The sequence below is a fragment of the Lathamus discolor genome, chromosome 6 (genome assembly GCF_037157495.1).
Source record: "Lathamus discolor isolate bLatDis1 chromosome 6, bLatDis1.hap1, whole genome shotgun sequence".
Taxonomy (NCBI): domain Eukaryota; kingdom Metazoa; phylum Chordata; class Aves; order Psittaciformes; family Psittacidae; genus Lathamus; species Lathamus discolor.
In genome coordinates this window covers 1387493-1455989 of record NC_088889.1, presented here as the reverse complement: position 1 = coordinate 1455989, position 68497 = coordinate 1387493, and the positions used below count along the sequence as shown (strand labels likewise).

General features: G+C 55.6%; 2 protein-coding genes and 2 long non-coding RNA genes across 5 annotated transcripts; 3 read left to right on the top strand and 1 right to left on the bottom strand.

The window, feature by feature from the left end:
• Nucleotides 1-7827: 7827 nt before the first annotated feature.
• BAHD1 (bromo adjacent homology domain containing 1) lies at nt 7828-51483 on the top strand. 2 transcript variants are annotated; one of them, XM_065684140.1, is made up of 7 exons: nt 7828-8023; nt 35768-37408; nt 41266-41627; nt 44278-44437; nt 45410-45486; nt 46822-46913; nt 48326-51483. In XM_065684140.1, exons 2-7 carry the CDS (start codon nt 35785-35787, stop codon nt 48513-48515), a joined length of 2505 nt encoding a protein of 834 aa, XP_065540212.1. In that variant the 5' UTR covers nt 7828-8023; nt 35768-35784; the 3' UTR covers nt 48516-51483. The 2 variants fall into 2 exon arrangements, with proteins under 2 accessions (XP_065540212.1, XP_065540211.1); XM_065684139.1 differs by lacking the exon at nt 7828-8023 and adding an exon at nt 33464-33510.
• Nucleotides 51484-52110: 627 nt separating this feature from the next.
• LOC136016623 (uncharacterized) lies at nt 52111-60097 on the bottom strand. Its single transcript, XR_010613663.1, has 3 exons — nt 59990-60097; nt 58241-58442; nt 52111-53820 (listed from the first exon to the last, which is right to left on the bottom strand). It is a non-coding gene; the product is annotated as an uncharacterized LOC136016623 (long non-coding RNA).
• Nucleotides 60098-60338: 241 nt separating this feature from the next.
• On the top strand, nt 60339-62681 carry CHST14 (carbohydrate sulfotransferase 14). The gene has a single exon (XM_065685632.1). It carries the CDS (start codon nt 60339-60341, stop codon nt 61422-61424), a length of 1086 nt encoding a protein of 361 aa, XP_065541704.1. The 3' UTR covers nt 61425-62681.
• A 1184-nt stretch (nt 62682-63865) lies between these two features.
• On the top strand, nt 63866-65702 carry LOC136017611 (uncharacterized). The gene is made up of 3 exons (XR_010614010.1): nt 63866-63940; nt 64121-64303; nt 65335-65702. It is a non-coding gene; the product is annotated as an uncharacterized LOC136017611 (long non-coding RNA).
• Nucleotides 65703-68497: the final 2795 nt, after the last annotated feature.

Genomic DNA, 68497 nt, shown 5'->3' with positions numbered 1-68497 from the left:
GCCGGGGCGCCGGGTCCCGGTGCAGCCGCCGGGGAGGGCCCGGCCCGGGGGAGGTGTCGGGGCCCAGGGCGGGGAGAGCGGGGACAAAGAGGGGAAGGGGCGGAACCGGATCCGGGGGGGGGGCGATCGGCGGCCCGGGAGCGGGGCGGGTGCGGGGCGGCGGCGGTTGCGCAGCCTCCCGGGGGGGGGGGGGGGGCTCTTGACACCCCCAAATACCGGACAAGGAAAGTTTCTTCTCAGGAATCCTCCGCTTGGGTTTGAGGGGGAGCCCCTGGGTCCACCCTCGGGCCGGGGCTTAAACAGCCGCCGCCGGTAGACACCCCCCGGCCCGGCTCCGTGGGGGAACAGCCACATCCAAGGGGTCTCCATCTGTGTGCGCATCGGCACCAGCAGCTTCGTGTGCCCGTCTCTGGAGGCGGCTTGGGTGGGTTTTTCCATCCCGCGGTCCCTCGGGTTCTCCTGGCACAGCCCATTGGGGCAATGCGGGATCAATCCCGCCGGTTCTCCTGACACAGCCCATTGAAGCCAGTGTCCACCTGCACCCAGCCATCCACGCACTGGGGCTTGGATGGAAAGGGCCACCCGCCACTGCCTTGTTCAGAGCCCTGCAGCACCCATCAAGTCTCCAAACCCCAAAGGTCTGGCTCAGAGCTGTGACCATTTGCTGTTGTAGTCATTCTTCTATGTGAAAAGTCACTGCTGGCTGCTTCCTTCTCTTGTCCCCACACTGCCAGTGATGCTCAGCACTGCGAGGTCCACCCAGAGTCCCACTCGGAGGTGATCTGATGTTTTCAGCCCTGAGGGTTGCTTCTATTCCTTACCTTCAGCAGTTTGAGGTCAGAGCAGCTCGAGGATGCGGCAACATTTCCATGGGCTCTTTGTAGAGAACAAGCCCCAAAAGCCTCATTGAGGCAATAGCAGCTCCTTCGTCAGGGCATGTCGGTGCTGGAGCTGGTACGAGGAGCGGCAGGAGCTTCAATCCCAGCTCAGCCCCTTGCCCTCCTCCTCCTCTGCCCGGAGGCTCCCTCTCACCTACCCGGAGGTGGGTCCTGGCCAAGGCAGCAGCATCAGCACCACCCGCGGGTACCCAGCTGCTTGCATACCCCCTCGGGTGAGCAGAACACCACGGTCCTGTCTGTATGAACCCTGGGGAGCCAGAGCTGCCGCAGGCAGGGTACAGAGGAGCCGCTGCAGGGGTCCCAAGGGCTGCCACCCGAGCCGTCACAGAGGGACACCACAGACCTCAGGTCACCCAGTCCAGCCCCTGCCAAGGCAGGGCACCCAGGAACGTGCCCATGGTGGGTTTGGGATGTCTCCAGAGAGGGAGACTCCACAACCCCACCCCGGGCAGCCCCAGTGCAAAGAAGCAATTCCTCTTGTGGAGTTTATGGCCATTGCTCCTCATCGTGTCTGAGAAGAGTCTGGCACCATCCTCCCAGCACCCACCTTTGGGCTCTTGATGTGCTGACTGATGAATCCCCTCTCAGGCTGCTCTTCCTCAGACCAGCCAGGCCCAGCTCCTGCAATCTCTCCTCATCAGGGGGATGCTCCAGACCCCTCAGCATCCTTGTGGCCTCCCCTGGACCCTCTCCTTGTCTTTCCTGTGCTGACGAGCCCAGCACTGGACACAGTGCTCCAGATGTGGTCCCACCAGGGTGGAGCAGAGCAGGAGCATCACCCCTTCTGCCACACTGCTCCCCATGCCCCCAGGATGCTCTTGTCCCTCCCTGCCACCAAAGGAGGCTGTCAGGGCATGGGGGAGCAGACGCTGTCCCCTCTGCCATGGGCAGGGACCTGAGCAACGTCCCTGTCACATCCATGTGCTGGCAGGAGCTCCCATCCACCTCAGGGACACGGAGAGAAGGGGCTGAAGTTTCTACTGGAGCTGCAGCTGTTTCCTATGGAAACACGGATTGGCCGGGCTGGTGCCTCCGGGATTTCTCCCTGGGTTTCCTGTATTAGCTCTGTGCAAGGAAAAAAGCCCCTGTTTGAAGTCCTAAACACAGCGCTGGGTTCGTTCCCACTGCCTCTTCCAAGCGAATGTTCTGCCCTGAGCCCAGCATCCGAGCGGGGGGCGAGTGGTGCTGCAGCCCCATCCCGCAGCAGCGCCGGCCGCAGATGGTCCTACAATCACCGTTTGCTTTCCCATCGTGTCTTCCTGGGACATGTGTTTCGTGTTCCCATTTCTCCAGCCCCCCTGGTTTCGGGAATCACACTTCATAAAGCAATGGCTACCTAGGGAACGTGAGGCAGAACACTGGATTCTTCCCCTGCAGAGGAATTTTGCACTAGCGCTGCCACGACCCGGCTCATAAAGCAGCATCCTTGGCTTCAATCCGTATTTTGCGATATAGTTAAGCACACGCCTGCATTCACCTCTGTCCGTGATAACGCTTGGGTATGGCTTTAACTCTTCCCCCTGTGATTTTCTGCTTGCCTTTAATCCCGGTCTCATTTCCTGGTCCCCACCAAGCTCGTCTCCAGGAAAACTCGTTGTCCCTCCATTTTTAGTCTCCGTCAATGGATTTGGCTACTGGTGCTTATGTGTTCCTCACTGAGGCACTTGAAAGCATGGAGATGAAAGGTTAAATAAGAAACATAACAGCAATCCCCTTCCTTCTGCAGTGCACATGGGCTGGGCTTCCCTGGCACTGCTGCTCGGTGGACGATAGCAGCTGACAGAGGCAGCATCAACTACGACTGAAATCAGACATAAATGAAACCCTCATAGCAGTAACCGAGCTGGAAACTGCAGATGATTCCCTGAGACACAAGCACAGCGCTGTTCCTTTGCCACGTTCCAGGCAGGTAATGAGATAGGGCTGAAACCTCTGGGCTTGGCAGACCCCCCTCGTCTATCCCAAATCCCTCCCAGCTTCTTTTGGTGGAAAAAGGGAATATTTCGCTCAGCTAAGAATGAGCAAAAGCTGATGTTTAAGCGGAAACCTCAAAGGAAGCTGCCTGTGTAACCACAGCTGGGAAGCTGCGTCCCTAAATACTGACAGCCAATTTGCTCTTTTGGTGTAATATAATTCCAAGGCAGTCAATAGAGCTCCACCAGGGATTCATTTGGCCTTTCGTATTTACTGGAGCAGGGAAGAAAAGGAGGGACCACTAAAACCCATCTCTCGTGCCACCGAAGCCGGTGCAGCACAAGCACTTTACATGCTGAGACATCGGCTGGGAGGGGATAACTCAGCTGATTGGGATTTGGGGACCTTTCCTTGGTGCCAGCCCATTTCAGGAGATGCCTGGGAAAGGTGGGGAACACAGGGATGCAGCTGATGTGCTGAGGTAAAGAAGGGACGTGGGGCTGTTGGAGAGAGGCCATGGAGCTGCTGCGAGGGCTGGAGCAGCTCTGCTCTGGAGCCAGGCTGAGAGAGCTGGGCTGGGGCAGCCTGGACAAGAGAAGGCTCCTGAAGGGGAGACCTGAGAGCAGCTCCAGTGCCTAAAGGGGCTGCAGGGAACCTGGAGAGGGGCTTGGGACAAGGGCCTGCAGGGACAGGCCAAGGGGAATGGCTTGAACCTGCCCGAGGGGAGACTGAGCTGAGCTCTTAGGCACAAGCTCTTCCCTGGGAGGGTGCTGAGGCGCTGGCACAGGGTGCCCAGAGAAGCTGTGGCTGCCCCATCCCTGGCAGTGCTCAAGGCCAGGTTGGACACAGGGGCTTGGAGCAAGCTGCTCCAGTGGAAGGGGTCCCTGCCCGGGGCAGGGGTTGGAGCTGGAGGAGCTTTAAGCTCCCTTCCAACCCAACCAGGCTGGGGTTCTGTGACTCTTAACCCAGCCCTGTCGCTGCCGTCAGACAGGAGCCACACAGAGGCACTGCAGGGTGCAGACGGGATGGGTTTAATCCCACATGGGGGCAGTTTGGAGAGGTGGGAGCTGGCCATCCTCCCCCTTGCAGATGCACCGTGCTCTTCCCTTAAACCAAGTCTTTTCCCGAGGCCCGACCAAGGAACCAGGCAGCGCAGGCTCCTCCAGGCTGCTGCAAGCTGCTGCTTTGAGCGCTTGAGCTTGCTCGGATGGAGCCGGTCGCTACAGCTCCCGTGCCTGTTTGCAGGCTGCCTATGGGATGGGAGCCTTCCATCGGTGCTGGGGTGGTCTGCAGGCGCTGCGGGGGTGCAGCAGGCTCTCAGGGCTGCGTTACCGGGGGGGGCAGTGCCTCCCCACTTGTGCTACAAAGGGGTGCCGGCAGCCTGCGAGCACAGGCACTGGAGCTCGCGGTCCCTTTCTGTCCTTGCAGCGTTCCTGGGGGAATTTCTTCCTCTTCTTCGACTTTTCTGTGACTTTTTAAAGTCGCCACCGCTGTTCCTGCGGGTGGAAGGAGCTCTGGGGGTGCACAAACACCGCTTCTCCCAGCCGGGATCGCTGACCTGCAGTGAGCAGGGGGGTGCTGGGGATCTTCCCTTTCCCTCCCGTGGGACAAATTGGGCTTTTACTCCCGAAACCAAGAGCCAAGAAGAGCAGAGATCCTTTTCCCTGGTATCCCTGCAGTGAAATCCTTTTACCTTAGTGGTGAAAACTAAGGTATGCCCTCCCTGGCTCAGCCATTTGTGTCTCCCAGCCCCAATACCTGTGGAGATGAGGGGGGCAATGAGACAGAACTGGGCCCTGAATCTCTGCTGCTGCCTGACCCGTGCTGGAGCTGCTCCAGCTCCTCCTACGGCTCTGGGGCTTTACAACCGGGACAACCTCAGCGAGTCGCTGCTGCAGCCCAGAGATGCGATGGGGAGCGGTGGCAGCAGAGCCCTGCTCTGCTGCTGCTCAGGCAGCAGAACAGCCCCGGGTGTTGCTCCCTTCACCCAGACCCAGGCCAGGAGTCAGGGTGGGAAGATCTTGTTTTGGGGCTTCGGTGGTTTGGGCTTCCTGGTTAATGAGGAAGGAAAAACCAACCCCATGTCTGGTCTGCGCCTCTGCGCTGACAGGGTGAGGAACAGCAGACGCCAGCCACGCTGCGCTGCCATCAGCAGTCAGCATCTGGTGTTTCCCCCTCATCCCTGCAGGAAGGGACAAGGAAAGAGCCCACCTCGGAAGAAATGAGTTTCTATAAAGGAGAGGGAGCTTTTCTCGCTCTAAAGAGTGTTGTGCTTTCCACTCTTGTGCAGCTCTAGAGCCCACAGTGCTCCATCCTCAACCTGTCCGTGCTCCAGTGTTCTCCTGTTCCAAACAGCCGGAACAGGCAAAGTGGCCTCACCTCCACCTCTGCAGGCAGCTGTTAAATGGCTGATATTTGTTGCTAACCTCTGGCATCAGTTTGTCCCGAATGGTGTAAAGCTGATGTTCATTGCTGATGTTGCAGTACGGCTTTGGCTGAGCCTAACGTGGATCAGGCACAGCAGCAGGAGCAGGTTGGGCTCTACTACAGAACTGCTGTGAGGTGCCCATGGCAGGCGGGTTGGAACTGGATGACCTTAAGGTCCTTTCCAACCCAAAGCATTCTGTGACTCCATAAAATGTGGGGGTCGGTCGTGTGCTCTGTTTCTTCCCGAAGTGCAAGGGCTCGTGTGTGTGTGCAGGGGGGCGTTTGACACCGACCCTGTCAGCCCACACCAAACCGCTGAGCAGGGAGGGCTTTAGCAACCACTCCAGCAGCCGGTGGCCGGGATCAAGGTCCCGAAGCGCCTCAACTCAATGTCCCAGCTACTTTCCCCTCTCACGTTCGGCTCTGTCCGTAGCGTGTCTGGTAACTTCTCATTCGATCACGATCTGGGGGTGGTCTCACAAACGCTCCCTTGCCTGAGCGGTTTCCCACTTGAACGCTGCCTGATCCGCAGGGAAAGCTCCATACAAACACAGGTTATCTCCCAAGCACGCTAAACCAGGGGCTCTGTGATGATGGGGAGGTGCAGAAGCCTTGCGGGCTTTGGGGGTTGTAGCTGCTCGGGTTATTCACTTTAGCTCTGTTCCTTTCGCTGCATCCCCAATGGATGGTGTTTGTTTCAGGCTTCCTTGGATGTCACACTCAGATGCAGCACTTGCTGATGGAGACTCCTGGGCCAAGCTCTGACCCTCTTGGCGGGCCTCCTCATTGCCTAGGTCACTCCAGAAACACGACGGGAGCACAGTTTATCCCCCCAGCTCACGCTCGGTGACATACATCAGGTGAAAATCACCGATCCCCTGCCTACACGTGCTTCCCTACTGGCAGTCGGCACTCCCAAGCCTCTGTTGTCCGTGGGGTTACTTGGTCACCGTGTCGGAGCCGCTGCTCCTTGGAGCTGGCAAATATTGGTGGAGAGCGGCTCTCCTCCAATGCACTGAGGAAGGAGGAGAAACTTCAGCTTCAAGCTTCGGATACAAAGGAAACCACGCGCTTTTGGAGCTGGTGCCTCCAAATAGCTGAGTTTGCCCTCGATCTTCCCCTGCATAGCATCGGGGTCCTGCAAAGATCACAGCAGGGACTGATCTTGCTCCTGCTCGTGGGATCCTTGTGGACCACAAGTACAAGGCAGTGTTTTAGCGGGGTTCCTGCAGTTTAGCTGTATTTCAAGCAGCTCCTGGGGACTTGGGGGAGTTCAACGCCTTGTGTGTGTAGTTTTCTCTCCCGGTGTACTTTGGGTTGCTTGTCCCATTGCTGGTGTCCCGCTTCTCAGAAGTTTCCTGGGTTTAAAAGAAACAGGACAACAAAACCTGCCCGTTCTGCAGTAAGGGAGGAACTTCAGCAGTAGGGGACTGTGGTCCTGCCAAAGCTACCCCATCACTGGTCAAGTAAGGGCCAGGGCTTGTTGTAGCTCTCTCCTTTGGGTGTTTAAAGCGTTTTCAGGACAATATGGAGCGTTCCGGGCACTGTCCTGGCTGGGATGAAGCAATCACTGCTGTGCCTCAGGCCTGTTGGTGGAGCCCACGAAGACCACGGCTGGGCAGGACACAACGTGTTGCAGTAGGGACGGGCTACGCGGGGACACTCGGGGGCACCGGGTTACCCCCCGTTGGCCTTGCACCGATGGGGCTGCTCGGAGGGGAGCACCCACACCGGGGGCCCCTGACCTTCACCTACACCGGTGCCTGCGGAACGATGGACCCGGAGCCCCCGCGTCCTCCCTCCCCGGCAGCTCCCGCACCGAGCCCCGGGCTGCACCGCCGCAGAGCCCGGGCGCAAGGACCCCGCAGGGATCCCCGCGGGGACGCGGCTCCGGCGCCCGCCTGCGGCCCTCGCAGGCCGCCGGTGGCCGGGCGGGGGGCGGCCGGTGCCGGCCCCGGGGTGCGAAGGCGGCTCGGGGGCCGCTGGGGAAGCGCCGCGGCCGCGCTGCCAGGCGGGCGCGGGGCGCGCCTCACGCTGCGCGCCCGCGGAGGGACCCGCGCGGGTCGGGGGCTCCCCCGGCGCCCCCCGCTCGGCGGTGCCCCCCCGGGGGAGCGGGGGGGGCGGCACCCCCGGCACGGCCGCGGGACCGGGTGCCTGGGGGGGGGGGACACCGGGGGCGGGCGCGGCCGGGGCGGCGAGGGGCGCCCCGGGGAAAGGGGGGGGGGGCGGCACCGGGAGGTGGGGGGGGGGGGGGGGGGTGAGGCAGGGGGGGTGAGGGGCGGGGACAGCCGCGGTGATTGGCCGGTGGCGGCGAGCAGGAGCGCTCGCGATTGGCCGTGGCGGCGGAGCGAGCGGCGGAGCGGCGGGCGGCGATTGGCTTTGGACGAGGAAGTAGGAAGGAGGCCGGAGGGGCGAGCGGCTTGCGGGGAGTTCGCGGCGGCGGCGGCGGCGGCGGCGAGCGGCGCCTCCCCCCCCCCCCGTCCCCGTCCCCTCCGGCCGCGGCCCCGGTGCCCGCCCGCTCCCCCCCCCCCCCCCCCCCCCTCCGCGCCGGCCTCTGCGCGCCGCCCGCCCGGGCCGCGCCGGATCGCGACGCCCTGCGGCGAGGGCGGGCGGCGGCGGCGGCGCCTCATCCCCATCCCGCAGCCGGAGAGGCGGCGGCGGAGGAGGCGGCGCTGACGCAGCAGCGTGGAGCCCGGGACTCGGGCGCCCCGGGAGGGCTCCCGGCGCTGGATCCGTCCCCGGCCGGGGCCTGCGGCAGCCCCGCGGCGCGGGAGCGAGCCCCGGTGAGTCCCCACGCGGCCGCGCAGCGCGGCCCGAGGAGCCCGCGGTGGCCCCGGCGGCCCGGAGCAGGTGCCGCCGCGGCGGGGGCAGGCGCGGGGACCCCCGGAACTTTTGTGGCCGCCCGCGGGGGAAGGCTCCGGAGCGCCCGGGAGGGCTCCCGGCGGCGGCGGCGCCCCGCGGGGCAGCGGCCTCGGCGGCAGGTGGGGCCGGGCCGGGCCGCCCCTCAGGTGCGGGCGGCGGTTGAGGCGCGCTCGGCGGCCGTTAACTTGCCGAGTCCCGGCGGCGTGAGGCCGAGCCCCGGCCGGGCCCAGGCCCTCGGCCCGTTGCTGCGGGTCCTCCCCGGCGGCTCGGCAGGACAAAGGCGGCGGGGCCGCTGACAGGCGGCGGGGCGGGGGCCGGGCCTCCGGGCCGGGGAAGTTGCGGGGGGCCGGTGCGGGCTCTGTGTGCTGGGGGGGGGTTGTGTGTGTGCTATCGCCCCGGGGGGCCGCGCAGCGGCGAGGGGAAGGGCTCGTCTCGGCTTCGGAGGCGACTCCCGTGGGCTGGCGGGGCCGCTCGCTCCGTGCCGGGGCGGCGGCCGGCGGCGGAACCGGCTCTGCCCAGCGAGAAGTTTGCCCGGGGCGGGCGGTGCGGGGAGGGTTGCGTCGGGGGGGAGGCCCCTGGCTTGGGCGGCCGTTAACGGAGCGGGGCGAGTGGTGCGGTGCCCCGTGAGGTGTCGCGATGCGCGGGGTGCGCAGCCCATCGACGGGCGCGCAGGTGGCATCGAGCCTCTGCGGGGCACGGCGGAGGAGTTGGGATCGCCATCGTGTTCTGCCCTCCCCGCGCCGCGCTTGCCGTGTGCTTGCCGTGGCTCGGGGCATCTCGCCTTTCCTGTCGGTAGCTCCGGTGGCCGGGAGCTTGTTTCCTCTTCTCCTTTTGTGTAGCCGTGGCTCCTAATGGAGGCAGCTCCGCTGGCTCCCTCTTTTCCAGCTGCTTCTCCAAGGCGCAGGAGCCAGCACATGTGACTGGGCAGATCTCAGCAGACTGGCGAGTGCTCCCTGGGCTACTGCTGACAGCAGCCACCGGCGCAGGGATGCTCACACCGGGCACGGGGACTCCAGGGGACCCCCTCTCTTCCCAAAGAGCAGCCGCCATAACTTGAATGACAGCGTTTGGGATCTGTTCTGTTTGCCTCCTCCTTTATTCCTTACCTCCCCCCTCCGCCTTCCCTTCCCTCTTTCTCTTTCCACGAGTGCTTATCTGAAAGAGGTTCTGGTTTTGTTGTAAAGAATACAGCTGCCCGTGGTGCTCGCTTTCCATCTGAAGTCATCATTGCCAGCACCTCGAAGCAAAAGGCTTTCTGCTTGCCTGGTTAATTGATCTGTCCATCAGTTTGCCACAATTAGAGAGCTTTTGCCCCAGCCTGATGGGCTCGGGATGATCTTTGGTGCTGCGGTTGCAGGGTTGTGTTCTAGGGACTTGTTTTAAGGGTTTCAGCCCTTATAGTTGTGAGAGGGAGCGTGACACGAGCTGGATGATAGACTGATGCTTTTGAAATCTTAATGTGATTTAAATACCAGCACGCTACTGATGGCTTTAACAGAAATACGCTGCTAACATATTCATCCCGAGCCATCCTTCACGTTTGTCATGTCCTGGCTACCTGAGTCCTTCTCCAGCTTCAGCTGGAACTGTCTAAATATTTGCTCGCGATAGGAAACTGTGTGTTAGTCTGATTTAACAGGACATTTTGGATTGAAACATTGATTTCTGTTTGTTTTCCCAATGAATTCAGTGCAGCGTTTTAAACAGAGCAGCGGTGTAGACTTCCCAGCTGCTCTGCTCGGGCAGAACTGTGTTGCTGCCATGTGAAGTGGAGCATCACTTACAGCTGTAAATCCACCAGAAGACACCAAACCTGCGGGTGAAAGTCATTCCTGTCCCCCTTGTGACGGGTGGATCCTTTCGGGATGCTCTGTTTGCTGTGGTTTGGCAGTGGCAATTGCACAGAACAATATAATGCCACTTAGAAACGTAGCATTTGGGGGAAAACCGGTCACAGCCTCGCTCCTGTGGCAGGAATGTTGTTCTTTCCGAAGCCGTTGAGGTTTTCCCATCCAACTCCACCGGTTAGTCTGCTGTTGGTGCTCTGTCCTTCTTGCCAGCCATCTGCATCACCTTTCTGCCTGCCAGCCTTATTTAGTTGGGGTTGTTTGCCCTCTCTGGGCAGAATCTAAGCCGATTCTGTTAGCTCTGAGGGTGTGAAGTGCTGCTGCACAGCCGGTGGGACGCATGTGCCGGTGCAGTCTGTGGGTATCTGATTTAGATAGCGCTTGGTAATGATCTGGGGGGAAATACCCCCTTCAGCAAATGCTGTTCTAATAGTACTGCAGTGCTGAAAACAAGCCCTTGGGAGCAAATCCATCCAAAGTAAACAGCTGAAAAATAATGAGGCATCATAGGCAAAGGCACATGTGCTGTTTGGATCAGGAGGAAATGAATGATTGTATCTGGCGGGGCTAAAATCCAGAGGTGTGCTCAGATGGGCCAGTAGCACATCCAAAAGCCTTTTCTGCCTTGTCTACTACTCGGTTACCCCTGGTGATGCACCCCATGGAAGTAACAAAAGGAACAAGCCCTGCTTCATGCCCAGCCACCTGAACTAATCAAGTCCCAGGTATCCTATTGTTAATAATACCTGAAACAGCAGGGAAATACAGAAAAAACCCACCCAAAAGAAGCCCTCCAAAGCAGTTGTAAAACTAAAACCAGCTTTGGACACGAGCTGGTGCTCTGTGCCATCGGCCCTCGGGGCCAGCCCAGCGTGTGTGTGACACCAGGGACACTTGATGGTCCCAGGGGCTTGCTCACCCTGCCCTCCGGTCTCCTGCTTCGCCTCACAGCCTGTGTGTGAGCTGCTGGGTAGCTTCGTGGCCGTGGATTTGTGCCTGCTGGTATTGCCTCAAAGTGGAAGGCTGGGGGGTGGTTGGAGCTTGTGGATGCAAAGTGTGTTTAAAGGGGAAGAAAGAAAAGAGGGAGGCTTTGCAGGCAGGACCTGGGGGATCCGTGCTCCTTGCTTCAGCATCGTGGCCCTAAGGCTTGGGGGAAGGAGAGGCTTCTGCAGAAATGCTCATTGCTGCCCGGCACAGCCGTCTCCTTTCCATTTGGACCAAAGGCAGGGGTTAGTGGCAAAAAACCCCCAAGGTCATAGAGTGGGTTGGAAGGGACCTTGAAGCTCACCCAGTGCCACCCCCAGCTGCGGTCAGGGACACTTTCCACTAGAGCAGGTTGCTCCGAGCCCCATGCAGCCTGGCCTTGAACGGGGACGCGGTAGATTAAAACTCATGGCCAGGTTGCAGCTCTGAGTGAATGAGTTGGCTGTTACAAGATCATTACACTATAAGCTTTCACACTTGCGACCCCCGCACCAGCAACCAGTATTCTTTAAATAGGGAAAATGCACTTAAATGTAATACTGCTAGTTTTATTTCTTAAGACAGAAAGAAATGTGATTGTGTGGGACAATGCAATAGGCCTTTATCCACTTAGTGTCCAGGGTTGATATTCTAGCATGAAGCTTTATTATAGAAACATAGACTATAGTGGAGTCACAGTGATGTTTCACCTGAGAGTATAAAACATCTTCTCGTAGAAGAACAGCACAGTGGGAATCTTTATCTTGCTGTAAAGAGAAAAGGGGGACTGATGTTATCATTGAAAAGCAAAACCAAAGGATGTCATTAAGGAGAAGAAGTCTAAACGTGATTTAAAATTCATCGTTTTGCCTGTTCTCTGTCCCCTGTCAATATTTGTGCCACTGGAATTTAATTCATCTGTTACATGTTATTTCTTCTCTGGCAACGGGGGTGAAAACCCACATGAAATAGAGAGCGTGGGGAGCTGGTGCGATGTGAAGTGCAGCCAGCTGGGTGAAGAGAGCAGCCGGAGCCTCTCTTGCAAATCTCTGAGCTGTCAATATTCCAGTAATATCATTCACAAAGAATATTTCAAGTTAAATTGTGCTGGAAGCCCCTCAGCTGGGTTCGGCAGTGCCGGGCTCTGCTGCTGGCCGTGGGCAGCTGAAAATGAGGATAACTTGTCTGCAGAAGGAAGTGTATTTCCCACATTCCGCTAATCACACAATCCCGGACTAGTTCGTGTTGGAAGGGAGCTTAGAGCCCATCCAGCTCCAACCCCTGCCCCGGGCAGGGACCCCTTCCACTGGAGCAGCTTGCTCCAAGCCCCTGTGTCCAACCTGGCCTTGAGCACTGCCAGGGATGGGGCAGCCACAGCTTCTCTGGGCACCCTGTGCCAGCGTCTCAGCACCCTCCCAGGGAAGAGCTTCTGCCTAAGAGCTCAGCTCAGTCTCCCCTCGGGCAGGTTCAAGCCATTCCCCTTGGCCTGTCCCTACAGGCCCTTGTCCCAGGCCCCTCTCCAGGTTTCCTGCAGCCCCTTTAGGCACTGGAGCTGCTCTCAGGTCTCCCCTTCAGGAGCCTTCTCTTCTCCAGGCTGCCCCAGCCCAGCTCTCTCAGCCTGGCTCCAGAGCAGAGCTGCTCCAGCCCTCGCAGCAGCTCCGTGGCCTCCTCTGGCCTCGCTCCAGCAGCAACACGTCCCTCTTGTGCTGTTGCCCCTGCGCTGGGTCAGGACTGCAGGGGGGGTCTCTCCTGAGTGCAGCAGAGGGGCAGGATCCGTTCCTCGACCTGCTGCTGCTCACGTTCCTTATCGCTGATACACACTGAAGTTCATGGAGTCTTCCGGACAGGGTGTGTGGTCATTCACTTGATGTGAGTCAAAACTAAGGTGGGGGACACTTGTGATTCTTGCCTCTGTTCACTCAGGTGTGACCCTGCTCACTGCTTAGGCAGCTGTTAAATGTCCTCACGGTGATGTGCCACCAAACCTGTCTTTCCTCAGCCAGCTGAAAACCTTGGGAACGCGCAGCTTAACGCTCCATAAGCCCTGTGGCACGGAGCATTCCCACTTGGTGTCCGAGCTGTGCCGGTAGCAGTGGAGTCTAGCAAATAAACACCTATTAAGCTGGGGAAGGAATGTGTGTCAGCTCCCGGAGAGCACAGCGTGCTCAGGGCTTTACGTCCTCACTTTTCACACGTGGCAGGGCTGGGAATGCTGCTTTTATCACCTTTCCTTACAGTTCTGACTTGGGGTGTAGGTGCGTCTTCAGTGAAGATGCTCAATTGAGTTCTTGCTGAGGGCTGCTTTCAGTCATGCATTGTGTAAGTCTCCTTCCTTTGCTGTTTCAGTGTCCCAGTGCATTTCGAGATGGGCAGTCCAGGCTTTTGAGGGGTGTTTACTGCAACACGTGCAGCCACACACCAGGATGGAGAAGTCTGGTGGCAGCAGCAGAGCGGCAGCTCAGCTCAGCTCATCATTAGCACATTGAGTCTCAGATCAGTGCTGGAGACCAGCTTGGTTCAGGGAGGCTTTGGGATGCCTGTGTTGTGGCTGTAACTTGCAGCTCACCTGTGTTGTCGGGGATGGAAGCGCTTCCAGAAGCTGCCCGTGGAGCAGGAGGGCTCCTGTGTGGCGGAGCAGAGTGGTTCGGGCATGGCGTTAAACGTGTCGTGGTCAGGAATAAGGTGATGTTTCAGTTTAGGGCTGTCAGCCGCTGTGCTCCTCGTGTCCCACTTCTCTCAAACAAAGGTGACTAAACATGATGATTTTTATATCTCCCCCCCTCCCCTCCCTTTGTAAGCCACATCCCAGGAGTGCTTGTGGCACCCATTGTTCTTCAGGCAGGTTTCTGAAGGGCTTTCTCATGCTCTGAAACCACGCAGCTTGCCCAGCTCAGCAGGCTTGGTTATTTGTATTTAAATAGAAGATCCTGGCTTTTAGCAACTGCGTCTCTATCAATATTTCAACTTATTTACGATGCTCTTACAAATAAAAAGGAAGCATTTTCTAGCATCGATTTGAATAAAACCGCTTTGCTGGCAGCTTAGGCTTCCCCCCCCCCGCCCCAGCATCTGAATTATCATCCTTTAACTAAAACCCCAGTGCCGGGGAAGCATCGAGATCCACGGGCATCGCTGCTTCCTACGTACACGGTGCATGGCTCTATTGTTCCTGGCTGTGGCCTGTGTAAAGCACGGGAATAGCAAGCTTTAGCCTGCCTTCCCGCAGCACCGCGCTGTCCTCTGCCGCTTGCCTTCACTGGGGCTTGGAGCGCAGAGGACCTGGAATGAAGGCTGAAATTGGCAGCGGGGAGAGGAAGGGGGGAGCACGGTCGGGTTGCCTTTGGCAGGCTGGCAGGGACGAGGCGCTGCTGCGGGCGAGCGGCTGCGGCAGCAGCACGTTGCCGGAGCGCCGGCGGATGCTGCCCGAGCCGGGGAAGTTCCTTCAAGTACAGAGGCTGTGGATGGAGGCGGCTCATTGCCGTGCCGCACAACGGGCTGGTGTGCTGCGGGAGAGGGCTGTCCTCGTGGGTTTAACGCTGTGAATCCCGTAGGAAGGATGGAGAGGGGCATCGAGGCATCTCCCTCTGCGGGAGGAAGGATGGAGAGGCAGCGGGGGAATGCAGGCGGTGAGGGATAAGCGGCAATAATCACATCGTGATAACACGGGGGAGATTTGGAAGGCGGCGGAGGAGGAGAGCAGAGGCTTGGGAAGGAAATGAGCGGGCAGCAGGAGGTTTGGGCTTGGTTTAATTTAAAAAGCAGCAACTAGAAACCAGATGCAAGAGGCGTGTTTGGTTTGGTTTCTTTGTTTAGTTTGGGCAAAGTCAGTTCGAGGAAGCCAGGTTGGAGGTGGTTCAGAGTAAGGAGATGCAGCAGAACTGCCCAAGGTGAGCAGGGCAGCGAAGGCGGAGGCTGTGGCAGCTGTATTCATGTAGAGAGAGAAGGACTTCTTCTGAAAGCCCTGGCCGACCTGCAGGTGATGGGGCAGGGAGGAAAAACCTGGCGGCTCGGACAGGTGATTCCCAACCTGGGGATTCCTTCCACTGCAGCAGATTGCACAAGCCGGGGAAGTGAACCAGGCATGCGGGGGCTTTGTGCCATAGGCAATCACTTTATAACCCCAACTCTTGCACATCCCTAATTACCTGGAAGTGGTACATAAAAACCCCAGCGTGTCCTGGGTAGTGCCTGGTGAGGCAGAGTGTGGAAGCGCTGTCTGCCCCCCCTTTCCCTCCTGAGGACGCTGTTACCTTGGCTCTCCCTTTCTTAGGTGCTGGATTTCATGAAAGATCTCTAGGAACGCAGTTATTGGGGATTTCTGCTGTGTCCTGGTTGCAAAGAGGCGACTCCTTTCAAATCCCATTAGAGCAGTGGGATTGGGAAAGCCTTCCGTCAAAAAAGCCATTTTCCTTTCTTCCCATTTCCCTTTCTTCCCATGGAGCGGAAGAAGAGCCAGGGAATAATTCCCACTTCAGCATAAATTACCAGCTTGGCTGAAATCACAGTCCTGACACCTCTGGGGCTAGGGAGGTGTGATTAAAGCCTTCCCTTCTCCGTGCTGGGAAGAAGGAGCTGTGGGTCAGCATCGATCCTTCGGAATAACTTCAGGCTGGTGCTGAAGTCTGTGATGCGGATAGCGTGGTTACAGGACAGACAGGACATTGCTACCTGCAGAAGGCTCTTGCCTGCACTCAGAATGTGTCATTTCCATCATTCCTCCTGCCTGAAACCACTAATGAGCTTAAGAACTCTTCTGTTTCCTTAACAAAGATGCAGTCCTTCCCTCCAGACAAAAATGCTGTCGCGTGCTCAGCGCGATGCTTTCACTCAAACACAATGGGTGATCGCTGACCTTGCCTGCGATGCCACCTCAAAGCTCATTACTAAATAATGAGGCCATCCTTAACCTTACCCCAAAGTTTGGGGGTTTGGGGACCTCGGGGAGGGTGGGTTTTGTATTGATAAATGACGCATCCCAAGACTCGGCCTTGAATTTCAGGCACTGGGCTGTTCCAAACTCCATCTGTCCACTAAGTGAATGTCAATCCAATTTAAGCTTACATATGTTTCCAAGGAAACCATCAGAGGCGATGGTGAGGAATGGACCACGGAGGGCGGGGATGCCAGCCCCACGGCAGCTTCCTGCTTCCCAGTACTTTACCGTGATTAAACCCTCCTTGGCTGTAATAGCCCCGTACAGAGCCGTGGTTGGAGCGCTTGGAGCTGATAGAGTTCCTCTCGGAAGGGTCTGTTGTGTGGAAATGAAACCTGGGCAACTTAAAAACACAAAAAGAAGGGGAAAAGTGGTTCCAGGTGCTGCCCCCGAGGTCTCATTCCACCTCTTGGGAGCTTTCGCTTTCCCATATAGATCCTGGGTTTGTATTAGGGCTTTGCACTTTCCCATATAGATCCTGGGTTTGTATCAGAGCTTTGCACTTTCCCATATAGATCCTGGGTTTGTATTAGAGCTTTACCCATTCCCATATAGATCCTGGGTTTGTATTAGAGCTTTACCCATTCCCATATAGATCCTGGGTTTGTATTAGAGCTTTACCCATTCCCATATAGATCCTGGGTTTGTATTAGAGCTTTACCCATTCCCATATAGATCCTGGGTTTGTGTAGTGTGATCCTCCTTTTCTTTCCTTTCTAGCAGGCTGGAAAGCTCATGCAGTGTACAAGAACCTGCCCAGCCCCTCCGCTGAACAAAGCAAGCTGTGAATGCTGTCTCCCTGTTTAGAAGGCTTTATTTGGGGGGGGGTGTCTAAATACACGTATATAAATCGGAAGCTTTTAGGTAAATGAAAGAGCAGTGTCGTGGTCACATTAAAAAGCAAGCAAGCATCCTGCTGCTGCGCACTGGCGTGGCTGTGCGCTGTCGGGGCGGGCAGCAGTAGTGGCATGCGTTGCCTGAGGAGCAGGGAAGCAGCGGAATATTGGGCTGTGAGCTTGTGATAGCTCAGACCGGTGAAGGTGCTGCCGTGCCCCGAGGGCTCAGCTTTTATCTGAGGGGTGATTGTTTCCAGGCTCAGCCTTCTGGGGATGTGAAAGGAAGCCTGTAAGGTTAAAGGGAGCAGATCCTGCCGCAGCAGAGAACAGGCACAACTCGTGGCGTGTCCATAGGGCTCTGGGAAGCATCACTCAGCTCTGCATGGCGAAGCTGTCAGCAGGGTGGGAAGCAGCGGGTCTGGAGCCTGAGAGGCAGAGTCTGTGCTCGGTTTCTGTTTAGAAGAAATGGGGGGGGGGGTCTTTTCCCCATTTCGCTGAATTCATCTTTAATTGAGAGGTTAAAGTCTGGAGAAGGCAGGCTTGTCGCTCTGCCTCCCTTCCCAAGGAGCAGTGTATTCCTGCCTGTTAATGCAGCTCTTAAATAGAACATTTATCTTAGTTATTGAAATGGGTTGTGAGGTTCTCACTCCGGAGCTCTAAACCAGGACATTAGCTGTCTTTTTAGTTTAAAGAATGCTGCTGGCACGCTTGGGCTTCACATGCTTCACAGTGACAAATGGCTGAAGGAGGAGCTGAGATTCTGCTATCCGGGGATACCCTGCATGGGTCTGTTGTATGCTCGTGCCTTGTAACTGTGAGACGAGGCAGGAACTCCTCGGCTCAGGGCTCTTTGCAGCAGTTGTCCAGCGTCAGATCCTCTTTGGATGCGGTCTCCTGGGATGTGGACTGCCAGCAGCAAGCCGGGCCCCGGGGAGGCAGGTATCCAGGTGCTGGGAGTTGGCCTTGGGGCTGAGGCTCGTGGTTGTGGCCGTTGGTGGAGGCGGCTTTGCAGCACATAGCTCCTTATCAGCTGTTTACCCTCCGCATGCGGGCACAGCATGGGAAAGCAGAGCTTGCTGAGGCATCCTGGTATCTTCAGCAGCTCCTCCCTGCTCTGCTGCTGCTGGAGCGGTACCTGCGAGCATCTCCTACTGCCCCTTGGGCTCAGGTTCATGCGGCAGCTCCTACAGCTCCAGGCATCCCGCCATGGCCTCGCTGGTCAGATGACCATGGGCTAGCTTTGGCTTTGCCTGCCTGTTCCCCAGCCGGCTGCATCTGTAGCTCTGAACCGTTTGCACCTTTACCCTGGTACTCTTGTGCTGGTGACTTGGATGTATGAGGGTGTCTTTCGCTTCCCCATCCATCTGCTCCATGTGTGGAACATCTCAATGATCTCAAATCCTGTAGCTGCCAATCAAGGGATAACAGTGATGACTTTTTTGTTTCTCCACTCATCAGTGCTAAGAAGTCCTCAAAAGTTTTGCTCTTTGTTCCCCATTACAAATACATTCTCCTTGAAGCCAGAGTTGGAGGGAGCACCAAGCTGGAGGCAGTTGGTGTTCTCAAACCATCAGAGGAAGGTGTGAAGAGCAGCTTGCTGAGCACTTGTTGGACTCTTGTACCCAGCACTCAGCACACTCAGATGGGGCTGCCCCATCCCTGGCAGTGCTCAAGGCCAGGTTGGACACAGGGGCTTGGAGCAAGCTGCTCCAGTGGAAGGGGTCCCTGCCCGGGGCAGGGGTTGGAGCTGGAGGAGCTTTAAGGCCCCCTCAACCCAAACCAGTCTCTGATTCTTTGATTGATTCACGTCTACCTGTGTATAGAAAAGGAGCTTGAAACAGTTGTAGTCCTCCTGCTGTGGGGCAGGGGATGAACTGAACCAAAACGTTGCTGGCAGACCTTCTTCTATTTCTTTTAATCTCAACTTCTTCAGGCTTTCTCCTGCCTTTTCTCGCCCAGCAGGAGGGAAAGCTGTAGTAAAAGGCTTCTAAGTTTCCCTAAGTGCAGTTTAAATCCTTTCCTTCTCCTCTCATTCCCTGGAGGAAGCCCTGTCAGCACCATGTTACATGGTAGGAGCTTTTCTCTCCACCCTTTTCTCCACCCTCATGACCTCAGCCCCTCCGCCCTCTCCTCGCTGGTCACCTCCGAGTCCTTCACCCTCGCTGCTCATCCCGTATTCAGCGCAGCATGGAAGGCCATGGGCCAGCTGCAGCTTGCTCCGGGCTGGCCTCCTTCCCTGTGTCCGACACGCAGCTCTCCTGGGGCATCTCCCCCAGGACACTGTTCTCTTATGACAGTGGGCTCCTGTTGGCTCAGCCAGCTCCTGCTCCTCGTTGGACCACGGTGGGACGTGCCACCTCGCTGCCCGCTGCCCAGCTCGCACTTGACGATTCTCCTGCTGACTCCTGCCTGTCTGGTGTTCAGGTGGGGTGTCTGGCCCTGATGGAGGGCTCTGAGTTACGTTCTTTAGCTGTTCCTCTGGGCCATCAAGATGGCATGTGGACCCATAGCTTGTCTTCGGACTCGCTGCCTCCCCCAGGTGTTACAAGCAAGTGAGCCTGTGACTTCCTCGTAGAATACTACATGACTTGCTAATAAACTACTGAGGCACGGCAGGCCTGCCCCCAGGGAGCCTCTTAGCTCTGTTTTGTCATGGGATCGTTGGATTTGAGGAAAGGCCACCTCTGAGTCTACCTTACGGTGGCTTTCTTTAAGCCATGTACATGGAAGATGTCCCTGCCCTTGGCAGGGGGTTGGAACAAGACGATAGTTAAGGTCCCTTCCAAGCCCCATCTGGGATTCTATATATCCCCCACTGGCTCCCGGGAAACAGCCAGCAATAACTGAGGAGCAAACCCCGGCGCTTTATTCCTTGTTCTCAATGGTTCTGGATTTTTAAGTCAATTTTTCCTCCCGTAGCTGTGCAACATGCCACGAAACGTAAGCAGTGCTTTGGGGTGATGCAGTTGCAATGGTTCCCCTCGTTGGAAACGCCTCGCTTTGAGAGCTAAGTGTGTTTAATCGCTCCCTTTCTGAACGGCCAAAGAGCGTCACGCCTGTGTAGGCAGATAAATGCAAGTTAATGAGTGGATATAAACCAGAGCGCTCCCAGCGCGGGTCTGCGAGTGCTGTCCAGTCCACTTCAAGGTGATGCGTGCTGCCGTGACTGACCGAGCCTGGGGCACAAGCAGATGTGTGTGTTTAAATGTTCCCCTAATGATATGGGGAAAGGATGAAGGAGCTGGGGCAGCTTCTAATGGGACTTAAATGGGCTCTCGTGGAAGCAGCGTTCCAGTGATTGGGCTTCTGGGTTTTGAGAGTGGCTGAATTGCTTGTGCTGGGCTTGTGGTTTCTGTTGGTTTAATACCACTTAACAGTTCTTGTATGAAGACAGGCTGAGGAAGCAGGGGCTGTTCAGCCTGGGGAAGAGAAACTGCGTGGAGACCTCAGAGCAGCTTCCAGTGTCTGAAGGGGGCCTATAGGGATGCTGGGGAGGGACTCTTCATCAGGGACTGCAGTGACAGGACAAGGGGTAACGGGTTAAAACTGAAACAGGGGAAGTTTAGGTTGGATCTAAGGAGGAAATTCTTTCCTGTGAGGGTGCTGAGGCACTGGAATGGGTTGCCCAGGGAGGTTGTGAGTGCTCCATCCCTGGCAGTGTTCAAGGCCAGGTTGGATGAAGCCTTGGGTGGGATGGTTTAGTGTGAGGTGTCCCTGCCCATGGCAGGGGGGTTGGAACTGGATTATCTTGAGGTCCTTTCCAACCCGAACCATTCCTTGATTCTATGATGTATAACAACATCCAACTGTCCTGCTGGAGAGTTTGCTGCCGACCACATCGTGCTGGCTGCTGGGCACCAAAACTGCTCTTCTGGCTCTGCTTGGGACCTCTGGCAATGCAGCCGTTGAATCCCTCTGCTTTCCAGGGCTAAAATGATCCAAAGGAAGTTTGTGCAGGGATTCCTCTGCCCTGGCCAGAAGTGGTGTGGCCGCAGCCATGGTGTTGGACGTGGTGAATGCTCCATGTGCAGTGCTTGGGTTCCTCCAGCCCGGTTCCGGGACCTCCAGTAACTGTGGGCAGAGCCAGTGCTGGGCACTTCAAACCTTCAAGTGCTCCTTGCTTAGTAGTGCTTAGTAATGAGAGGTGTAATTGCCAAGCAATTAACTGTGAGCACTTCATGGCTGGTGGAGGCTCGGGCTGCTCTGACAGAGACGTCAGTAACTTCAGGTGTCAGACTGAGCTCTCATCCATTTACCTGCACCAGTGGGGCTTCCCGCATGCTCCCCATTGACTCGTGAGACCCCACTTGCAGCACTGGGTGCAGTTCTGGTGTCCTCAGCACCAGGAGGACACGGTGCTGTTGGAGCAAGGCCAGGGGAGGCCACGAGGGTGAGCAGGAGCTGGAGCAGCTCCCATATGGAGGCAGGCTGAGAACATTGGGGCTGGAGAAGAGAAGCTGCGTGGAGACCTCAGAGAGGGCTACAAGGATGCTGGAGGGGGGATCTTCGTCAGGGACTGCAGTGATGGGACGTGGGGTGATGGGTTCAGGCTGGACCAGCGGGGGTCCAGCTTGGATGTAAGGAAGGAATTGGATGTAAGGAAGGAATCCTTCCCTGGGAGGGTGCTGAGGCGCTGGCACAGGGTGCCCAGAGAAGCTGTGGCTGCCCCATCCCTGGCAGTGCTCAAGGCCAGGTTGGACACAGGGGCTTGGAGCAAGCTGCTCCTGTGGAAGGGGTCCCTGCCTGGGGCAGGGGTTGGAGCTGGAAGAGCTTGAAGGTCCTTTGCAATATAAACCAGGCTGGGATTCTGGGATTCCCAAGTCTGGAACTGCCTTCCACCTCTCTACCCGCTGCCTTGCCAGAGGTGTATTCCTGCGTGCTAATCCCCATAGCGGAGAATCAGTCCATAAACTGCTCTTCAAAAACCAAAGCAACAGCAAAAGCCCCTTGTGTGAATTGGGTTGTACAGGTGAGTGTGCTAACAGCACCTGCAGAATGAGGAAACCTGTTCTCCTCTGAGAAATGAGGTATTGCAGCACCATCCAGTTGGGCTCATGGCTTTTCTGGCTGACCTAATACTTTAAACCAGGTGGGTTGTGAAATGTTGAGGAACTCTTCCATTTACCTTATATTCCTTTGTAAAGGCTGTGCTCTTGCATGCAAAAGGAGGAGGAAAGGCTTTACAGTGAGCTTAGTCAGGCTTGGCCGCTTTATCTCCGTCATAACCCTGACTGTTCTATGATTCTATGCTAACTGTGCGGCTGGAAGCTGAGTGGATGCAGACCTGTGTGCGGTGTTGGTTGATGCTTTTGTGAAGGAAAAACAGTGATTGTGTGTGTCTTAAAGTATTTTGTGTAGTTACACTCAGGTGGGCAGGCTTCTTGGGGAAACGTGATGAGTTTTAGGTACTGGGACCGTAATGGGTGCTCTATGCAGCCCTGGGGAGAAGGGCTTAGGGAAGCTCCCCATGACCCGGCTTCAGTGTGCGCTTGAGCCCAGAACCCCGCCATGAGCTCAGGGAGGGGGATCCTGCCCCTCTGCTGCACTCAGGAGAGACCCCCCCCCCCAATCCTGATCCAGCTCTGGGGCAGCAGCACCAGAGGGACATGGAGCTGTTGGAGCAAGCCCAGAGGAGGCCATGGAGCTGCTGCGAGGGCTGGAGCAGCTCTGCCATGGAGCCAGGCTGAGAGAGCTGGGCTGGGGCAGCCTGGACAAGAGAAGGCTCCTGAAGGGGAGACCTGAGAGCAGCTCCAGTGCCTGAAGGGGCTGCAGGGAACCTGGAGAGGGGCTTGGGACAAGGGCCTGTAGGGCCAGGCCAAGGGGAATGGCTTGAACCTGCCCGAGGGGAGACTGAGCTGAGCTCTTAGGCAGAAGCTCTTCCCTGGGAGGGTGCTGAGGCGCTGTCTGTAAATGTGAAACCTGTGATTTTTAGGTACTGTAACTTTGCTCTCCCCTGCTCGGAAGAGCTTTTTAAACCCGCAGAAGTTCTGCCCAATTTGATGAGAATCCGTTAAACTCCAGCCACATCCGAACTTTGATTCCGTAAGTTCAAACGCAGCGGAGTTTAGCTCCTCTCGCCGCTCAGCGCGGTGCTGTGGTTTCTAAGCCGTACAGGGAAGGAGCATGTTTGCTCCCAGGGATTCCCATGGGAATGCAAGAGCTTTGTAAAGTCTTTCTTTGGCTTGATTTGTGGATGGGGATTCCAGCTCTCAAACGGAAAACTGCTCAGCAGCAGTCGTCTTCTGCCACCGGTGTCCTCAGCTGGGGAAGCTGGAGGACGCGGTATTTCAAGCGATGGTGGGAAAGCGAGAATGAAGAAGTGGAAAGCCTGTTTTCTCTTGACACGTCTGTTGCGCTTTCAATATAAAGAGGAATCAAAACCTCTGATGGAGGAAACGTGAAATCCCACAAAGGTGTTGTGCTTTATGGACAGCTTGCTTTGTACAGGCCAAGCTGAGGTGGAAGCCAGGAGAAGAGAAGGCTGCGTGGAGACCTCAGAGCAGCCTCCAGTACCTGAAGGGGGCCTATAGGGATGCTGGGGAGGGACTCTTCATCAGGGACTGCAGTGACAGGACAAGGGGTAACGGGTTCAAACTGAAACAGGGGAAGTTTAGATTGGATCTAAGGAGGAAATTCTTTCCTGTGAGGGTGCTGAGGCACTGGAATGGGTTGCCCAGGGAGGTTGTGAGTGCTCCATCCCTGGCAGTGTTCAAGGCCAGGTTGGATGAAGCCTTGGGTGGGATGGTTTAGTGTGAGGTGTCCCTGCCCATGGCAGGGGGTTGGAACTGGATGATCTTGAGGTCCTTTCCAACCCGAACTATTCTATGATTCTATGATTCTAAGTAATGCGATACTACTCTCAAACAGAGGAGCAATAGGTATTTCCAAGCGAAAGATGATACAGTCCTTAAGTGCTTCTTCTGGAACTGGAAATGCATCCAGATTACAGTTTTAGTGTGAAGAGGTGGTTCTGGTCAATGTGTGTCAGCTGGGGATGAGTCAGAACACAGCAATCCTCAAAGGTACGACATGAACTTGTTGCTGAGCATAGCCCTTTGTGCCTGCTGGGTTCAAGGCTTCTGTGGAGTCAAGTTTAGGTTACACACGAGTGTCTGTTGGATGTAAAGTCCGGTCTCTCTCTGGAAGTGCTCATCTCATCCATCCGTGGCAGTGCTCAAGGCCAGGTTGGACACAGGGGCTTGGAGCAAGCTGCTCCAGTGGAAGGGGTCCCTGCCCGGGGCAGGGGTTGGAGCTGGAGGAGCTTTAAGGTCCCTTCCAACCCAAACCATTCCGTAACTTTTATTCTGCGCTCCTCTCGGAGGTAACTGATAGAGTCGGTACCTGGAGCCGCAGCGCCAAGGATTTGGACACTGAGGTGGAGCACTGCGTTATTAGTTTTGAGGGATGCTCTGAGGTGAGGAAAACAGGATGAAGGTTATTTAAGGGAGGGGGCAAGTTGTTGTTGAAGTTGTATTTGGGGTCGGATTTTAGGAAGGTTGGTTCGCTGTTGTATCCCAGGAGTGCCTTCCCCTTCCCTGAATCCCCTGCATTGTCTTTTTTAATCCCCTAACACAACTTTTGAGCCTGTCGATCACTAACATCTCGTTTGGACCTCAAAGGCGCTGCCCTGACAGCTTCCAGTCAAAAGAGTGAAGAGGGAATGAAGACCTTTGCGGAGAGGGATGAACCAGAGAGAGGAGCAGGGAATTCCAGAGCTAGGATGGCAACGACAGCTTCGAGATGGAGAGGAGCTGTCAGGGCTACACCTGCCCTGGAGATTCCCAAAGGCAGCGTGGTTCGCAGATGCATGTGTACTACCTGAAATCCCGGCGCATCCTGACTTATTGAAGCAGAGCAGCTTGGAGGAAGTTCCTGAAGCGGTTGTGGAAGTGTGTGATTATAATAGATGGAAGAGCTTTAATAGGCGCTACCAAAAAAATCTTACACCTTGCTGCTCAAAATAAAGTCTTGGAATTAATTTGTTCTTCCATTTAGTCTGCAGGAGCAGGCCCGGTGCCAGAGCTGCGAGCGGAGTGACGTGTGATTGATGTTTTACCAGACTCAGCCTTCTGCTGTCAAGGAATTGAGTTTGCGTTTTGCATAGACGGCGAACGAGAGGCGCGGGGCTCGGCGTTTGGGTTGGTGGTTTTAAAGCTTGATTCAGTTGATTGGCAAAGCTTGCGCTCCTTCTAAAAACACGACTGTCAAAGCTGCCCTGAAATGCCGTTGACTTGGGGCTTCAGACTGCTCACAGACATCTCGCAGGCTGGTGGTGGCGGAGCCGGCACGGAGGCAGCTTTCTGCTGAGCCTATTTAAAGCTCTAATAGGCAACTCTTTGTAAGCGCCTGGTTCTTAATATATCTCCTCTTTGGTGCATAGTAGAAGTTGCTGCTGCTGTTCTGTGGGGGATTTGTGAAGAGAGGTGCAGATGGTCTGGTCCCGGCACCTCTCATCCTCCTCTTGCTTCATCCCCGTACTCTGCCTGTCTTCGTGAATAGGAAGCCTTCATGACTGCTTCAGTGGGGAGTGATACAGCAAAGGCCAAGGCGGCTCATGCAGAAGTGCGCTCCCTCAAAGTTGTCAGCCTCAAGGCAGGTCGAACCTGCTTTTCCCCCCACCTCCACCCACTCATCTCCTTCTCTTGCAAATGCCAGGGCTTTCCTTTGCTGTACGTGGGCTTGGATTGCAGCAGCGCGGCTGGGTCCGGTTATCTGTTGTTTTCCTTCCCCCCCCCCCCCATTTGAGAGGTGAGGAGCTGCTGGTGGGCTTTGCTCTGTGGGTATAATGACGGTGTTTGTGCAGGCAAAGCAGTGGTTTCTGGTTGAGGAGGGGCTGGCTCTCTGCGTGCAGCTCGTTGCCTCGTGTCTGTAATGACATGGTTGCACCTTACGTGTCCCTGGAGCCCCTGAGCCACTTGGTGCACAGGCAGTTCAGAGAGGAGCATCCAAAGCTGGTGGCTGCTGACCTCAGCGTTCGGAGTGGCCACAGGTTCCTGCGCTGCAGCTGGGAGGCTCTCATAGGAAGCACCAGTGATGAATGCAGGATTGAAACGCTGGGTGGGAGCTGCTGTGCTCTGTCACTCCTGAGACATCTGTTCTTAATAGATAGGCCAAGGGGAATGGCTTGAACCTGCCTGAGGGGAGGCTGAGCTGAGCTCTTAGGCAGAAGCTCTTCCCTGGGAGGGTGCTGAGGCGCTGGCACAGGGTGCCCAGAGAAGCTGTGGCTGCCCCATCCCTGGCAGTGCTCAAGGCCAGGTTGGACACAGGGGCTTGGAGCAAGCTGCTCCAGTGGAAGGGGTCCCTGCCCGGGGCAGGGGTTGGAGCTGGGTGAGTTTAAGGCTCCTGCGTCCCAAACCAGGCTGGGATTCTGGGATTGCTTCCAAGTTTGCCTGTGTGTGTGATGGGGTTGGAGTTCTGGGAGGCGAGGGTGCCCTTGCTTGTGGCTAAACCCGGCTTTTGCACCTCTTTGGCAGTGGTCGATCATGAACCTGTGCTTGTGCCACTGCCCCTTGGCTCTACCTCCCTGGACCCATATCCGGTGCTGTTTGCAGGCTGTGAACCAGCATCTGAGCCTTCCCCAGACAAGCACTGCTTTGTGCTGGGGTCACGAGCGAAGGCTCGTGGCAGCTCCGGGGGGTGGAAATCCTTGGTTCTTATGGGCCATAGGAAGTGTTTTTTCCAAGTGTTGGCTTTGCAAACGGGTGTTCAGGGAGGGCTTTGCACTGAGAAACTTGGGCTTTAATGCAGGTGGGTGAAGAGCCTGCGGCTGCCAAGCTTCATCTGGTTTTGGCGACTGACGTTTGGCTTGTGGGAAGTAAGACGTGACCTCAGCGTTCAGTTGTACTGCGCATTCAACCTAAGTGGCAGCCTCTCCGTGCAGGCAGTAACACGGTTTCTTAGCATCAGGAATGGGGGAAGGAAAGCTGGTGCCTTTCCAAGCAGGAACATGCATTAGTCCCCAGACGATACATCTTGCATTGATTTTGAGGAGACATCTTCCTGCTCTCCCCCTGACCTGTACGCGGTTCTTTAGCACTGGCGTTGAAAGGCTGGCTTCTCTCACCTAGAGAGGAGCTGCGTTCGGTACTTTACTCCCAGGGGAAAGCCTTCCTCAGCAAGCAAAGTTAAGCAGAGAACCGCAGGATCATTTAGGGTGGAAAGGACCTTTCAGATCATCGGCTCCAACCAGGAATCCAACCCTGCCAGGTCCTTAACGGAACAGTTCCTGATCCAGTCCCTTCTCCAAAAGGGGTTAGGCTGAGCCCAAACCTCCCGTGGCCGTGGGCAGAGGTGTGAGCCTCTGCTCTGCCGGGAGATGCGGGCATTGTGAAACGCTGCCCGGGCCTCTCCGGGCTCTCCTCCTGCCTTTGGCCGGGGCCTTTGGAATTCCACTTTGTGCATTCGAGGCTTTAAAAAGGACGCTTCCCTCCGGGGCTGGCACATTGTGTGTCTGGGCTGGTTGTTGGTGCTGCCGGCAGAGAGGGAGGTCAGAGCCTGGGGTTCGGGAAGCATCTCCTGCCCGGGGCTCTGTGCCTGCTCCGGATCCTGGAAAGGCTCCTGTTTGCTGGGCTCTCCCGTGCTTCCGTGGGGCAGCAGGGATTGCTTTTTCTCTTTATTTCCCCCCCTTTTCCTTGTGACCTTGCTGCTTGTTGGAGCTGCGCAGAGTGTGAGAAGAGCCGGCGAAACGGCGTTCAGGCGTCCCTGCAGAGCACTGGAGAGCCCTAGCACCAGGCAAGATCCAAAGCCGGATAATGGCACTCGGACAGGCCCTCCCAGGAAATCAGCTGGGGAACGTCCCTGCTGGGGTGTACCCAGGTCTAACCCGTGCCTCTGCAAGTGGTCAGCCCTGCAAGCAGGGACTGCACCCCGGCGTGCTTCCTGCTCGCTTACCATTGCTTTCAGCCGGGGACGGGGCTCCTGGCTCGTAATTGCAGTCGTTTGAGCGCTGTGATTTATCACGGCCGCACATGTCCTGCAACACTCCCAGCTATGTGGCTGGAGCAGTGCCTTTCGCAACGCAGCCGTAATTGCTGGTGTTGGAGCAGGGAGTGGAGCACAGCGTTGGCCCATCAGCTTCCAGGCATCCCGACTGGTGAGAGTTGCCCCAGATCCCTTTCTGCAAGCCACGGGCGCGGGACTCGCATGGCTTTCAGGAGGTGCTGGCCAAGGGTTCAGGCTGTGTTGATGAGAGAGAGAAACAAGCTTTTCCTGCAGTCTAATGAGCTGTGTGCGCACGGTTTTCTCCGGAGCATGCGGATGATGGAGCTTTCGATGGGCCTCCGGAGGAAAATCAGGGCTGGACGCTGGGCAGACAAATTGCAGCCTGCAGCAATTACAGCTTCTCGAAGTGTCTGAGACCGAAGCGATGCTTCCGCTGGTGGGACTCGCGCAGCCTGTGGGTAATCCAGCCCGGGATACCTGATGCTCCCATGATTTATCCGGATTTCCGAGGGCTCCTGGGGGGGCTTCCTTCGTGCACCGCGTTCCTCACAGCCCCGAGAGCCAGTGAACTGTGAAAGCAGCAGAGAAAAGGAGCCAAGCCTCCAGACACTTCCACTTACAGGGCTGTTGTCATAGCCTAAACTGCGCCAATTGAAACGGACGCAACTTGTTCAAGTAACAGGGGCTCAGAGGTGACCAAGCGATGCTGTGCACGGGGAGGATTCGTGCTGTCCTAACTCTGTGTGTCTGCCTGAAGTGCCAAATGGATTAGGAGCTTTAAAAGCTTTAAGTTTCTGTGCTTTTTGGCACCGTCTCCTTGGAACCAGTCTCCGTAGTGAAGCTTTGGAAAGGAAAAGGTGCTTGAGCGAGGAGTCCCAGACCAGTTGCTTCTCATTTCACTTGCAGTCGAGTGACAGGGAGGGAGAGACAGATGCTGCAGCTGCGTGATTACAGCAAATGCAGCTGTTACCACACTTGCCTGTTTTCCTCCTAATGAGGCATCAGCTCTCTCCTGGTTCTGCTGTTTGGGTACTGGCTTTATTCTAGCAGCAAATTGGCCCGGGGGGTTGATTTTTCTTGTTCTGATCCAGTTTGGGTTCAGTTGTCAAGATGATTTTACGCAAGCAGTCCCGTTCGAGGAAGGATGCAGCACTTCCAACTAGCTTTAAAGTGCTCGGTAGGCTCCGGGTGCAGCTGCTTGCACTGGGCTGCGCTGAACTCGTTTCATTTCCGATGGAGCTATAGCTAAGTCTCCTCACCGTTAATCCAGTTCCCCAGCTGCAAGCAGCAAAGGGGGAGTTCTGGCTTCAGGCTCTTTCCAGTTCTTTGTGGTTTCTTGGAGGTTTCTGAGCACAGTCGGTTTGTCTTTGCTTTGTGAAGCCATCCAAAGGTGGCAGGAGGATGAAGAGCCTGACACTCTCCCTTCGCAGCTGAAAGGAGTACAGTGCTGACTGTAAGTCATCTCACTTGACTCTGGAGGCACGATCCTCTTGACTGTCAGAGGGTTCAGTTTGAGCAGCAGTCGAAAGCTTCACTTCGGTGGTGTGCTGGGGGAAGAAAAGGGATTGCTGGGTCATGGGTAAGGCGGTAGTATTCACTGCTGTGTGCTCTTTGTCAGGGAGGGGGTGAGCAGGAGCATCCCTGTCCTGGGTTCAGCAGCAGCAGTCCCTTTTCTCCTTAGTAGCTGGTGCAGTGCTGTGGTTTTGACTTTCAGCCCAGGAACAGCGCTGATAACACCGATGGTTTTAGTTGCAGCTCAGTAATGCTTACTCTGACCAAGGACTTTCTGAGCCTCATGCTCTGCCAGGGAGGAGGGGAAGCTGGAAGGAAGGAGAGACAGGACACCTGACCCAAACTAACCAAAGAGGTATTCCATACCACAGCACATCATGCCCACTATATAAACTGGGGGCAGTTACCCGGAAGGGTTAGACCTCTGCTCAGTTGGGCTGGGTATCGGTCAGCGGGTGGTATTCTCTCCCTTGTTATTTCCCTTATCATTATTATTGGTGGTAGCAGCAGTGGTTTGTGTTATACCTTCCTTATGGGACTGCTCTTATCTCAAGAGCACCTCCCGTATGAAGACAGGCTGAGGAAGTTGGGGCTGTTCAGCCTGGAGAAGAGAAGGCTGCGTGGGAACCTCATAGCAGCCTTCCAGTACCTGAAGGGGGCCTATAGGGATGCTGGGGAGGGACTCTTCATCAGGGACTGCAGTGACAGGACAAGGGGTAATGGGTTCAGACTGAAACAGGGGAAGTTTAGATTGGATCTAAGGAGGAAATTCTTTCCTGTGAGGGTGCTGAGGCACTGGAATGGGTTGCCCAGGGAGGTTGTGAGTGCTCCATCCCTGGCAGTGTTCAAGGCCAGGTTGGATGAAGCCTTGGGTGAGATGGTTTAGTGTGAGGTGTCCCTGCCCATGGCAGGGGGTTGGAACTGGATGATCTTGAGGTCCCTTCCAACCCGAACTATTCTATAATTCTATGATTCTATGAGTTCCATGCTTTCCATTCTCCTCCCCATCCCTCCAGGAGCAGGGGGCATGAAGCAGGGGAAGTGAGCGAGCGGCTGCGTGGTTCTGATTTACTGGCTGCGCTTAAGCCGCGACAATCCCCTTGCAAGGCATTCCATACAGAACAGACAGTTCTGTGGGCATGGGGATGCTTCTTGGTGGTCCAATATGCTAAAGCTGACTTTTGTTCAATGGAGTGAAACAGTAAGACTGTTTGGTGCCTGTGGCTGGGTGTGTGCTTGCCATGAGAATGAATGGTAGGTGTTTTTCTTCATGCCTGTTCCAGTGCCTCTCCTAAGCTGGCTGCAGCATCACTGTAGCAGACCTGCAGCAGGCCCTCTTTGATGCAAGGCTTGGGGTGGCAAATCATGGAGAATGGAAAAATTCCATTGGAATTCCATGGAACATTTGTCCCTATCAAATTTTAGACTGGAGATTGGAAACAATTCCTGCCCCAGAGGGTGCTCAGGCATTGGAACAGGCTGCCCAGGGCAGGGCTGCGGGCACCGGCCCTGCAAGTGCTCACACACCGTGGAGACGAGGCCTCAGTGCCATGGGTTAGGGGTGGCCTTGGCAGCGCTGGGAATGGTTGGACTGGATGGGCTTAAGGGGCTTTTCCAACCTGGTTGATTCGATGGTTCTCCAGGCTGAGGGTGACTTCTGTGGAGAGGGGAGAGAGCTTCTCCAAAGGAGGTGTCAAGGAACAGATCTAAACCATTGAAGCATCGCATCAGTAGGATATGGAGCAACTGTTGGTATCTCCTTTCTCTCCCTCTTGCTCACAATTTAAGGTCCCTTCCAACCCAAACTATTGTATGATTCCATAATAAATTCACATTATGCATGGCTCTGGATTATGCAAAAGAAAGAAGTCTTCCTTATGTTTTAAAGATAAATTCACAATATGTGAATAGTGATAGCAAATCACAAGGAAGTCAACAGCAGTCAAAAACAAGGTCTTCTACTTTTGTATAAGTGCCATTGCTAGAGTAGTAAGATCTGTGGCTAAATTCACAAACTAAATGTAGATACATATTAAAAAATGGTTAGAATGTCAAAATCTGAATGCAAACCTGTTATAGAATCATAGAATCATAGAATAGTTAGGGTTGGAAAGGACCTTAAGATTGTCTGGTTCCAACCCCGCTGCCATGGGCAGGGACACTTCACGCTAAAGTATAAAGTATAAATAGAATGGTTTGGGTTGGAAGGGACTTTGAATCTTATCTAGTTCTAAGCCCCCTGCCATGGGCAGGGACACCTTCCACTGATCAAGGTAGCTCAAAAGGCCTATCTTATCTAGTAGCATCTAATTAAATTCTGTTAATATTTATTTTCATATTTTATTTTATTTCAAATTTTCTAGAAATTTGCTCTGGAGTAACAAGGTTCATTATGGATGCTGAACCTGGTTGTTCCCACCTCCGTTAGATTCATATGGCGGAAGAAGGACCTGGAAGGATAAACAATGAACCGCTGTGGGTCATGGCAGTTATTTTATCACGGTGATATCATGGGGAAGTTCCCTGTGTAGAAAATGCCCCTTTTTAACCACACTTTGTAACTGATCCACTCAAAACCGGGTTATTTATACTGATAACATACTGATAGTATTGAGCCAGTGCAGAGCAAATGGGACTTAGTCATGGGTTTGAAGAGCAACAGAGTTCACCTGACTTTGGGTTTCTAGTGGGAGCTGGAGGAACAGCCTTCTCCTGGTCTCCAAACTGAGTAGGTTGGGAGAAAAAAGTTGGGGCTGTTCAGCCTGGAGAAGAGAAGGCTGCGTGGAGACCTCAGAGCAGCTTCCGGTACCTGAAGGGGGCCTATAGGGATGCTGGGGAGGGACTCTTCGTCAGGGACTGCAGTGACAGGACAAGGGGTAACGGGTTCAAACTGAAACAGGGGAAGTTTAGATTGGATCTAAGGAGGAAATTCTTTCCTGTGAGGGTGCTGAGGCACTGGAATGGGTTGCCCAGGGAGGTTGTGAGTGCTCCATCCCTGGCAGTGTTCAAGGCCAGGTTGGATGAAGCCTTGGGTGGGATGGTTTAGTGTGAGGTGTCCCTGCCCATGGCAGGGGGTTGGAACTGGATGATCTTGAGGTCCTTTCCAACCTGAACCATTCTATGATTCCATGTGGCAGTGTTGCTGGATGGTGCTGCTGGCTTCCTTGCTGGCACTGAAGGGATTTACTTGGCTGTAAATGCCCAGATGTGCGCAATTGGCTTGTTTTGTCTGTCCACGGGTTCCTAGATGCTTACTTCTTCATCTGGAGGTCGGTGCTTCAGAGTACTCGAGCAGCTGACCTGTGGGAGAGAGAACTTGCAGACCAGATGCCAGGATTTATGTAGATATAATCTCCCTTTATTAAAACATAACAGAACAAAGCTGCCTGTGATTGTTTGATTACTGCTTGTGCCGGAGAATCTCTCGTGGCAAAGGGCTTATGTGAGTGAGACACTTAAAACGGATGGAGCTGAGTCCTGGTGCTCTTCCCACTGTAATGCGTTTTTGACTCAGTATCTCTGTTGTCATCTCTGCGTGTCCAACGCGAGTGTTTCTCTTGCCATTCCTGGTTTCAGCCTGTCAGTGCTGAAGGCTGGGTTAGAGGATTAGGTGGAAATGTGTTACAGCAAGGCAGGATGCTGCCGTTTGTTCCACACTGAAAGGTGGGTCTTGTGTCCAGGCTCAGGGGAGAAGGAGGTGGATTTCTTGCACTTGGAGGATGGATACTTTTCACTCATCTGAACACTAACGGGTTATGAAAGGCCAGCAAGTGAAGGACGTGCGGAGAGCACCCAGAAGCTCAGACTGCTGCTTGTGGAGGCTTGAGGAGAAAGAGGTGGCCGATGCTGTCAGCTTGGTGCTTCCCTAGGAGGATGCTGAGGCGCTGGCACAGGGTGCCCAGAGAAGCTGTGGCTGCCCCATCCCTGGCAGTGCTCAAGGCCAGGTTGGACACAGGGGCTTGGAGCAAGCTGCTCCAGTGGAAGGGGTCCCTGCCCGGGGCAGGGGTTGGAGCTGGATGCACTTTAAGGTCCCTTCCATCCCAAATCGCTCTGGGATTCTGTGCCGGTTTCTAAGGCAAGCCATGGGTGTGTATTTGGGGTTTTTCACCTTTCCGCTGAGCACCTTTGCCAGAGGCTCAGTTTCTCTGTAGGGACAACAGAAAACAGGATGAGAGCTGCAAGGAAACCACCGGCCCATAGAGTGTGGGGAGTTACCCTTCCCAGGGCATGGGTACATCGGGTACATGGGCTGCCGCTGCCAAACCCTGCTCTGGCCCATGTGTTACTGAAGTTACAGTCCAGAGGTGCTGCGTGGTCACTCGGGCCTCTTGTGCAGGCAGAATTCCAGCTCTGGAGGTCACAGTCTGCCTGCCTCGGTAAGCATCCCCCTCATTCCCAGAACCTCTTTCTCTTATCCGAAGAACATGGATATAGGGAAGTGTTTGCTCCCCACAGAGCACTCCCGTTCAGGCACAGCCGTGGGATGTATCCTGGCTGTAACAGGGCGTAAGGAGTCAGTTATCCCGAAACGCATTGGGAAGAGCCTGACATCTAGAAAAGCAATGGGCAAACCACAGTGGTTTTCAATGCCTGAGTTTCTTTTAGTTAATGCATATGTAAGCAAGTCAATTAGAACACATTGGGCTTATTTCAAATAGATAATGTAATTATCAGCTTGATTAAGCCATATCAAACGAGCAGTTGTTGTAATTCAGTAGCTTGGTTCTAATCACTGCAACAGCAGTAGCAGCTTTAATTAAAAGCCTCCAAGTGTCAGATCAGTGTCAGTGGTGTCGATTGAGGGCTGGTCCAGCCAAATACCTGGTTGCAGGGCAGATCAAAGCACTCCTACATAGACGGTAATACAAGGATCAACTCCTTGGTACCCACAGAGGGAATCTGAGGTTTCCTCAATACCATTAAATGCAAGGAATTGTCCTTTTCTGCTGTTCCCAGTGCTCAGATACAGACTTAATTGAATCTATTCCCATATCACTCAGTGGAGACCTCAGAGCAGCTTCCAGTACCTGAAGGGGGCCTATAGGGATGCTGGGGAGGGACTCTTCATCAGGGACTGCAGTGACAGGACAAGGGGTAACGGGTTCAAACTGAAACAGGGGAAGTTTAGATTGGATCTAAGGAGGAAATTCTTTCCTGTGAGGGTGGTGAGGCACTGGAATGGGTTGCCCAGGGAGGTTGTGAGTGCTCCATCCCTGGCAGTGTTCAAGGCCAGGTTGGATGAAGCCTTGTGTGGGATGGTTTAGTGTGAGGTGTCCCTGCCCATGGCAGGGGGTTGGAACTGGATGATCTTGAGGTCCTTTCCAACCCCAACTATTCTATGATGATTCTATGAAGTCACTGCGTGATTGGAGCACACAACTGCTGCTGCTGGTGCTGTGGGTGAAGGCAGCCAGCTCTTGTCTCCGTTTCTGCTGGGTTTGGTGCCTCCTCCTCACCTTTCATAGAATCACAGAGTAGTTTGGGTTCGAAGAGACCTTCAAGACGCATCCAGTCCAGCCCCCGCAACGAGCAGGGACACCTTGCACTAGATCAGGTTGCCCACAGCCGCATCCAGCCTGGCCTTGAACGTCTCCATCCACCACCGCTCTGGATAACGGGTTCTGCCTCTTGCAATAAGGGGGTTTGGAGCGAGCCGAGCTGCTGTGGAGGCTGCGATGCCTTGTGCCTTGCAGGACGGGTTCCCTCCTGCAGTGAATCAGAGCAGGACCATGTCTGTAATGTTCTCCATGCTCGGCAAAGCCCAGATGTGCTGAAGCCATCCCGTGCGTGGCAGCTTCATGAGGTGCTGGTGTGCTCAGCCCTGCCTTCAGCGAGGCGGCTCCTGCTCCGGGTGCAGATCCGTATCTCTTTATAGCGCAGTAATTGGTTGGGGTTGAGTAGGGACTTGACGCAGCATCCCCATGCAAAGTCAGGAATGACATACAGCTGAGGAATTCCTTTCCTCCCATGAAGATCCTTTCAGGGCCGTTCTGCTGAGCGCGGTGATTTAGTGGTTTGACCTCCACAACTTCTATAAAATGCAACTGTGGGGAAGGACAGGAGCAGCAGGAAGCCAGGTTCTAACCTGCAGAGAGGGATTTGCCTGTGTTTAGTTTATTGATGTTGGCAGAGCTCAGCTTAATAGATGGCGTTTGCTTTTGCTGCGAGTAGGTGGACTTCTTGTTTTCCTTCTGCTTGTTTCCGAAATGACAAGGAACCAAGGGCCTGTATCAACATGCAGGCAAATACCTGGGATTCGCCTCTGGACCGGTGCTGAGATGAGCTTTAGCAGCTTTGCTGAGCATTTGTAACGTGTTCGGAGCATCGTCGCTGCGAGAGGGATGTGGGCTGGGGCTGCTGAAGCAGCTTCCTGGCCATCCCCTGCTTTCTGCAGCTGCTGTGGTGTTTGTTGTCCCCGCCTTGCTTTAATGACTGTCGTGTTCTATGGCTTAATATTAAACCCCATCTAATTGTATCCTGTCTCTTAATAGGCTTAACTGGCCATCACCCCAAAAGACTCTTCTGCGTGCAGAACCAAGCTCCCCAAACCTTTCCTAAGTGGCGGTTGGTGCTTTGTGAGGAGCTGGGTCCCTCGCAGGGACGTTAATAGATGTTTCCTTCTGTTCCCTGCAGGATTGGGCCTTGATCCTATGACGCATGCCCGGAAGAAACAACTTTTCCTTCTGAAGCATCCAGCTGGTTCTGCTGCCCGAGCTTCGTCACCCACAGGCAGCAGGAGGATGGACAGGACGGGCGCCGAGTGCGGAGAGCAGCGGGATGGAGACGCCTCCGAGGCTCCCGACTGTCCCAGTGGGTTTGTGGGGACGACCAGAAGTAAGACCCTGCACGAGGTGCGGAAGACGTACCCGCTGCGCAGGCGCCTGCTGCCCTCCGTCAACAAGAAGACGTGCAAAGTGCTCCTCACGCGGCTGGAGGACGTGGCCGGATCCCTGTCCAAACAGCCCCAGAGCTGTAAAACCAAGGATCTGCCCAGCTGGATGGGTCTGGGCCCTGCTCTGTTCTCGGAACAAGCTCAGCCTGGGGGAGCAGGGAAGAGTGATGCAGCTGGGGGAAAGTGCTCACTAACGTATCCGGGGATGGAGCAGGACCTGGAGCCTGCTCCGTCAGAGCCCCGGAAGCGCCGGCTGGCCTCGCTGAACGCGGAGGCTGTGAACAACCTGCTCTTTGAACGCGATGATGGCTTGTTGTCCGGCAGGCGATTCCGCAGGGACGCCGTTAAAGCCGGTGGGGACTGTGCCGGTAAGAGCTTGCAATGCAAAGCTGGGGACACTTGGCCCGCGCTGGAAAAACCAGCCGTGAAAGCGGGTAAAGGCAAACACCGGCACGAGCCCGGCCAGAAATGCAATAGCTGTGACCATGCGCTGGATGAGGTCTTTGACGATGGGACAAAGAGGGAGGACGGGGCCATCTCCCATCATCCCACCCCAAAGAGACTGGCCAGCCTCAATGCTGTGGCCTTCCTGAAGCTGACCCATGAGAAAGACCAGCCCCTAAAGCCGAGGAGTAAATCGGATGGAGAGGGCAAGTCCGAGAACCACTGTTCCAAATCCACGCTCAAATGGGCTAAAGCCAGCAGGAAGAACTGTGTCAAATCCAAGAAGGAATTGGCAGGCTTAAAACTGGAAGGTCAGCACGGCTGGCCAGGACGTGCTCTGGGAAAAGGGGAGCAGCGGGACTCCTCGAGGCTCTATGGGACAGCAGAACCTGTCCCATACGAGTCCCTGTCCAGCTCCTATGCTAGCACTGAGGGTTTCTACCACAGACTGCCTTTGCTGATGGGTGGACAAGCTTCCATGAAGCCGGAGTATGGAAGACCTGGAGAGAAATCGCCGACCCCCAAGCAGGAATTCCATCAGCCTTCCTTTCCCGTGCAGCAGTTCCCTCCTTTGCCAGTGCCGGGGAACCACGCGGATTGCGGATGTCTCTACGAAGCCTCGGATCTGACTCCTGTGAATGGGTTTTATGTTTATTGTGGCCAAAGCGGGTACGGTGGCTACTCTCACTGCTCCGTTTACCCCAAGGAGGAGCGTTCGCAGCCTGCCACCTGCGAGGGGCTCTTGGTATCGCCCAGCTCCCTGCCGGCGGGTGCTCCCTTCCAGCCGCTGCACTGGTGTAACTCCCCGTACTGCTGCGGAGAAGGGACGGCGCTGAGCACCTACAGCCTCTGCGGGGTCGTGCACGTGCCCGAGGGCAGGATCAGCAGCGTGCACGCAGGACGGAGCAGCTACCCCTTCAAAATGCCTTTCGCAGCAGGTAAGGTGCGGGGTGCCAGGCGCATCTCCTCTGGTGGTGTAGGAGAGGGGGGGCTGCTGCCTGAGGAAGGGGTCGCGTTGCCAGGAGGCAAGCTCCTTCTGCACGTGGTGCTGCTCGGCTTGGGGGGCTCGGAAGGAATCCGTGTTTCACCTCCTCTTCCATCGTTCTGAGCCCTCGGGGGGTGTTCCCACTGCAAGGTCTTCTTGGTGTGGAAAGCCCAGAATCAGTGAGAGGGTTTGGGCAGGGAGGAGGTGACTCATGGCTTGTCACGCTGGAGCCGCGCTTTGATCTGGCTGAAGCGAGGGGGGTTTAGTTCCTACTTGCTCTGCGAGGCTTCTGTGCCGCTTCGTCGGGCTGAGTTCCTCCTCCGCTCCCAAAAGCTTGCTCTTGGGGCTGAAGCATCCTTATGGAGTGGTGTGAGGAAGCAGAGGGGGGCCTGTCCTCAGGCTCTCACTGGTGTCAGCTCTATGGGGCAGGCAGCCTTTTACATTTTACAGGCCAGGGCTGGGCAGCAGTTCGGTTTGAGTCTGCTCTTTGGGCAGATGCTTGCTTGTATCTCCCTGCGGTGGTGAAAGTGCCAGGCACACTGTCAGCTGGCGAGGAGTGGGCCCGTCTTTGCTCTTCATGTCTGAAAATGGGGCATTGAAATGAGAAAAGGCGAGGGCGCAGGAGGTGTGGAGTTATTTGTCTGGCTCCCTTCTGGCCCCTGCCCATGCTCCAGGCCTTGCCTGCAATGCTTTATCCTGAGCTCTGCCTTTGCCATTGGAACCCCCCTTTTGATCGTCGGGGTGGGGTTTGTCAGCCCCCAGCACTTGTGCAGCAGCCATCAGGTGCGTGGTCTCTAGAGGAGGCTGCTGCTTCACCCGCTGGGCGCGTGGACGCGAGCCCGTCCCTTACCCACGTGCTCGAGTCAAAGAGGGCATCACTCAGCCGCTTGGACCAGGTCTCCAGGTGGGAGGCCGAAGCCTGGGTTCGGCGGTGGGTTTGAGCCGGGCTTTGTCACCTGTAGGAAACCCAGGAGTGCTTGGTTGAAGGCGAATTTCCTCTGCCCCTGGAGACGCCGCTGTCCCGGTGCCGCTTCCTGCGGCAGCAGCTCCCTGTGGCTGCGGGTCCCTTTGAGGTGGGATGCTCTTGAGACAAGCTCAGCAGCAGTCTCCAGCTCCCCAGGTACTGCCCCCGGTCACATCAGTCTGCTTTGCTGCCGCGCTTGGACGTGCTGGGGCCTCCGGCTTCGTGCAGCCAGGAGGATGCGAACACGGCGTCCTTCAGCGTGCAGCCTCCCCCGTGACCTTGGTGGCTTCTCCTGGTGCCGGCAGGGCAGCTGTGGCTCCCAGGGTGTGTATTTACTGCCCGTGTGTCACCCCGCTGCTGGCATCCCCCCTGGTGTGATCTCCCTCCTGCGAGCAGCGTTAAGGGCTTGTAACATCAGAGTAAGTGAGACTTTGTTCTGTGGATTGAAGCGTAGAGGGAGGACTCCTAGAATATAAACGGGACTTCAGCTTAGGAGCTCGTTTTTCCGTATGTGTGCACCTCGGACACCTCATCCTTCCCTGGAGTGGGTGATTTTAGGGAATTAAAGGAGGACTTTGGCTGCAAGCAGGAGGCTCCCATCTGAGAGCGCTGGACCGAGGGGCTCCAGCTGGATGTGCCTTGTGCCTTGTGTCGTATCTGTCTTGCTGTGTTCAAGATGTTCACTGACAGGCTGAGAACATTGGGGCTGGAGGAGAGGAGCTGCGTGGAGACCTCAGAGCAGCTTCCAGTGTCTGAAGGGGGCTCCAAGGATGCTGGAGAGGGCTCTTCATCAGGGACTGGAGCAACAGGACAAGGGGTGATGGGTTCAAACTGAAACAGGGTTGGAGCTAAGGCAGAAGCTCTTCCCTGTGAGGGTGCTGAGGCGCTGGCACAGGGTGCCCAGAGAAGCTGTGGCTGCCCCATCCCTGGCAGTGCTCAAGGCCAGGTTGGACACAGGGGCTTGGAGCAACCTGCTCCAGTGGAAGGGGTCCCTGCCCGTGGCAGGGGTTGGAGCTGGAGGAGCTTGAAGGTCCCTTCCAACCCAAACCAGGCTGGGATTCAGTGGGGTTCCTATGGAAGCATCGCTGTCTGGTACAGATCAAGGGATCAGGCTGTCGGATGTTTTGCAGTGAGCAGTTTGAAAGCAGAGTAGTGGGATGAGATGGGGCAGGCTGGGGGAGATGCTGCTTTCCTACCGATGCAAGGGCTGGGAGCGCGTGCAGCCTTGGGCTCTGTGCTGCTGCCCTCAGCTGCAGTCGATGCCTTTGTGGAGCTTTGTCCTGCTTTAGCTCGAGCTTGAAAAGTGCTTTTGTAAGCAGGATCCTCCAAGGTGATTCAGTGCTCTGAGAGGCCAAGCGGGACACGAGCTCACAGCCTCATTTCTCTGCTCACTGCAGGAGCGTTTGCTGCTGGGGCTCAGCAGGGTCTGCGATGGTCTCTACCAGTCCTCAGCAGTGCCTTTGTTGCAGCCCTCTTAGGGAGGGTCAGACAGGAGCCTGGAGGCAGGGATTGCACTGGGGAGGCAGCAGTTACTCAGCTGGAGCCAGGGGAGCTCAGCTGGGTTCTCCCATACAGGTGTTTCAGCAGCCCCATTCAGCATGCTCCAGCCTGGGGGCATCTCCTGGGGGTTGCCTGAAGCCACCCTCCTGCTCACCCCAAAGAGCTTCCAGGTTTAGGAACCAGGGGTGTTTTATACCGGCCCGGGAGCCTCCCTCCTGCTGACAGAAGGTAACCGAGATCCTCCTTGCTCCTGTGCTGCACACCTTGGCCTGGTTGAGGGCTGGTTTTGTGCCTCCTCGAGCGGTGTGAGGTGTTCTTGTGCTTCTGAGAGGTGGAGGCAGCCGATGGACCGACCTGTTGTGTGAATGAGGCTGCTGCAGGGACCTGGTTCTGCTGAAGGCAGCAGCGTGATTCATCTTACATAGCTTTGTTCCACCTTGTGTCATGTTTGTGGAGTTCGTTTGGAGAATCTTCATTTGCCCTGCTTGGAATTTGGCTTTTGAAGGAAGCCGGCTACTTCCTCCAGTGTGGTTTAATCCTTCCCTCGTTTTGATAAGCCTTTGGGTTCCTTTATACATACTGAGAGGCCGGAACTGCTTTGGGTACCAGCCAGTCCGATGTGTGTTACAGGCTGCTGTGCCGTGGGCCGTTTCAGATGGGTTCGTTGCGGTGTCATCACTGGCACTGGAGCAGCACAGGCTTACAAATGTCTTTGCTTTAAAACCCAGGCGACAGCGCAAAATGAAGTTATAATGGGAAGAGGCCTCACTGCTGTAATGCAATAAAGGGGATGATGCTGCGAGGGCTGGAGCAGCTCTGCTCTGGAGCCAGGCTGAGAGAGCTGGGCTGGGGCAGCCTGGACAAGAGAAGGCTCCTGAAGGGGAGACCTGAGAGCAGCTCCAGTGCCTAAAGGGGCTGCAGGGAACCTGGAGAGGGGCTTGGGACAAGGGCCTGTAGGGACAGGCCAAGGGGAATGGCTTGAACCTGCCCGAGGGGAGACTGAGCTGAGCTCTTAGGCACAGGCTCTTCCCTGAGAGAGTGCTGAGGCGCTGGCACAGGGTGCCCAGAGAAGCTGTGGCTGCCCCATCCCTGGCAGTGCTCAAGGCTGGGTTGGACACAGGGGCTTGGAGCAAGCTGCTCCAGTGGAAGGGGTCCCTGCCTGTGGCAGGGGTTGGAGCTGGAGGAGCTTTAAGCTCCCTTCCAACCCAAAGCAGGCTGGGATTCAGGGATTCCAGGGCTTCCATGAATTTCGGGTGGAAGCAGTGGCAGCTGGGGACACTCTTGTGCAGTTTCCTGTATTTCAGATGGGATCCATCTGAAATGTCTCTTTTCTTCCCTCCTGTCAGAAGGCTGCAAGTCTCTGGACCAGCTGAACCTCACAATCCCCGTGGCCGGGCACCCCGCGTCGCCTGCCCACCCGCTCTCAGGATGTCCTGTACCCAGCGTGCCACCGGCTGCAGAACCCGTTCCTCATCTGCAGACCCCCAACTCAGACCCTCAGACCATGGCCCGGGAATGTCCCCAGAGCTCCAAGCCTCCCAGCGGCTCCAAATCCGGCCTCCGGAATACCCCGGGCTGTCTCCACGCCTCGGACAGCAAAGCAGCCGGAGGCCATTCGCACCCAAAGCAGCAGCGCATCAGCAGGAGGAGAGCCACCAACGGCTGGATTCCTGTGGGCGCAGCCTGCGAGAAGGCTGTCTACGTGGTGGTAGGTGGCTGTGGGGTGCTGGGCTCTGGGTGTGCAGCCGGACCTGTTTGTGCCTGCAGGGAACCTGGAGAGGGGCTTTGGGCAAGGGCCTGTAGGGACAGGCCAAGGGGAATGGCTTGAACCTGCCCAAGGGGAGACTGAGCTGAGCTCTTAGGCAGAAGCTCTTCCCTGGGAGGGTGCTGAGGCGCTGGCACAGGGTGCCCAGAGAAGCTGTGGCTGCCCCATCCCTGGCAGTGCTCAAGGCCAGGTTGGACACAGGGGCTTGGAGCAAGCTGCTCCAGTGGAAGGGGTCCCTGCCCGGGGCAGGGGTTGGAGCTGGAGGAGCTTTAAGGTCCCTTCCAACCCAAACCATTTCATGGTCTTCATGAAGACTCGAGAGTGTTTTGGGCCTTGCGGCAGGGGGGAAGTGCTCGCTCTGTGCCATCTAGAGCCTCATGGAGGCAAACAGTGAGTGAAAGCAGCAAACAGCGCCTTTTGGCTGGCCTTCGAGGCCACGCTGCTGCTGCCCTTGTTTGCTTTCATGCCCTGCTTTTACCTCGCACAGCGGGACAGGAGGCTGGGGAAGGGAGGGGAAGCTGCTGCTCCTGTGCTAGCATCAGCTCCCAAGCCGTGGTGAGGAGTACTTCCTGGCTTTGGTGTTTGCAGGGGTGGCACCTGTGGCACACGAGAGTCTGTCCTACAGAGCCCTTGTCCTCCGGCTTCTTCCCCTGGGATTAGGGCAGAGCTGCCTGGGCACATGAGGGGTGGTTTGGCTGCACTGGAAGGAGCGGTTGTCTAAAGGCGGCTCTTGTAAGGTGCTGTTCTTACTGACGGTGTCTGCAGCCCAGCAGGGATCTCCCAGTGAGCACAGAGACAGTGTCCCGCTTCCCAGATGGACCTTTTGAAGCAGCCAGTATCCCCTTTCTTATGTGATGGCATGGCCAGTCACGCCTTCAACGACTCCTTGTCTATACTCCTTGTCTGTCCTTGGCTCCTGCAGGATGGGAGGTTTCCTGCCAGGGAACTGAATTAACTACAGCAAAGTCCACTTTGATTGAGGAAGAACTTAATGTCCGTTGTGTTATTAAAACCTCAGAGCTGTGGCCTGGAGACCTGGACCCCCGTGCTCTCTGGGGAGGTGGGACAAGGCACAGACCATGCAGTAAGATCCAGGCAGATGTGTCTGTGCTGCTGCTGGGTGCACTGGTGTAACCTGGAGCTGCTGAGAGCATCCTCCAGGACAGGTTCTGCAGCGTCAGCTCTTCAGGCTGCGTATGGGCACTATGGGCTGTGCAAGAATGAAGCTTGTAGAAGCCACAGACCGGCCTCTTGCATCCATCACTCAGACTTTGACACTCGGAAAGGAGCAGCACACCCTTAATCTCCTTAAGTCCTGGCACTTGAGGCTTCTGATTTTGCCTGGGTGCTGTGGCAGGAGGTTAAACCCGTCCTGCGCAGGCATTCCCAAAGGAGTTTTAGAACAGAAGGAACATAAATCCCTCGTTTCTTGTCCAAAAAGTGATCATTTTGTGATGTTAGAGGGCATGAAGGAGGTGTTGGGAATCTTGTAAAGGAAAGCTTTATGCCATGACCTCCCTGCCCTGGTTATGTGAAATACTTAAAGTTTTATTGCAACATTTATAGAACCATAGAATAGTTGGGGTTGGAAAGGGCCTCAAGATCATCCAGTTCCAACCCCCTGCCATGGGCAGGGACACCTCACACTAAACCATCCCACCCAAGGCTTCATCCAACCTGGCCTTGAACACTGCCAGGGATGGAGCACTCACAACCTCCCTGGGCAACCCATTCCAGTGCCTCAGAACCCTCACAGGAAAGAATTTCCTCCTTAGATCCAATCTAAACTTCCCCTGTTTCAGTTTGAACCCGTTACCCCTTGTCCTGTCACTGCAGTCCCTGATGAAGAGTCCCTCCCCAGCATCCCTATAGGCCCCCTTCAGGTACTGAAGGTATCAGGTAAATGAATATTATTCAAAATATATCTTCTTTTCTGTAGCTCTGAGTGTGACAGAAATGTCCTCTGGTGAGCTGCTCCTCACTGCCAGCACCGGGCAGAAGTAGGTGTGTGCTGCTCCGTTTGGAACCAGTGTGACCTGTGAGCACTTGGGTGCTGCTCCTCAGGGAACTTGCTTTACCTGTGCGTGCCCTGCCCATGGAAGAAGAGACTCCTTTGACCTGGCATGGGGAGATGGGTTCAAACTGAAACAGGGGAAGGCAGAAGCTCTTCCCTGTGAGGGTGCTGAGGCGCTGGCACAGGGTGCCCAGAGAAGCTGTGGTTGCCCCATCCCTGGCAGTGCTCAAGGCCAGGTTGGACACAGGGGCTTGGAGCAAGCTGCTCCAGTGGAAGGGGTCCCTGCGCGTGGCAGGGGCTGGAGCTGGAGGAGCTTTAAGGTCCCTTCATCCCAAACCATTCCATGATCGTTGTTGTTATGAACCAACCGGGTGGGAATAGTGATGCCTTGAGTGGGCTTACGCTGGGTGACCTCTCCTGGAGTTCTGTTGGAGCGGAAGCGCTCAGCTCTGAGTAGGCTCAGGCAGGTTTTGCCTTCACAGCAGGACAAAAAGCGGTCTGTGGTCGGGGTAGCAGACACTGAACCAACGCTTTGCCCTTGCGCTCAGGTTGCTTTGTTTCTGTGTTCTCATGGGGCAGAACGAACCGGAGCCGGCCGTTCGCAAGAGCTACCAGGCTGTGGAGAGAGACGGGGAGATCATCCGGGTGCGAGACACGGTCCTCTTGAAGTCAGGACCCCGGAAGAAATCCATGCCCTACGTGGCGAAGATATCGGCACTGTGGGAAGACCCCAAGACAGGTACTGAGCCAGCGGGGTGTCTGTTGTGTCTGTGCTTGAGAGCTGAGGTGGAACCAGGGGGTGATGGATCTGGGGAATGCTGCGGGTGTGTTGGGGGAGCTCCACTGCTGCCAGCCCGGGTGATGAAGAGGCAGAGATTAATGCCATGGCTCTCATTCAGGTCATTCCTGGAGCTGAATGTGCTTTAATCACAAGCCTGGGACTGGTTATCAAAATCTTCCTGGGTGTGAGAGCACGGAATAGCTGCCAAGTGCCCATCTTAGCAGCCATCTCCTGTATGATTTCATTGCAACAGACGTCTCGGGAGCTGCTGTTTACTCAGATGCTCTCCCCAACATCTGGGCTGGGAGCTGGTGTGGAGCACGGGCTTGTCTGCAGAACCTTGTGATGGGACCTGAGGAGAGGTGGTGATTGGAGCAGTGTGGGTTTGATGCTGTGGTCCCAGGTCTGAGTAGTGATACTCGAGCCAAGGAAGCTGTGCCAGAGGTTGCAAAGCACAGGTCTGGCTTAAAAGCAGAAAAGAAGTTACATGTAAAAGTGGTCAGCGTGTGGTGAGGCCCATCTTCGTCACATCACCCTGCAGCAGCAATTCCGGCATTAACCTGGACTTCATGCTGCAGGTGCTGAGCTTTGGATGAGCACCTCTCCCAGCTTGTGTCCAAGTGGATGCTTCCTTCACATGGAAAGGCCGGAATTGTGTGTTCTGTTCTATTTTTATGCCTCCCTGACCTCTCTGTGGCAATGCAACACACGTAGAAAGGGTGAAGGTGTGAGAGAGCAGCAGCATGACGACTTCATACAGCCTCTTGCTGTAACAAAAGGACACCTCTAGTTCAGCATGAAATATTTATCACAGCACAGCTGCCTCCCCGTGAGCGCAATGGGAATGAAAGGGACGGAGCAGGAGGAGGCTGGATATTAGTGGGAAAACACTCCGTGAGGTTTGACGTGTTTGAATGCATCTTCTTGCAGGGGAGCTGATGATGAGCCTCCTGTGGTACTACAGACCAGAGCACACGCAAGGGGGCCGCAACCCCAGTATGCACCAGGTGAGACGGACGGCCACGACCCCGGGGGTGAGAGCATCCATTGCCTCTGCGCTGCTTTGGGGAGAGGGGATGAGCCCAGGGGCTCCCGGTACCTCTGGCTGGGCTCAAACTCGGGGCTGAGCTCCTGGTTTCAGTGAATGGAGCTGTCGCTTGGCTGGGAGGCAGCTGCTGCCAGGCGCTCCTCACTCTGAGGGTGCTGAGGCGCTGGCCCAGAGAAGCTGTGGCTGCCCCATCCCTGGCAGTGTTCAAAGCCATGGAGCGCCCGTATCTCATGCTGCCTTTATCATAAATCCCTTAATCTGCTGCTTAAACTCCAGCAATGCGTTTGTGTTCTGCAGAAGTGGCTGCGTCATCCTCCCCTGTCCAGATTTATGATGAGAATTAAAGCCTGACTTGGGGCTGTTGTGCCACTTTAATAGTTTGCTTCTTAAAAGTAAACCCGTGTGAATCATTACGGCCTCACACCTTGCTCTGCTTTGCATGGGGTGACAGAACAAGCTGGGATTGACTGGGAAGGGAGAAGTGACTGCTGCGTATAACCCATCACATGCTTGGTGCCTTCTTCCTTGTCTTGCTCTCTTACCTAAGGGGATGAGAGCTGGGAACGGCACCTGCCTGGATGCAGGGCGCAGCTGGGTTTTGAAACCAGAACGTGGGACCTGATAGTTCCCTGCTCCATCAGTGAAGCGTGACTGTATCCAGTTGCACTTCAGTGCAGGGAGCACTGGAAGCCTGGCCAGGAGGAACTGAGCCAGGTTTGTGCACAGCTGCCTCATTGCACAAGACTTGAACTGCGAGTGAGGGTTTGGGCTGAGCAGTGGGGATGGGCCTGTCAGAGATGACTCAGGTAGTGCTGATTGAAGGAGTAGCCCAAAACCCCAAGGTGCAGAGCAAGGTGTGGTGGTTCAGTTTCTCTGATGAACATCTCATAGAATCCCAGCCTGGTTTGGGTTGAAAAGGACCTTAAAGCTCCTCCAGCTCCAAGCCCTGCCACGGGCAGGGACCCCTTCCACTGGAGCAGCTTGCTCCAAGCCCCTGTGTCCAACCTGGCCTTGAGCACTGCCAGGGATGGGGCAGCCACAGCTTCTCTGGGCACCCTGTGCCAGCGCCTCAGCACCCTCCCAGGGAACAGCTTCTGCCTAAGATCCAACCTGCTGCTGGATGAAGTTCTGGTGCACACTGTAAATAGATCCAAAACTCCTGGAAGGCGTCTGGATTATGTGCAGTGCTGGCTCTAAGGAGCATCAGCTATGAACGTGCTTTGATAGACTCCTCTTCAGGGTGCTGGGTGAAGATGTGGGCTCTGGGGTGACCTCTTCCTTCCTTCTCTTGCAGAACGAGATCTTTGCATCCCGGCATCAGGACGAGAACAGTGTTGCCTGCATCGAGGAGAAATGCTACGTGCTGACCTTCGCAGAGTACTGCAGGTAGGTGGTGCTCTTCACTTGCGGTTAGAGAAGCAGAGAACGGTTTGGGTTGGAAAGGACCTCAACATCATCCAGTTCCAACCCCCTGCCATGGGCAGTGACACCTCACACTAAACCATCCCACCCAAGGCTTCATCCAACCTGGCCTTGAACACTGCCAGGGATGGAGCACTCACAACCTCTCCAGTGCCTCACCACCCTCACAGGAAAGAATTTCCTCCTTAGATCCAATCTAAACTTCCCCTGTTTCAGTTTGAACCCGTTACCCCTTGTCCTGTCACTACAGTCCCTGATGAAGAGTCCCTCCCCAGCATCCCTATAGGCCCCCTTCAGGTACTGGAAGCCTTCTGGGACCTTCATCTGCCTCCAGCTCTTGTCAGTCTTTCCCTTCCCAACCATCACCCAGCAGAATGGTCCCAGCCCTACAGACTGGTCGAGCTGGAGCTGGATGAAGCACACTCTGTGTACGAGTTGTGTACTGCAGAGTGTGAGTGCTGCTTCCACTCTGCAGTCACCCTGAGTCTGGTTTGGGTAATGTCACGGAACCGACCAGGTTGGAAAAGACCTTTAAGATCATTGAGTCCAACCATTCCCCAGCACTGCCAGGGCCACCACTAACCCATGGCACTGAGGGCCTCGTCTGCACGGGTTTTGAATGTATGCTTTAAGGAGCTCACAAACGTTTGTACTTGTATGACCCTGGGACATCAATGCAGGACAGGACAGGAAAATACAATCTGGAGTTAAAAGCTAAGGCAGGAAATCATCCTACATATCCTGTGTGTTCTGTAAACCTGTGCAAGCAGCAGCTCAGGGAGGGGATCCTGCCCCTCTGCTGCGTGAAGGGGAGACCCCCCCCTGCATCCTGCATGCAGCTCTGGGGCAGCAGCACCAGAGGGACGTGGAGCTGTTGGAGTGAGTCCAGAGGAGGCCACGGAGCTGCTGCGAGGGCTGGAGCAGCTCTGCTCTGGAGCCAGGCTGAGAGAGCTGGGCTGGGGCAGCCTGGACAAGAGAAGGCTCCTGAAGGGGAGACCTGAGAGCAGCTCCAGTGCCTGAAGGGGCTGCAGGGAACCTGGAGAGGGGCTTGGGACAAGGGCCTGTAGGGACAGGCCAAGGGGAATGGCTTGAACCTGCCCGAGGGGAGACTGAGCTGAGCTCTTAGGCAGAAGCTCTTCCCTGGGAGGGTGCTGAGGCGCTGGCACAGGGTGCCCAGAGAAGCTGTGGCTGCCCCATGCCTGGCAGTGCTCAAGGCCAGGTTGGACACAGGGGCTTGGAGCAAGCTGCTCCAGTGGAAGGGGTCCCTGCCCGTGGCAGGGGTTGGAGCTGGATCAGCTTTAAGGCCCCTTCCAACCCAACCCATTCCATGGTTACGAGCAGGTTGGGGCTCACTCTTTGCTGTAATTGCGTTGCAGATTTTGTGCCTTGGCAAAGCGTCGCATCGAAGGGATCCCGGGCAGGAAATCCATCATGGTCCCTCCCTCGGAGGAGTACTCCACCCCCCTGCACCGCAAGGTGCCCGAGGACACCGACCCCGAGCTGGTGTTCCTCTGCCGTCACGTCTACGACTTCAGACACGGGCGCATCCTGAAGAACCCGCAGTAGCACGTTCCCCACGGAGCGCGGGCAGGAGGAGCGGCCCCGGAATGCCGGCCCAGGCGGATGATCCGGGATATCCGAGTGCTCCTGATGCCCTCCCTTGTGCTGCTTGCAGATGAGAGCGCCCAGCGCTCATTCCTCAGACTGAGGGGCGTGTGCCGGAGCGGATCCCTGAGGAGGAAGGCAGCAGTTGAAAGCACAGCACTTCATTAAAAGCATAAATGAATATATACGTATAAAATAAATATATGTATATAGATATAGGTACTTGCATATGTAAATCTATATCTATATATGTATCTAGAGATGCATATATTGGGAGGGGTTCGCAGGGAATGAAAGCCAGTAAACTGAATGCAGAGCCATCGCTGGTGGGAACGGTGGAGAGGCGCAGGAGGGATGCTGTGGTGCGCTGGACAAGTCAAGCTGTGACAGCTCTGGGGTTTTGGTCCCCTGATGTGAAGTGGGAGGACTGAGACCATGGCAGAGCACAGGAGAATCCCCTTTGTCCCACTGTGAGGATTCCCAGTGGCTGAGAGCTGCTTCAAAATACAGCCGATGCTTTGGAAGCTGCCTGGGTGCAGTGGCCTTGTGTTGTGCTTGAATGGGTTTTGCTCCATCAGAGGAAGAGGGGACCCTTTTCCCCTCATCTTTCTCTTCCCTCATCTCCCTGTTCTGTGTTTCACCGCCTGGACTAGGACCTGGCAGCCAGGCTTGGAGACCTGCTCCATGGCAGAGCAGTGGTTGCTGCAGGATTCAGAGGCTTCACATCCCAGAGCAGCGCTATGGAGAGCTGAGCCCCTGCTGGGGTGCCCAACCTCATCCCAGAGGATCTCCTGCCCCAGAAAGCCAGCTCCAGCTGGGAGCTCCGACTGGGATCTGCTGGTGAGAGCCATGTTTTCCCTTCCAGCTGTTGCTCTTCCTCCAGTGGCCGCAGTGCTAGATGTGAGTTTGCTCTCTCTTCCCAGTTCGTTTCCCTGTAACATCAGTTTCAGTCCCGGTTTAACCCCACGTGGTTCCAGTGTGCAGCAGCCGGAGGGGAAATGACAAACCCCTTCCTTGAGTGTTCTTGGCTTTTGTCAGCATTGCCCCCTCCCCTCCGTGACGGTCCTGTCCTGAGAAGCCAACAGCAGCACTGCCGTGGAGCAGTGCCCCTCCAAACCCATACCGGTGCCCGAGCGAGCTCACCAAAGTGGCTTTGCGGCTCCCGGAAGGAACTGAGCATCGGTGAAGGTTGCATGGGCACATGCGGCCCGAGCCCCACAGATATTGCCTCTTGCCTTATGTGTACGTCCTACACAGACCTTGGTTTATCTTCACACCAACTGCTGGAGTCGATGCTAAAGCAAACCAAAGGACAGTGTCACAGCCCGAGTCACTCGCACCAAGCTGGGCGGCCGCTTCTCGATTGCACTAATGTGAAGAAGGAGAATTGGCACCATCTCAGCCCATGTTCCTGCTGCCTGGAGTCACTCAATGGAAGTAGGGATCTGCATCTTCCCAGCCTGCTGGGCCTCTTGAGCTCGTGTGAAGTGTTCAAACTGCTTTAATGCTGTCCTGCCCGTGGAAGCAGCACTGCCTGGGCTCCTCATGGATGCAGCACACTGGGCTCCTTGGCTCTGACCACTGCCCCCCTCCTGACATGGAGAGAAAACCCCACAGCAAGTCCATGACGTGGAAGTGGTGTAACCCAGGAGCTCTCCCGAGATCTGCTCTACATACCAAAGAGGGGAACGTGTCCAGGAGACGGTGACTGGAGAGGAGGTGACACAGCAGGCGAGCAGGGCAGGCGTCTCCCAGCCATCGGTGGATGATTCCCACTCAGTGTTGCAGAAGATGCTGGAAAAGCCCCATTGATCCTTGCCTTGCAAAAGCCCAGCTCCAGGAGGTTTGCTCCTTGGTGTGCAAGCAGGAATTGGCGGGTGAAGCTTCTTCTCTCATTTATACCTCAAGATACTGTTAGTGTCAAAGTAATTGCTCAGCTTTCTCCTTAACAATTAACTTGGGCACTGGTGGTCTCTTGGAAGGAGGTGGTTGGGCTGTGGATGTGGTGGTGCTGTGCTGGGGTGGGAGTCAGGACCACTTCTCAAGTGGAAGTGCCACAGGGAAGCGAGGAGGTGGTGGAGAAGACCGGTCTCTGATGCTGCAGGGAGAGGGATGAGGGAGGGAGGATGCCGGAGGAGCGGAGCTGCTCCTGCCCATTTTGGATGAGGGGGTCATCAGGGGATGGAGCAGCTACACCCAGGGCTGTGGTGCACAGCGGTGCTGTGGAAGGTGATGGGAAGCCCTAAATGCACGCACTTGGCTCCCGAGGGACTCCCTGACACCAGCCTGAAGCAGGGAAGTGCCCACGGCCGCCTTCCCTTAGGAAAAGTGCCCTCAGGGGCAGGATGCTCCAAAACCCACCTGAGCGATGCTGCACAGGCAGAGCAGGGCTGAAAGCAGCCCTGGAACCACAGAACCCCACCACGGCTCCAATCCTGACCCTTATCCCCCTGCTCCCACCTGAGTCCTGGCTCCTCTTTGGGTAGAAGAGAACTTGTACTTGCCCTGGGGCTGGAGGGCACAAATCCTGCCTCTCCTCCTGTTAGACCCTGCTTCGGGCCGACAGCGTTGGTCGAGGTTCACGTGGTTGCTGATGCTGTTGTGCAAACAGCATGTAAATGAATGGAAATGTCTTATCCCTAATGAAAAGATTTCCTGCTTTTTTAATCTATTAGATATGGAACTATTTTTTGAAGCTGAAGAGATGCAGGCGGTAGAATTTAAACGGAAGCCGTAATACACGTAAAATCTATTTTAGTTGAGAATTTTGTAACATGCACTTTTTTGTGTCTCTTCCCTGGCTCCCCAGATCTGTATTTCCGTGTTTACAGCTGGAATGAGGACATTCCCGAGCCCTCCTCCGCTCAGAAAGAGATATTAGAAGTAATTCCTACAAAATAAATTTGAAGAATGGTATTGATTTAGAAAACGAGCCCGCGCTGTGCTGTGTTCCTGCGCAAGCAGGTTCAAGTGCTTGGGAGGTGATGGGGTGGGAGCACATCCGGGTGCTCAGGGGCTGCAGTGAGTGTGACCTGGGTGCAGCTCTTGGGTATCCAGTGAAAATGGGGTAAGTGGAAGGAGGAGCAGGGCTTGGGGTGTTGGGTGAGCAGCAGCTCCCCCTGACCCGGCTTCAGTGTGCGCCTGAGCCCAGAACCCCCACCGTGTGCTGGGCTGCACCCCCAGAGCTGTGGCTGCCCCATCCCTGGCAGTGCTCAAGGCCAGGTTGGACACAGGGGCTTGGAGCAAGCTGCTCCAGTGGAAGGGGTCCCTGCCTGTGGCAGGGGTTGGAGCTGGAGGAGCTTTGAGGTCCCTTCAACCCAAACCAGGCTGGGATTCTGTAACTGAATGAGCAGGAAGAAAAGGTCACGTCTGTTCCAGTGCTGAATTAGCTCCTGGTTATAGAGGGGAGCGGGTGGCAAGTGGGCTGTGGGACGGATGGGATTGGGCTGGGCAGGGGAGCCTCATCCGTAACACATCTCAGGTCCCTGGGACATTTACACCTGCAGCCTGGTGTGGTGCCAGCAGGGATGATGTTCCTGATCCCATGGCCTTGGGGTTTTCCTGGAGAGCCAACTTGGAATTGTCCAGTTGGATTTAATGTGACGGGGCTGCCCGGAGGCATCAGGAGTGTGCCAGTGATGGAGTGAACATGCACCCTGTGTGTGTCCCACGTGTCCCAAGCTCTGGTGTAAAGACAGTGTCTTTAGGGGTCAGTTAAACAGAGAAAGAGCTTTCCTGTCCCAGCTCTCCCACATGGTGAGCTGTCATCCACGGATAATCTGCAGCAAACTGAAAAATTGGGATTAACGTCAGGCAAAATTGGATTTGGTGCTGAAATCTGCCACCCGAGGGAGCTCAGCTGCATCTGGCTCTCCTGTGTCTGCCTTCAACCAACTCCTGCCCTTGTACCGTGCCTGATGGTGCCAGGGACCTCCTGCCAGCGTGCCACTGGCCACGGGGCTGTCCTCGGGGGTGACAGACACTGCTGGCCGAGGTGGGCTCACCCTGCTGGGAGCAGGGATGTGTCTTGTCACTGGGATCCTCTGCCCAGCTGAGGACCTGGGGGGCTCCACGTCTGGTTTTGATGACCCAGTGGTGATGAAGGTAACGGGCAGAGCCGAGCTGCTGCGTTGCATCTCCCCTTGTCTCTATGTGCAGTGTCTGGAGGTGAGAGAGAAAAGGGACTGCAGGGGGAAGGTGGCACTTGGGGTGCTGGGAAGGAGCAGTCGGGGCTGCAGGCACCTCGGATGAGGCTTGGGCACCGGGACAAGCACAATGGATGGGTGGGAGATACTCAACAGCACATCCTGAGGTTTGGGAATCAATCTCTTGGGAAGCACGGGACGGTTTGTCTGCATCATTTCCTGAAGCCAGGGGATGCTGCTGCAGCTCTTTGTGTTTGATGCTTCATTGTGGACTCTGCTTCGATCGGGGAAGGTGCCAGTGGGGACCCGGGGGGGTTTCCTCATTCCCCACATCTCCCATCCAAGCAAACCCAAAGCATCCTTCAGGACCCGCTCTGGCTGCTCAAGTCTCTTCCCACCTGGAGCAAAAGCCACGATCTCCCGGTTGCATTGAACTGCTGCTTCAGTACCGCTGATGACAGCCGGGTGTAAGGGTGCCAGACTGCACCGCGGGCAGGAGAGGGGCAGCCGGGCTGGCCCGTTAACATCACAGAGCACTCGCTCACCTCCCAGCACCGTCCCCGTGCAGCGGCTGCTGATGGATGAGCTGAGCCGAGCGCGTTGCTGTGTGAGCCTTGTGCCATCGCCGGTGTCACCCAGGGGAAGAGATCCCATGTTAACAGTGTCCCGGAGTGATTCCCACTTCTACTGTGCCCTCCTTGTGCTGTCGGTGCAGAAAAGCACTTGGTTCATGGAGCTGGGGGCTTGGGATAGGTAATGGAGCAAGCGCTCTCTAATCCACGCTGATGCTGTCTCTGAGCACTTCGGCTGCGCTCCAGCAGGTAAAGTGAGGCACCAGCTCCGCTCAGCACAGGCTCCATCTGATGGAAAGCACCACGGCCCCTCTAATACCGCGCTTCTCTGTCACTCCCCCACTGGCTGGTCCATTTGGAGCTGGATGAAACTGAGGTTGAGCATTTAATGCTCATCTCCAGCTGCTGCTTCTGCTGCATCCCTGTCCGTGCACTGCCAGGGCTGGAGGCTGAGCTGTTTCCTTCAGGGAGCAGCAGGAAGCTGCAGGTCACCCGGCACGGCACCGTGTATCCAGGACCACCAAGATGTGTGTTCCCAGAGGCTGCTTCCTGCAACAAAATCCATCAGAAAGGTAATTCTCATCCATTCCTGGGGAAGGAGCTGTGCTGGGTGCCTGCACAGCCCCTGGTGCACCCAACATTCAGCTAAATCAGCCCTTTCTACAGTAATTCTCCCTCCAGCACCATGAGGGTGTTTAAGTGCAGGGGTGAAGGCACCTTCTTCCAAACCACAGGTCAAGAGCTCCAGAGGGCCCCTTCCTTGAACCCTGTGCCTGGGTCTGGGGATGGCCACCAGCAACAGGGAGCTCAAGAGCCAACACAAGCAGCTGCTGGGAAAGCTGAGGAGATTTGTTGGGGAGAAGGAAAGGAAGGAGCCCAAAATCAGGGGAATGGAGGAGAAATGAGGTCACACTGCTGGGCTGGCCAGGAAACCCACAGGGTGCTGAGAGGGACTCCTCATCTGGGCTGCACTGCCAGGCCAAGGGGAATGGCTTGAACCTGCCCGAGGGGAGACTGAGCTGAGCTCTTAGGCAGAAGCTGTTCCCTGGGAGGGTGCTGAGGCGCTGGCACAGGGTGCCCAGAGAAGCTGTGGCTGCCCCATCCCTGGCAGTGCTCAAGGCCAGGTTGGACACAGGGGCTTGGAGCAAGCTGCTCCAGTGGAAGGGGTCCCTGCCCGTGGCAGGGGTTGGAGCTGGAGGAGCTTTAGGGTCCTTTCCAACACACACCAGGCTGGGATTTTATGCCCACTGTCCATATACAGGATGGGTGCAGGATTCCCTATACAGGATGGGACCCACCAGCCTTCCAAAGGAACTGCTGGCACAATGTGAAGCTGTGATGCTGTACCAGGTACCAGCCTTGGGGAAGGAATTAATGATGGGGATGCTGTGGTGGTGATGACCTCACCTGGAGCACTGGGTGCAGTTCTGGTGTCCTCAGCATAAAAAGGACATGGAACTGCTGGAACAAGTCCAGAGGAGGCCACGAGGATGCTCAGGGGCTGGAGCACCTCCCATATGAAGACAGGCTGAGGAAGTTGGGGCTGTTCAGCCTGGAGAAGAGAAGTCTGCATGGGGACCTCAGAGCAGCCTTCCAGTACCTGAAGGGGGCCTATAGGGATGCTGGGGAGGGACTCTTCATCAGGGACTGCAGTGACAGGACAAGGGGTAACGGGTTAAAGCTGAAACAGGGGAAGTTTAGATTGGATCTAAGGAGGAAATTCTTTCCTGTGAGGGTACTGAGGCACTGGAATGGGTTGCCCAGGGAGGTGGTGAGTGCTCCATCCCTGGCAGTGTTCAAGGCCAGGTTGGATGAAGCCTTGGGTGGGATGGTTTAGTGTGAGGTGTCCCTGTCCATGGCAGGGGGGTTGGAACTGGATGATCTTGAGGTCCTTTCCAACCTGAACTATTCTATGATTCTATGTTTGAGGAGGTCCCAGCTCCTATGAAGCCAAGGAATGCAAATGGGAGCAAGTGGTGCATGTGCCTCGTTGCTATAGAGATGAGATGCTTTTCCATCAGAGCCTCCGGTGAGAGCAGTTAATCCGGTTTTAAAAGGAAAGGATATTTAATAACGGAAACAATTTAACCTGGATTTACCCATGTGCATGTGCTCAATGGAGGCACCATTTATCCTGTGGCTTCATACTGAATATTGATATCTCTATAATTCTCTCCTGAGCACTTGGCAAAACCAAGCTGGAGTTGGAGTGGGTCTGACCACTGTAATTTGTAAAGGCAAATCCATTTAACAGTGCTGGAATCTCCTGCGTCTTGATGAATATTCTTCTGCTCTCCCAGCGGCAGGAGCATTGGAATTACCTGTACTGGAAAACAGAGAAGCTGCTCTAATGGAGAGGTGTTCCTGAGAGGATACAGAGCAAAACCTCAGCAAAACCAGGTTGGGTTTTGGTGCCAGCCAGTGCCAGTGTCCCTGCCAACCCCATCCTCAGTTGTGCAAGGTTTGGAGGAGGTTTGTGACAAAGCAAGAGATGAGCAACCTGCTCCAGTGGCTTTAAGCTGCCAGAGGGGAGGGTGAGCTGAGCTCTTAGGCAGAAGCTCTTCCCTGTGAGGGTGCTGAGGCGCTGGCACAGGGTGCCCAGAGAAGCTGTGGCTGCCCCATCCCTGGCAGTGCTCAAGGCCAGGTTGGACACAGGGGCTTGGAGCAAGCTGCTCCAGTGGAAGGGGTCCCTGCCCGGGGCAGGGGTTGGAGCTGGAGGAGCTTTAAGGTCCTTTCCAACCCAAACCACTCTGGAGTTCTGCACCATTTGTAGGACTTGAGGGTTCCCATGGATGCAGCCCCCCTGAAGTGCAGGCTCTGATTTACCCACACACAGTGGGCAGTGAGAGCTGGGTCTAGTTCATCCATTGCTGCAAACCCCGCCTGTTTTCCAGGCTCTCTCAGTCAGGAAGGGTGCCCTGTGCAGTGTTAAAGTGCTGCTGGTGTGGAGCCAAAAGCCATGTGCACTGTGTGCACTGCCCGAGGTACGGGAGGGATGGACTCTGAAATGGGGCAAAGGGACAGACTTAAACTTCACATTGAAATCTGTACATTTCAGACCGTGCTGAGGGTGGTTTCCTGTGTCTTTAGACAAAGCTCCAGGGGTAACATCACCCAGCTTTGCCCAGAGCACCCCAGAACCTGCCCACGGATCAGTCACATGGAGCTCTAACAAGTCTCTTCCTTCCCTGTTCACAGGTTCTCACTGGGACCAGCAAGCTGCTCGCAGCTCCTGTCATTGCCGGGCTGTCTGCATCCCGAGCACCTCCTGCAGAGCCGTAATGCTCGGTGTTTACTCAGCCTGATCAAGAGACAAAGGTAAATGTTGGGTTGAAAGCACCCTGAGAAGGGCTGTGAGTTAGAAAAGTCCTCCTTGTGCACCCGTAAGAAAGAACCAAACTCTTCCATCACTTGTGGGTTGCAGCATAAACCTGTAGGCGAACCCAGTAACGTGCAGCTGGGTTTCCTCTGAGACATTTTAGTTTCTAAATGAACCCTTCCAGCAGAAATGGGTCTGTCTGTGGAGGCCTTTCCCATCAGGTTTCTTTTAACCACTCTGAGGATCCAATTAATCAACACCCAGAGGGAGCAACAGGCACGTCCCGTGTAACCACAGCTCGTTGCTGCAGTGACATGGGTTTAGCCTTGCAAAGGAACTCAGCAACCCCCGAGCTGTGTCTTTGCTTGGTTGTGGTGTTCCTCGCAAGACTTTGCATCCCACCGTGTACCTGTGCTGTTCACAGCGGTCCTTACAGTTCCTTTGTAGACACTGGATGAAATGGGCCGCCTGCAAGTTCTAGCAGCCTGGAATGTATATTCAGAACCACTCTGTTATCTGTAGGGCTGCAGTAGTTATATATGATATTAGCAGTGAACAGACATAAAGAGGATGTGCAGTGCCAGGCTAACGTGCCTTCTAAGGAACACAAACTTCCCTTGGCTGCTTTGGCAGGAGTATCATAGAGTCATAGAATAGTTCGGGTTGGAAAGGACCTCAAGATCATCCAGTTCAACCCCCTGCCATGGGCAGGGACACCTCACACTAAACCATCCCACCCAAGGCTTCATCCAACCTGGCCTTGAACACTGCCAGGGATGGAGCACTCACAACCTCCCTGGGCAACCCATTCCAGTGCCTCACCACCCTTAAAGAACTTCCTCCGTAGATCCAATCTAAACTTCCCCTGTTTCAGCTTTAACCCATTACCCCTTGTCCTGTCACTACAGTCCCTGATGAAGAGTCCCTCCCCAGCATCCCTATAGGCCCCCTTCAGGTACTGGAAGCTGCTCTGAGGTCTAAACGCAGCCTTCTCTTCTCCAGGCTGAGCAGCCCCAACTTCCTCAGCCTGTCTTCATACGGGAGGTGCTCCAGCCCCTGAGCATCCTCGTGGCCTCCTCTGGACTTGTTCCAGCAGTTTCCATGTCCTTTTTATGTTGAGGACACCAGAACTGCACACACTGCTCCAGGTGAGGGCTCAGGAGAGCAGAGCAGAGGGGCAGGATCACCTCCTTCGCCCTGCTGGTCACGCTCCTTTGGATGCAGCCCCGGATCCGGTTAGTTTCTGGGCTGCGAGCGCACACTGCAGCCGGCTCATGTTCATTTTCTCATCGACCAGCACCCCCAAGTCCTTCTCGGCAGGGCTGCTCTGAATCTCTTCTCTGCCCAATCTGTAACTGTGATCATCCAGTTCCAAAGTCAACTGGATAAATACCAGGAGCAAACAGGTATTGACAGTATCAGAGCCATTTTCTCCAAGTCAAGGGCGTTCCAGGGAGGCCCAATCCTCATCCTGGAGCCATGGATTATTGTGTACATTGGCAGAGCTTTGGTTTACACTGGTGCCGAGATCAGGCTCAGGTCCTTGGAGCTGCCTGCTGGAATCAGAGCTCCCCTGGTGCCGCAGAGCGCAGTGCTGCTGGTGGCAGGGCAGAATGCATCGTCTCCTCCTGGAGCTGACGCTGTACTTACATCAAACTCAAGCTGTAAAGTGTAAAGCAACGTAGCTGCAGGCTCTCACTCTTCGCTACCGCTGCTCTGCCGTGGCTGACAAGATGCTCCTGGCTCCTGATCAAAGGGAACTAAGTGGGAGCTGTTCCTCTCTTGATGTTAAGGAAGCTTTTGACAGAGTCCCTGTGAGGCGCACGAGCCCCGTGGCACGCTCTGAAGATCACTGCAAGGAAAGGAGAGTGCTGCCAGGGTGAGGGGGCTCTGCCTCAGAGGGGGCTCTGCCTCAGAGGGGGCTGTGCATGGAAACCTCATGGATGCTGTGCTGCCATGGGGTGCTCAAGCTGCCCATGGGGCTCTAAGGGGGAGCCACTGGTTACGGCTTGTTGCTCATTTGGCCAAAGCCTCAGGTATTTTCCTAATACCCAGCATTAGACTGGAGATTGGGAACAATTCCTGCCCCAGAGGGTGCTCAGCATTGGAACAGGCTGCCCAGGGCAGGGCTGCAGGCACTGGCCCTGCAAGTGTTCACACACCGTGGAGACGAGGCCTCAGTGCCATGGGTTAGGGGTGGCCTTGGCAGTGCTGGGAATGGTTGGACTGGATGAGCTTAAGGGGCTTTTCCAACCTGGTTGCTTCAAGCAGTTTGCCTGAGCCCAGAGCTGAAGCTGAGCTGCAGGAAGTCACAGAAGGGGCTTGGGGGCAATACCTGCAGCCTCTTGTGAACCTTGTCCTTTGGCTTCCAGGTGGTGGCACAGCCTGACCCGCACTGCCAGCACCCATCACCAGCGCACTCACACCTCCCTCACGTCTGGGCTGCGAAACCTTACAGCCACGGGGCTGGCCCTGCTTAACTGGCCTCATAGTGCAGAAACCACGGTGGGTGCGAGGGCTGGAGCAGCTCTGCTCTGGAGCCAGGCTGAGAGAGCTGGGCTGGGGCAGCCTGGACAAGAGAAGGCTCCTGAAGGGGAGACCTGAGAGCAGCTCCAGTGCCCAAAGGGGCTGCAGGAAATCTGGAGAGGGGCTTGGGACAAGGGCCTGTAGGGACAGGCCAAGGGGAATGGCTTTAACCTGCCCGAGGGGAGACTGAGAGGAGCTCTTAGGCAGAAGCTCTTCCCTGGGAGGGTGCTGAGGCGCTGGCACAGGGTGCCCAGAGAAGCTGTGGCTGCCCCATCCCTGGCAGTGCTCAAGGCCAGGTTGGACACAGGGGCTTGGAGCAAGCTGCTCCAGTGGAAGGGGTCCCTGCCCGGGGCAGGGGTTGGGGCTGGAGGAGCTTTAGGATCATAGAATCATAGAATAGTTCAGGTTGGAAAGGACCTCAAGATCACCCAGTTCCACCCCCCCTGCCATGGGCAGGGACACCTCACACTAAACCATCCCACACAAGGCTTCATCCAACCTGGCCTTGAACACTGCCAGGGATGGAGCACTCACAACCTCCCTGGGCAACCCATTCCAGTGCCTCAGCACCCTCACAGGAAAGAATTTCCTCCTTAGATCCAATCTAAACTTCCCCTGTTTCAGTTTGAACCCGTTACCCCTTGTCCTGTCACTGCAGTCCCTGACGAAGAGTCCCTCCCCTAGGACCCCTTCAGGCACTGGAAGCTGCTCTGAGGTCTCCACGCAGCCTTCTCTTCCCCAGGCTGAGCAGCCCCAACGTTCTCAGCCTGTCCTCCCGAAGCTCCCTTCCTCCCAAACCTCGCTGTGGTTACAGGATTCCATGAATCCAACCCCCGCCTCTGGCCGGCTCGGCAGGAGCCGGGAAGCGCTCACCTCAGCTCGAACCCCGGCGGGTTTCATTTTAAACCACATCCCAAGCGCGCTCGGGGCGCGGGGGCCGTTACCCTCAGAACCGGTAACTCTGTTACGGCCCCCCCCCCCCCCCCCCCCCCCCCCCCCCGGCTCCCGTCACGCCGCAGCCCCAGGGCTCGCTCCCCGGGCTCGGGAAGGGGGGGAAACCCCTTTGTCCCCCCCGGCCCCTTTTGGGGCGGCCGCAAAATGGCCGCCGCCTCCCCCGGCCCCCTCCCACCCCCTGGGCGCGTCACTGCCGCCCGAGGAGCCCCCGGTGCCCCTCTGCGCTCTGCGCATGCGCCGCCGCGCCTGAGGCGGCCCCAGCGCCGCCATGCTGCCCCGGCCCGCCTGCCCCGCCGGGCTGCGGCGGGCGGCCCCTTCGGGCCGCAGCCGGTCCCGGGGCGGCGGCGGCGGGGGCGGCCCGGTGCTGCTGCCGTCCATGCTGATGTTCGGCGTGATCCTGGCCTCCAGCGGGCTGCTGCTCATGATCGAGAAGGGCATCCTGGCCGACGTGAAGCCGCCGCCGCTGCACCCCGCGCCCGGGGAGCCGAACCGGCGCGGCGGCGCTGAGGAGGCCGCCGGGGACCTGGAGTCCGAGGTGCTGCGGGACATCCGGAACCGCACGATCGGCGCCGTGTGCGGGCAGCGGGCCATGCCCCGCAGCGTGTGGGAGCTGCCGGCCGGGCAGCGGCGCACGGTGCTGCGGCACCTCCTGGTCAGCGACAAGTACCGCTTCCTGTACTGCTACGTGCCCAAGGTGGCCTGCTCCAACTGGAAGCGCATCCTCAAGGTGCTGGACGGGGCGCTGGAGAGCGTGGATGTCAAGGTGAAGATGGACCACAAGAGCGACCTGGTCTTCCTGGGGGACATGAAGCCGGACGAGATCAGCTACCGCCTGAAGCACTACTACAAGTTCATCTTCGTGCGGAACCCCATGGAGAGGCTGCTGTCGGCCTACAGGAACAAGTTTGGGGAGATCAAGGAGTACCAGCAGAAGTACGGCGTGGAGATCGTCCGGAGGTACCGCCGGAACGGGGGGAACTCGGCCGGGGACGACGTCACCTTCGCCGAGTTCCTCCGGTACCTGCTGGACGAGGAGGTGGAGAGGATGAACGAGCACTGGATGCCCATCTACAACCTGTGCCAGCCCTGCGCCGTCAGGTACGACTTCATCGGCTCCTACGAGCGGCTCAGCGCCGACGCCAACTACGTCCTGGAGCGCGTCCGTTCGCCCTCCTTCATCCGCTTCCCCGAGCGGCAGCCCTGGTACAAGCCCGTCACGGCAGAAACGCTCCATTATTACCTGTGCAACACCCAGCGCCGCCTCATCAGAGAGCTCCTGCCAAAATACATCCTGGATTTTTCCCTCTTTGCCTATCCCCTTCCCAACATCACCAGCGAGTTCTGCAGGCAGTGAGCTGCAGGGGTTTGCTGATGCCGCCGGTGCTGCGAAACGCTCTGTTCTATGCATTCTGCCCTCATTTTATACTTTTCCAGCCCTCTTTGTATGACATTTTATACGTTACCCCTGCTACCTGAATGCTTTTGTATCGTTCCCATTTTTACGTGTACGTACGAGTACAGGAGCTTCTGTAGAGCTATTTGGCTTTAGATTCTTTTTATACAGTGGGACGTGGAAAACACCTGTGAGGGAGCTGAGAAATTGATACCTTTTGAGTGTTTTTTCACCCTTTTCTGTGTTTTGTACCAAGTAACGTGCAGCTGAATTGTGGGTGTAATACAGCCGTGTAATACAGCCGGTGTAATACAGCTGGTGTAATGCAACCAATGTAATACAGCCGGTGTAATACAGCCGGTGTAATAACAGCTGGTGTAATACAGTCGGTGTAGTACAGCCGGTGTAGTACAGCCGGTGTAATACAACTGGTGTAATACAGCCGGTGTAGTACAGCCGGTGCAATACAACCGGTGTAATACAGCCGGTGTAATAACAGCTGGTGTAGTACAATCGGTGTAGTACAGCCGGTGCACTGAGGATGACACAGTGGTTGATGCACTAAATATTAGCGCTGTTAAAACTGGTCCTGGATTAGGCAGGAGGCAGTTTTAGGGGTATGAGTAGAAGAAAAGGCTTTTCTAAACTAAGGCCTTATTTGTCCTTTAGTTTCCCAGCTGTAGATGGTGGTTAAATAGGGCTGGTCTTTTTTTCTGGGACAGTAGTACCTCTGGGGTTTATTACTATGGATTATTATTATTTACCATTGAAATAAAACTAGTGGTAGGATTTTGTGCAATTTTTAGGACTTGGAAGTACCAGCTCCTTACCCAGTGTAATGTATCTGATGCAAGACCAAGCCATAACAATTCCCTTTTCTCTCTCTGAATTGAAGCAATACAGACTTGGGGTAAAATCCCATCCCGTCCTGGTTCCTGGGCCATTAAACAGCAGAATCCCATCCTGCAGGGCACAGCTCATCCCATCGATGGGCCTCTGTGCCTGTGTGGGTGCAAATCGCTGCGGAAAACCGCATTCTCCATCCACATCTGAAACACCGGCGAGGCCAGGATTAGTCCTTCCTCCTTGTATGGAGGTGCAAAGCCTTTTTGTAGCTATTTGTATTTAATTATGGCCGTTAAGGGGGGGGGAGATGGGGCAGAGTGCTCTTCCTGGGAGGCTCTGCCCTCGTTTTTAATAAAGCTTTTATACGAATTAGCCTGTTGCTTAGTGCTTTTCCTTGGGTGTTAAGGATGTATTTGCATCCCTGGAGAGGCCGCCTGCCCCTCGTGCTAAGCCATAGCATGAAATATGATGAAAAGGCCACTCCTGCCTTGATTAATTTGTGTTTGAAGTGCCAGAGCAGCAGTAACAAGCGGAGAAAGAGCCCCAGCCTGACAAGGAGACGATTACCCGACGCGGTAATGGGATGAAAAGCAGCAGTCGGCAGCAAAAGAGGCTCCTAATTGCTGTGGAGGTGATACAAAGCGGTGGGGATGGATTATGGATGCTGCGGGAGCTTCCTGGGATTAAGCTGGCAAGAAAAGGGGGAAGGAAATGGAGGTGTTTTCTGTAGGATTTGCGAAAGTGCCTGAGAGAAGGGCCTGGAGCTGCAGCCAAGTGACCGGTGGAGGCAGCCAAGCAGAGCCCAGGTGGGTTTTACCTTTGGTAATGGGGTTGTGGCTGGGCACGAGGGCAGGGGCTGCTGAATTCATGGACTTCATTCACCTCAGCAGCCACCAGAACGGGTTAGAAATGGGCTTTGCTCTCATTGTGCCCACTCTGAAACCCGCAGGGTCCGTCTATCCGCAGTGATGCTGAGGACCACACGGGAGTGTTCGGTGCCCAGTGCTGGAGAAGCTGGACATGGGTCTTGTTCTCCATCCGAAGACATTGGAAACCAGTTGGGATCTGGTTGTATTCCATCAAACAGCTGCTGATGGTGATGTGAGGTGAGGTAAACCTGACCTTCAGGCCTCTCTAAGGAGGAAGAAGCTGGTTTGACTTTACCCCCTCCACCTGCTTCTGGGAAGCGCAGGGAATGTTTTCTGCCTCTTTATTGATGGGGTTTTAATTAAATCTCCCTTTCTCAGCAGTCTGAAAGGTTTGTGCCGTGTGTTTGTTCGTGTGCTGCAGCTTCTGTTCTCCATTAAATGGCTCTTGTTTCCTTCATCCCGTTTATTGCACACAAAAGGCTTTTGATTTTCTTTGACTGCCTCTTACTCCGTTACTGGGTATCACTGATCACTTTGTTTCTCCTTAAATAAAAGCAAACGGCTCCCACTTCCTTGTGCTTTCCCAAAAGGAGGGGTTTAATGTGGGGAAACCCCATAAAACCTCATAGCTTGGGCTGAAGTTTGTCCTATACCTGGTACAGATGGGATAGGGTGGAAAATTCTCCCAAAGGCTGGAGTGGGGGTGTCTTGTCCAGTACCTCTAAACCTTATTTCTCCTATTTGATCAAGGTTATGGACTAGGTTTGTTTTTCCTATCTCCCTGCTGCAATGGGATGGCAAATATGAAAATCAATGCAGTTTCCATTACTGGTTCTATGATTTATCCATGGCCAATAATACAAATGCCTGGGAAAGCTTTTGGCCGGGTAAGCAGGAAAAGTCATGTCCCTCAGCAGCTCTCTGGTGTCTTTCTTTTGCCAGGTGTGTATCCGGTGTGGGATAAATCAGGAGTGAATTCCAGAGCTGACAGCAACTGCTGGAGGCAGGAGAGGCCGAGCAGGATGCAGCCTCGCTCCGCAGGGACCTGGCTGGGTGATGCCGATGGAAGCAGGGAGGAGAGGGTTTCACAGCAGCTCAAGCACAAACAAGGAGGAAACCTTCAAGGTATGAACTGGTTTGGTTTGGTCAATCTGATTTACGCTGCTGCCTCCTGACCTGCTCCGGTTTGGCAGCTCCTTTCCCACCTCTCCATCTCCACACTTGCAGTACCCCTGTGGGATAAAAAGGTGATCTCTTTTGAATGACTGCATTTTGTTAGCCCTCAACATTACTGAATGCCCCAGGCTCCCCCAAGTGAATAACAGGAGGTTTTAGCACTGGGGTTTTGTCACTGCGTTTCCTTCCTGCCAGAGCCTCAGCAGGGATTTAAGGCAGCCTGGGTTATCCTGCTCTGGACCAGCTCTGTCCCAGTGAGGCCATGGGGATGCTCCACATCCCAACGCCCTGATTCACATGTGCTCTGTACCCCCAGGGATGCCAGGGAAAAGCAGAAGCCTTCCTGCTGCAGCAGAGGTCAATGGGCTGTTGATGGACCTTAGCTTACCAGGGCGCTTGTTTCAGACCCAGAGTGATGGATTTTGTCCCACTTTAGCAATGCCCATCGGGAAAATCAAGGGATGTGCGCACAAAAGGGTGATGCCTGCCAAGCATTGGAGTTGGCTCATGCGGAGATTCCAGGGTGTGGAATTAGAGCTGGCTGGCTAAGAGAAAAGTACATGGGGGAGATTCTAGGGTTTGGAAATGGAAGAAAACCCCTGTATGTTGTGCTGTTGTGTCACATCTGGGCAAAAGGCTCTGGGTAAAAGCATCGCAAGAGTGTCCCAAGTGGCATTTTGCCCTCCGAGATGGTGCAAATGGTGTTTCAAGGGAAATTCCATCTCGTGTTTTTCATTTCAAGGGAATTCCCTTCATATCCAGGGAAATCCCATCTCAGCTTTTAGGTGGGAGTCTCCAGCCTCAGTTCTGTCCAACCTCCTCTCCGTGCCAGGGAGTTTTCCAGGTCTGGTTTGCTCTTGCCTAGCAGACGGGGCGGTTTCCTTTTCTCCTGGGAAAACACCTTTGGATTTTTAAACTTACCAGCACCTTTTCCCTTTGCTGACCCAAACCATGCATTTATGAACTCTGTTTGCTTTTAGCACAGCTCAATGTGATTTAGAGCCAAGACGCTGGATGGATTCACTTTGTATCTCTCCGAAGTGCTAATAATAGGAGCAGCGGAATCCTGGTGGTGCCTCAGGAGAGGCTGAAAGTTAAGCACTGCTGGGTTTATCCATGAGCTGCAGAGCTCTTCCACAGGGACCAGCACCACTCAGTGGCTCTCAGGAGCTGGAACACTTTGGTGAGCGATACTTGCTGATGGGAGCTTGGGCAGTGAAAGAAAGGGGACAAACAGGACCCTTGGGGCTTCAGTGCATCCTTCTGCGCTCCTGAAAGTGCTTGTTGGGGTATTTCCCCCCTTATCCAATGGCGCTGGTGCAGGGCCTGGAGCCCAAGTGTGCTGGGGAACGGCTGAGGGACCTGGGGGGTTCAGATGGAGAAGAGAAGACTCAGGGGGGACCTGATGGCTCCCTACAAGTGCCTGGCAGGAGGATGGAGCCAGGAGGGGCTGGGCTCTGCTCCCAAGGAACAAGGGATGGGACAAGAGGAACCGGCCTCAAGCTGCGCCAGGGCAGGTTTAGATGGAGCTGAGGAACAATTCCTGCCCCAGAGGGTGCTCAGGCATTGGAACAGGCTGCCCAGGGCAGGGCTGCAGGCACCGGCCCTGCAAGTGCTCACACACCCTATAGACAAGGCCCTCAGTGCCAGGGGTTAGGGGTGGCCTCGGCACTGCTGGGAACAATTGGACTGGATGAGCTTAAAGGGCTTTCCCAGCCTTCTTGATTCTGATCCTATGGGGTTGCTGGGTTGGAGTTAAGCTTCCAGCAACCAGCAGAATCCTGTTTCTTGCTGTCTCTCCCCAGCCATCTCCATGGACTCGCTCCAACAGCCGCTTTTCTCCACACATTTCCCCTGTAGATTCTCTTTTACCTCCTCACTGCAGGTTTCCCCAGATCACTGCAGCTTTTCCCAGCTTTATGCCTCTTTCCCAGGCCGTTTCCCACGGATACTGCACACCCCATCCCTACAACCCCCCTCATCTCCCCGGGCTCGGCCCCTCCTAGCTGCAGCTGTGTTTAAAGCAAACACCATCCCCTCCTGTTGGCTCTGAATTGCCACCCGTGGGGCCAGGTTACATCTTCCAGCATCCTTCTTCCTGAGCCTCAGCTCTCCAGCTGCTCCCTCCACGCATGCATCCCCAGCATCTCCCCACCGGCAGGGCCTGCTGGCAGGAAGCAGGCTGGCAGCCAGCATGGTTGGAGGAGACTGATGGCTCGGAGCCACTGGACCATTTAATTGCCAATAAAAGCAGCCCACGTGTAAATGATGATGGAGACCCAGAGGCTGCGCTGCCTTCGGCGGGAGGAAGGAGCTGGAGGCCTGAAACTCCCTCTGGCAAGTGTGGAAATGAACGTTCCTTGTTTCTACAGGAGGCAGGAGCATCAGGAAGCCTACCTGGATGCGTCCCGCAGTCCTACTCAGGAGGGTGAGGCCCCTGCCAGGGTCAGAAGTGCCTTTGGCTGGGTTAAATCTTCACATCTGTCGTGGTTTAAACCCAACCACAAACCTCGTCCACTCACTCCCCCCCCTTCTTGCCCTCCCCCTGCTCCTGGAGGGACGGAGAGGAGAATCAAAAAGAATGCAACTCCCACGGGTTGAGATAAGAACAGTTTAGTAACTAAGGTATAACACAAATCACTACTGCTGCCACCAATAATAATAATGATAAAAGAAATAACAAGAGGAAAGAATACAACACCTTGACACCAGCCGACCAATAACTCGCCCCACTCCCCCCAGCTGAGCACCGACCGATACCTCCTCCAACCCTGCCGTCCCAACCCTTCCGGGTCACTCCAAGTTACATCCTGGGCATGACGTGCTATGGTATGGAATACCTCTTTGGTCAGTTAGGGTCAGGTGTCCTGTCTCTGCTTCCTCCCGGCCTCCCCTCCTCCCTGGCAGAGCATGAGGCTCAGAAAATCCTTGGCCAGACCAAACATTCGAGCAGCAACTGAAAACATCGGCGTTATCACCACTGCTCCAAGGCCAAAAGATCAAAACACAGCACTGTACTAGCTCCTAAGAAGGAGAAAAATGACTGCTGCTGCTCAAAACCAGGACATTATCTCATCCGTTTTCCAGCTTCAGCTTTGTCCACGTCCTTGGTGCAGCCCTGTGTGACCATTGCAGTGCCCTTCATTGCCGTGGTTTGGGGGGATAAAGAGCTGGAAGGATCTTAGTCCGAAACTTAGGACCTTCGTCAGCATCACGTATGTGCTGGCAGAGAACAGACTTCCTCTGCAGAGCCCTGACGAAACCTGCAGCAGCTCTTCATCCCCCACCGATGTCTCACTTGCCTTGGTCTCTTGTGCTGCCGTCACTTTTCTCTCTTAAATCCTCCTTTTTCAGGACATTTAAGAGAGCATTATGAGTGCTGGGCTCCCTGGTGAGCTGACCCCACTGCCTGCCACAGCCGTGCTGCTCTTGCATCAGTCTTACTCATCTTTTAGGTTACATTTGCCCTGCTTGGGGCTAGCTGCAAGAGAACAAGCTGAATTTGGGCAAGTCTGGGGACTGGCTGCATTTTGTCCTTGTCTGTGTAGCAGGACAGGACCGTAAGTGTGGCCTCTGGTGTGTGCCCGGATCACCGTATGCAAGACCAGCTTTGTGCACCCTATGGTGTCTCCATCCTCGCTCTGGAGGGTGGTTTCATCAGACCTTCACACCCCAAAACACACCAGGGCTGGGTTATTCCCTGTTTGAGGCATCTTCTCATGTGCTCGAGCCCACATGCCTCAGATTTCCATCGTTTCTGTTAAGTGAATCCCTCCAGCCCACTGATTCCTGATTTCAGGCACACCAGCGGTTAGGAGGGATATTTGCAGCTGGATTATGTGGGTTTTGATCATCAGCAGTGGGAATTCTCAGAGCTGCCAGCTCTTATCCAGGTTTTAGCCTTGGATCCAAGGTCTGTGTGGCAGGAGGGCTCCGTGCCCCACATTTTGCCCTGATCTTGTCTTTCCCTGATCCATCGCAGGTATCCAGATGCTCCAGTGTGAGATGGTGAAGGTTTTCCCAGCCCGTGCCCTGGGGTACGGTGGGATGTTGGCTCCGCTGCTGAGCAGAACATTCGCATACATTGGAATCTCTGGGGCTTCTCAGGGCTCCTGGTCCATGGGGCTGTTTGCAGGAGCAGGC

Bases quoted from the DNA above. Each gene is read 5' to 3' on its own strand.
- BAHD1 (XM_065684140.1), top strand. From the start codon at position 35,785: ATGACGCATGCCCGGAAGAAACAACTTTTCCTTCTGAAGCATCCAGCT. The intron at 41,628-44,277 runs GTAGGTGGCTGT...CTCATGGGGCAG, and splicing joins AGAAGGCTGTCTACGTGGTG to AACGAACCGGAGCCGGCCGT. The intron at 46,914-48,325 runs GTAGGTGGTGCT...ATTGCGTTGCAG, and splicing joins ACCTTCGCAGAGTACTGCAG to ATTTTGTGCCTTGGCAAAGC.
- CHST14 (XM_065685632.1), top strand. From the start codon at position 60,339: ATGCTGCCCCGGCCCGCCTGCCCCGCCGGGCTGCGGCGGGCGGCCCCT.